General features: G+C 43.0%; 1 protein-coding gene across 3 annotated transcripts; it reads right to left on the bottom strand.

Moving 5' to 3' along the window:
• Positions 1-4,644: 4,644 nt before the first annotated feature.
• On the bottom strand, positions 4,645-46,556 carry DUSP22 (dual specificity phosphatase 22). 3 transcript variants are annotated; one of them, XM_066992547.1, is made up of 7 exons: positions 46,346-46,556; positions 40,839-40,872; positions 33,156-33,238; positions 18,209-18,258; positions 12,812-12,886; positions 11,137-11,308; positions 4,645-8,372 (listed from the first exon to the last, which is right to left on the bottom strand). In XM_066992547.1, exons 1-7 carry the CDS (start codon positions 46,364-46,366, stop codon positions 8,187-8,189), a joined length of 621 nt encoding a protein of 206 aa, XP_066848648.1. In that variant the 5' UTR covers positions 46,367-46,556; the 3' UTR covers positions 4,645-8,186. The 3 variants fall into 3 exon arrangements, with proteins under 3 accessions (XP_066848648.1, XP_066848647.1, XP_066848649.1); XM_066992546.1 differs by lacking the exon at positions 46,346-46,556 and adding an exon at positions 45,695-45,958; XM_066992548.1 differs by lacking the exon at positions 18,209-18,258 and having other exon boundaries at positions 46,346-46,541.
• Positions 46,557-61,827: the final 15,271 nt, after the last annotated feature.

The raw sequence follows: 61,827 nt of genomic DNA on the forward strand, positions 1-61,827 counted from the left end.
ACATCACAGGCATATTGCGTATTCCCACTATTTTATTTTTACCTGAGATTTTATGTTCAGCAGATGTGCCTGTAGGATGAATTCTGTCTAGAGCAGTCAGAATCACTCTGCAACTCTTCCTTTCCACTCCTTCTTCTGCGTAGAAATAACATCTGCATTTTACGCAATTCACGTTGAAATGCAGCAACCTGGGGAACAACACCTAGGGAGTCAGACCTTGATTTTTTTTTTCCTATTCCCACCACCCAGCAGCACAGCACTTCCCATGCAGGTGGACTGAGGTGCAATTGTGAGGTGCTGAGAATTAGCAAGAAGCCACCACAGCTCCACGTCCTGCTTCAGAATCTCTCCTGCAAAGGTATTTCTACACCCCTCAGATCTAGAGCAGATACCGGGTTTAACAATGCACAACCAGCACTAATGCAGTGCTTCTCATCTGTGGTTTCACAGAGCTGTACCAGGAGAGCCCTGACGCTTCTTTCTCCCCCATTTTACTGGGGAAATGAAGCAAGTTGCCTAGTCACACAGCAGACCGTAAGAGATTTGGGAACAGAAACCCAAATGCTTCTCAGTCCTGTATTTTGTGGATTGAAGAAAGGTGGCAGTCTCTCAGTACGCCTTCTTGATAAGCTCACACTACAACATTTTTTAGGTGAAAAGGGACTATTGAACTTCTTAGCCTGTCTTACTGCATTTATGTGCCTATCAGGGCTGAATAATTTTAAGGAAGTAGAGTCCATCTAGAAATAAGTTAGTTTTGACAAGACAAACATTTTGTCCAGTGCAATCAACTTTATGTAAGGTGACCAGCCTGCGGAAAATAAAGTCAACGCTAAACATGCTACAGGCTCACCCCTATTCCTTGCAAGAAAATACATGGTTAAGAAAACAAATGCGACATTTAAGATCCTTCTAGTCCTTCTTAAGTCCAGAGTCCACTTGCAATGCATCGGTGCCTGACTATAAAATACCTTGATGGCCTTTGTATCATGCTGCACCTCCCCATACTCCTCCAAACTTATTATTGAGTATTTTTAGAGCCATACAGCCTTACACAGGCAAGAAAAGATAGACATCCTTACACAGCCTCCAAGACCTGCAGAAATGTAAATGGTTTTCAGTGTTCTCAAACAAGCAGCATTTTTTTCCTGGGGTAAATGGCAGTATCAGTCAGTAAAACCACAGCCACTTCTCTTGTATACAACGGAGGCACCTTCAGCATCTTGCAGATGGGCCCAGATGACAGGCTTCTGCAAAAATAAGGCCTTACTACTCAGATGGCACAAATCGTTGCATGGCATACCCTACCTTCCAGAGGGATAGAGATCTTTGTCAAATTGAGTAAGAATCTTATTATAAACCAGATGTTATCAAGTAAAGAAGCTAAGAACCGAAGAATCTCATCTCTAAAAGTTGAGGATTTGACCAAAGCTTGTACACCACCACCTCCCCCTCCCCTTTTATTTATTTTAAGATATCTGGGGATTATCTCAGCAGCTTTGCCAGTGAAATTATGTGCTGCACACTTAACTTACTTGCAAGATTTCCAGATGGCAACCATTGTGAAAATCTGCAGTGACCATGCATAAACTCAGCTATTATTCTGGCATCTTCAACACATACTTTCTCTGAACACAGGGTAGAGCTTTCCCCTACTTACATGCTTTCAAAGTCCCATCCTGCCTTAAAAAGTGAGAAACAGTCAAAACACTAATCAATAACCTCCATGTGATGCTGGTCCATCAGTGAGGATTGCTTTTTGACAAAAGAATACAAGTTAAATGTGCTTAATTTTTCCAGTGACAGGTTCAACACAGCTGTGTCCTAGATCAGCGTTACTTCTCCAAAACACCCAGTGCTGTTTGGGAGCCACCGACAGCTTGTCACAAACAGGCAACAACATCTACAGGAAGTCATGGCAGGCTCAGCCAACACCACCACTGCATCAGGACAGATACACAAACAGCAGAATTATATTAACACGGTTAAATCAGCAACCTTTAACGTAAGCTCTTTTATTGATACACATTTACACAAGTAAATTTTTTGCAGGCCACACGTTGACACTCACTTATCCTGGCTCAAGAGTTCTGGGATAAATACCAGTTAGTACCAAAAAACATCTTCAATGACAATAATAAAGGAGATGGGAGGAAGGGTGAGAAGAGATTCTTCAAGAAATTGTAACAAAAATCCCACCCCCTGTATCTGACAAATTAAATAAGAACTCACCTGCTTTCAGAGAAAGGTGAGAGGGGACTCTCAGAGGGCCTATCTGTAAATGCATCTGCCCAGAAGTAAAGCTGTACTTTGTTAATGCCTGTGCAAACGGATGACCAAGTGAATAAACAACCTAACAACACTTTACACTTAAAGCGGCGTGGATGTCTTGGTTCTGATCTCTGTTCATAGCTCAATGAATAATGAAGGGCACAAACCTGCACATTTATCATTGCCTCAACTAAAACAGAAAATAGGTGTAGGTCTGGCTGAAAATAACCTTTTTCTTTTTTTTTTTTTTTTGAGATTTTTTATATTTTTATATTACAATTTAATATTTTTGAGACAAATGAAATTTACCCCCAGTTCACTGTAGATGCGTTTGGTTCCCATTTGAGCCTAGTCTTTCACAAGGACTGAGCTGCACAGCAGTTCAATGGCAAGAAGGCAATTGTTCCCGCTTCATTAGATGCCTACTCCTAAAAACTACACGGAAACTCCAAGAAGCCATCTTGCTACCCACAAGCTACTCACTTTTGATATAGCAGCAGTTTGAATAATTCACTAAACCAACAGCAAAGCTAAGCCTATATGTGCTCAAACACATTTAAACAAAAGCCCGTTCCCTGGGTGAGGGCAGAACAACAGTGGAGAGCTACTAAATGTAGCAATGAAACAGTCAAACATACAAGAGATGGAAAATGAGAGGGACCTTTAAAGTTCTACTGAGAACAAAGTGTGAAAATAGCTGTTTCTGTCCCATATTACGTCTCCAGGGGTTTCTACAGAAACGCTTTAAGGTGTAAGATCACCTTCCTCACACTGTCTACTTTCTAGAGACCATCATTTTCCCTCCGCTAATATGTTCATCCTGACGTGATGTAAGGACTCTTTTTCCTAATTTACTCTTAGCCCGGTTCTGAGCACATCTAAGTACACGTGGTGTTGCTCTCTAGTTTCCTCAGTTTACTGCAAGAAGGGACAAGACTACACGAATCAAATCGGAACTCATCACAGTTACATATAACATTGAATACAACAGTGTACAACATTTGGGAACAATGTTATGGCACCACAGTCGCAGCACAGTTAACTTTTACATCTGATTTGGATAGAAATTGCCATTGAGAGGTGTTAATGGCCAAAAGGAAGCCAGAGCAACAGCGCATTTTCCATTTGGAAACTTGTTTTCACTTGGGGTGGCGGGAAGCCTCCTCTAAAACTTAAGAATTTTTCATAATTCACAAGGGATTACAATTTAAACATTTTCTGTCTCATCAGTGCTATAGTACGTATTTCTAAGACATTGCTACAGATAGCATAGGAGAAATGAGATAATTAAACTATAAATAACAGGCTAACTATAGCTATATACTATACTATAAGCTATAAATAACAGGCTGCACTGAATTTGAAGTCTTACAGAAAAATACAAGGATTGAAAACTTTTGATAAAGTCCGAGCCATCCCACTTACACTGAAGAACTGGAACTGAAATACATTATGAAAAAGGTGGATCTTGTACATTTGAAGCTGTCTACATGTACATTGAAGCTATCTATGGACCTCTTAAAACTTTATTCTAGCGGAGAATATTTTTAGTTGGTTGGACCCCTGAAATCCCCGAGGAAACATTCAGCTTCTTCCCAGCAGTCTACAAACTAGTAGGAGCTGGCCAGGGGAGGAGAGGACCCAAACCCATTGTGCCTGAGCATCTAGCTGCCCTCAGCGATGTGAGACACAGCCAGCCTTCAGCAATAACTGAAGTGGCCTTGAGATTTGGCTGCTTAGGCATGACTGATTATACTTTCAGGCTGGGTGGTTTGGTGTGGTTTATTTTATTATTATTTTTTAATCATTTGAATGACACTACCTCTGCTCAGAGGGTAATTCTGGCAAACCAAAAATGTAGCGCGTTGTCTGTGGGAATTCAAATGGGGCTTTTTTCCCCCCTTACACAAGAAGTTTTAAAATTTTTTTTTGCCTTGGCATCATCTTCTGGCACTTATGTCATCTTCCTCTGACAAACCACTACTGACAGCCTTGAGCCTTGGCAACCTTTAAACCCAGTTGTACAGCTAATTAAGCCCTAAACCAGTGTCGTATGGAAAACAGGGTATTTCAGAACAATAAAACAATTTGGATTCGCTACATACCATGTTGGGCAATGATGGGCCAGCAACAAGAAAGCAACATAAAGCATCCTCTTCGGGGACTATTATCAAAGAGATGTTTGTGCTGCAGATTCTTGTACTCACCTGGAAGAGCTCGGTGAAGAGAGGCAAAGTCTCAGGATGTCTGCATACAGGCAAAAAGACATGTAACTTCCAAAATGAATTAGTGTTGTGCTCCTACTATACCTGCAGGGATACAGTGACTAGAAGCCTTTTTCAGAGACTATTACTTAAGAAACATACAAGCAGATCAGGTGCTAACATTTACTTTTATTTATAAAAAAATTGTAGAACGTATTAAATACAAACATTTGGAAAATGCAATCAAGGCTTTGCTAAGATGCCCAGGAACAGGAAGACAACGAATCAAGAAGCTTACCAGGTTGAGAGCTTTTAAACTAGCTGAAGTAATTACTATAATTTTTCACTGACTTCTTTATAGACAGTGGCCATTATAGCAACCAATGTTATTACTGCCCTTTTTAAAAAACAGATATGATTTGCCATATCTTCCCAACCAATCACAAAATGTAAAGAAGCAACTCTTCCCAGGTTAAAAATCAGAGTAATAAATATTAATGCATTTACCCGTTACCTACATTGTATAACACTACATATTTCCTTATAATCACAGATGGATATCAAGTTTACAAAAAAATGATTACACATTTCAAATCTGGATATCCAATAAGGTGTTATAAACTTTATACATTTTCCAGTGAACATCAGAATGAGGACAATGGTTTGAAGTACAGAAACAAAACAACTGAATCCATCACCTACACTATAAAGGCCGACAATGAAGATGTGGACGGAGGTCATGTTCCAGATACCTAGAAAGACCTACACGCTGCCACTGAAAGGTTGGCTGGAAGACAAATCACGTCAAGTTCTCAGTCAGCGTTTGCTCCTCTCTTTTTCTAGAAGACCAAAGGCGAGAATCGTAGCTACTCTCTTTTCTGCACCTTACAGTGATAAAAGAGTAAACTATCCTTCTGCTCCCTACAGAGGGCCCAGATTCAAGTTTTCTTATACTGCCGTTCCTCTTTTGCCACTCTTAAATATGTTATGTAGCATGTACAGTCCACTAAAGATGTGGAAGCAAGAGACAACAGAAAACACCTCCTGTCTTTTAAAAGGAGAGAAGCACTTCTACTTGCTGATAATACGGCATTCCCCGTCTTCCTGCTTTACCCTGTATCTGCTTACCAGTTGCAGCATAATGCACACTGATGTGGCTAGATGGCCCTAAATCCAAATTCGGTTCTAAGAAAATCCCGTTTCTGGGACTGATTCTGTGGGGGATAACAAAACTACTTCAGAAAATCAATACAGATGCACAATCATTAACATGTCTCCTGCTCTGCCTTGCATTTGTCAGAGTAGACAAACTGCCAACTTATCTGTGCTCACAGCGTTACTACTCCAAGGACAAGAGGACCAAAGATATTACAGAGTACATACTGCTAGCAGTCACCTACAGGATGGACTGGCTGGATACCTGCAAGAGCATCAGCAGAGTACTTCTGGTAGCTACCCTCCGGGGACAAGCTGATCTTACACTTACGAGAGGGCTGAACAAAGAGACCACCATCCTGGATGTCTATCAGACCCTGTTACCAAGGAAAGCCTTTTCCATTTAGCACGTCCACTCTCAGAGCACAGAGGGTACTGCTGTGCTGGAATTCCTAAACAGCTACTTATCTGCAGCCCAACACCTCTGAGAAGAGTCAAATACTCCTGTTACCAGGCAAACACAGAACACAGGTGCTGGACATCCCAAATAGGTAGTGGTTCATTTAGCTACAAAAGGTTGAAAAACTCCAGCACCTTTCCCAAGCCCAACAGCACCCATTACTCCAACACGGATATGATCGTCCTGCTCCAATTTTGTTCAGAACACCTAAAGCACGTGCACAATGAAAAGTCTGATTTAGGCTTGGACTTGGATGAAGAGCTCAGGCCAGTTTCCCCCATTTTTCTCCTTTTTGACACTTATTGATATACAAGATCCACATTTCACAAAACAGAACATACATGATATGAAAATATTTAACAAGGCCTGAGCTTACTTGACCCCAAAAGCCTTGCTCTCAGCATCCAAAGAATCCACTGCCACCCAAAGCAAGCAGGAAATCACACGAAGAGGAATTTTGTGAAGGGATGGGAGGCGAGAGTACCAAAACAACTGAAAGAGATGACAGCTGTATTTAGTATGCTGACTGACTCTCCCTCAGTGCTCAGTTTTTAACATGATATACATCACGTTTAAACAACTGCGGGGTTCATTTGTTTGTTTTTAAATACCCTGGTTATTCAGAGAGATATTTTAATTTTTATTCAATCCTCAGGAAAAAAGGCCTTTCATCCTCTGAGACAAAGACAAGAAACCATTATCTTGGCAGCAGTGACAACCCCAATTACACCATCAGAAACCAACACACTGCCCAGCATCTCTGGTGACATATTTGACGTTACACTCTTAGAATACACTTAAGTCAGGCAATGGCTCCATTCTAGAAACAGACCAGGTTAACCAAGAGCAGAGTACGGCCCCTAATTTTAACCTAGTTTAAAACAATTTATAAATGCATTCCTATAAATCTGATCACAGCAAAATATATATAGTTTTTAAATGGCAGAAAGTCAAACAACTCAAATTTTAAACTAGTGAGGAATATGGGCAATTTTAAAAGAAAAACTTTTCAAATACAGACATCTGTGAAACATGCACACGCACCCCCCGCACACACACACACACTCGCACACTTACATCACTCAGTGTCAAATTAAGATTACACAAGGCAATTTTCAAGGTTGCATTTACAACCACAATGACAAGTACAGCATTTCTGAGGTAGCTGAAGTCAAAGAGCAAACCACAGCACAAGCAATGAAACAGGTGCTCGCACTCACACCAAGCCCACTCTTTGGAGACACGTTACCACACGCGAAGGGGCATGTGTTGAAGAGGCACGTGTTCCACAGGGAATGAAGGTCAGTGGTACTGGAAACCTGACAAACTACTCTCCAGAGAAGTTCATGTGCATCTGGTTTCCCGACAATCAAGCGAACATGGCTTAAATCACTGCATATCAGCTGAACTGTGGTGACAGCCTCTGTGCTCTTGGTCTGCGGCAGTTCTACCGACAGCTCTGTCTCACGTGCACTGAAGCAAGTACGATTGTGGCAGTTGAAGATGTTATTAGTCAGAGCTGTCTGTCACACTTCTCTCCTAGATGTTACTGTTGGCAGAAAGGTATATGCATGTATCTCACCTGCTCCAGTTTACAGTCTAGCATTCAAGTGCAAGTCCATCTCCAGGGTATTACTTGCCAATGAACTGTGAACAGCAGCAGTAGAGACAGACTTGAGTTCCCTTCTTCAGGTGCAATAACATCTTTGCCACATTAAAAGCACAGAGATGTCAAACTGCCACAGCTTGAATCACCAGAGTTCATCTCTCAGGGCCCTTTGCTAGCCTACAACGAAAGGAGTTGAGCTAACCTCACAGCAAATGCCAGGCTATGTGGGGATAACAGCTGGGGCTAACAGACAAACTGGCTTAGCCACAGTAACTGGATCATGTTTCTGAGCATACAAAGAGCTCGATCCTGCCCAAATTATAAAACTCTGTCAAACACACTCACCCACACACACATAATGTAGTATTTTCATCAAGAAGCTTTCTACAAATCAACTGTTTGCATGATTACTGCTGACAGTCTTGAAGATGGGATGGAAATTATGGCAAGATGTTTTTCAAAGGTAGAAAAATTCAACCTTCTACAATTAGGTCTCTGTTGTGTAGTTGCTGTACGAGAGGGATGGCACAGACGAGAAGTTGTTATTCCACTGTCTTCCCCCAGTACTCTGCTGCAACTCTGCCTGCTCTTTATATTTGCTCAGAAGATTTTTGGCTTCTTGCAGATCCTGAGAAGAGTTTTCACCATATTCTTCTTTCAGCCACTGCCTGAACTGCAGAAATTGAACAGACAGATACAACATGATGAAGCAACAACAGGAGACTGATGCAGAAGTAATACTCCCTCCTGCCCTACAGAATTTTAAGAGCCTTTAAAAACACATGCAATCTGAAAAAAAAAGTGTAAATATTGCATGCCCTTCCCAAGCAGCACAGAACATGTAGGCATAGGAACACAGATGAAATCACTGAGATCCCTTACATCCCTTAAAATGACACGCTCGCATAACAGCTTGGCTGAATGTAGTGCTACCAAGCAAGGAACACCCAATGGGTAAGGACATCCTGGACTTCAGAGCAGCCTCCTCCTGTTGCACGTACAAACAATGAGATGAGTAAGTGTGGAAGCTGACATGATCAGTCAACTCGCCCCAGTCACAACAGGCTTAAATAACTTCAGAAGGTTAAGAGATCAGAAAGTGAACCACTCATATGGCCTTTTCATCTTGAGCTAACAAACACCAGCAGTAGAAACTGAACTGTAGATACCAGGAAAGGTATCTTCTAGGAAGAAAAAGGCCATGAGCTTTAACAGCTATAGCACAGGACCTTACATGTTATTGAAATGACTGACTGAATATGGTAACAGAAGTACCAGGTCTGGCTCAAGTTGAGAGAGCAAAGCAATAGCAGGGCAATCATGCTGGGACATCTTCCTCAGCTTCCAGATATTTTAACTGAGGCAGGATCTTTGTGCTTGATATCATTTTTTTTTTTCCCTGTCATGAGACCACTTTTCAAATCCACAGATTGTTGCCACAAAGTATGTGGATGCCAACATCATCCACGAGTACATATTGTAATAAAAAAATGCTTTTCTTTGATTGGTAACTGCCACTTGACAGCTCCACTTTATATTACAAAGAAGAGCACAAGTCATACCAGTTCACCTTCTCTATTCCACTCAATTTTATAAATCTTTGTCACATTACTCTGTCATTTCTTTGCCAGTTAAAGTATTTAAGTCCACTTAGTCACTCCTGGCAATCTTTGTTGGTCTTCTCTGTAGAAGCAATAAGACACAGACCCCAGCTGTCCTGTCCCAGTGGGGATACTATTCCTGTGAATTTTTCAAGCCTTAACTTCCATAGCTTTGTTCTATTTGGGGCTTATGGACAACTTTAGCTGTAAAGACAATTTAGCTGAACATCAGGAGACAAGACCTCAGCATAGTTACACCCTCCCATTCCTAAGAGATCCTAACATGCTGAGTCAAATCTGAAGCCTCAGGCTACCACCTGGAAGCGTGGAGTTATTGCAAACCACACGACCCTCTTAGTGACTAAGCCCTTTCCTGTAAGACCAAGATCTAACGGAGCCCCATCCAAGAAACCCCACAAGATACCACCCTATATATGCACAGCAAAACACCCATGGTGCTGAAATCAGAAAAAAGTTCACACCCTTTGCAGATGGCAATATTCCACTGAAATCAGGTGTGTAAACAGACACCTGCTAAGGATGTGGTTGCTATTAAGAGACGGTAGGAAACTACAACCCAGCCAGTGACTACAGGTGGATATTTCTTTTTGCAACCTACTGCCTCCCCCTCAGTGAAATAGGCAGAATGCCCCGTCCATTGTGGATGAAAAAAGAGAGACGTTACTGTCTTTATCGGGCTATTTGCATATAGCCTTAATTGTCATTGCTGTTAGCCCAGACCAATTAGAGTAGAAATGACTGTAAGGGAGGAAGGAGACAAGTCTGGAAAGTCCCCCTCTGACTTCTGTCTCTTAAAAATCAGTTACTCTACCATTTACATCAGTTCCAAACGATCCAGGAAACATTCAGTTAAATATTAAAAAAAAAAATCAACACAAATATTTACGGTTGCAAGCTGCATCATGCAAAACAAATGGTAATTTCTAAACTCTGAGCTTTCTGCAGCAGAACGATGGGGATGGAATAAAAAAGCCAAACTCCTTTGCCTCGTGTATTTTGGCTTGCCTCTGTTATTGATTTTTTTTTTTAATAAGTAAAATCCGAGCAAGTCTAGAGAACAGCAACATGCTGAGCAATGGAAAACAGAGGGGACAGACAAGAGGAGGAAGTTAGTGTAAGTGGAAGTCACTGATCACCCATGGGGAGCAGGTCTTTTGCGTAGGACAGTTGTTTTTACTGGTAAGAAGCTAATTTCTATTTCGTAATAACCACTTTGCAGTCTTATTGTTTCCTCAATTCTCCTAGCCCTACAAAGCCTCCAAAGGCTAGGAAATAAGCAGAAGAGTCAGATCTGAGACCGTTCTACAAATCAGAATGTTTATTAAGTCTCAGCCGCAGATGGCATTGCTGAGGGAGGACATAAGTCATAATGAGAACCTAACTTGACTCCTGGATAGCAAAGTTCTCTGATTATGATTTCTTTCCTGCTTACTATTCCAAATGAATGTGAGGAAAAAATACTTTTATGCAACCAGTATTAAATCTTGATCTCACTACTGCATTCTGAGCTACTCACTCTTTACTTTTTCCTCTCTCTAAAGGTGTTAAGTCTTGTACTATGCCTTCAGCACACATGAAGATCACTGGATTGAGAGCGTAGCTGGGCAGGTGTACTTAGATGTTGTGCTTCATCTTTTCTCCCATCCCATGTTCCCTGTTACCTTCAGTTCCATCTGTACCTCTCCAGTGTAGCAGGCTTAACCAAGAGGCCACTCCCACAAACCAAAACCAAGGAGTCAGACCAGCTAGTGAGAAGTAGCTCACGAATTAAGTCAGAGTTCTGATTATCATTTCATCTGTTTGTAGGTCATTTACCTGATCGACATCATGCTTTTCAAAGTCCTGTAGCTGTCTCTGGAAGCCCATGTTGGGATTGGCACAGGATCTTGCTGCTCGGACAACAGACAGTGCATCTTCCCAGCCAAAGTCTGTGATGGTCATAATGTAGGCAACCACCAATGTTACGCTCCTGGAGACACCTGCAAGGCTGCATGACAAACGAGGTGCAACAAACAGATGAAGTACAGCACTGAAAGCATCACTTCCCAAAACCACAGAAGGTTGCTGTGCTGCTTGCCACCATAAAGAAATACTGCTGTACTTGAGTTAAGGGAGTTTTGGTACTGCTTTTTCAAATGCATCATAACAGATCGATGACAAGATTGAGAAAGCTGGTTCAGAGTGATAATTCATATGAGACTAGAAATGAAGGAATAAGCATTGTCTTCACAAAAGGGGATGACAGCACACACGTTCTAAGTTAGATTTGGTTTTGAGTAAGCTAAGTCACCCACATTCTTCTGCCTATACAGATCAGAGCACTAAAATAAGACTGTTCCCTTTTCACCATGAATAAAGGTGACGTTTTTATGGGGCTGAAATAAACTGAATTGTAAAGCGCATGAGTCTGGTTGCTCGAGCTCTTTTCCTATTTCTACTATCCACGCACTGTGTAACTTATGCTCTCAGGACTCTAGTTTCCTGAAACAGTTGGATAAAGTAAGAATCATTCACTAATACTGGTTTGACAGCTCTAGAAGAACTACAAGTCTTACTATGGTGAGTATAAAGAACGTGCTTGGGCTACATCTGTACCAGATTCTTTCACCTGTCATTTCCAAACCATCTTATGCTCTTGAAGTATATGACAAAATTTAAATATGTGCTTTTTAAAATTATCACAATTCAGAGATATTATTCCTGTATTACATATGTGGAGACTGACCAAATGACTTGTTTACAGCCCTGCTATGAATTGGTAACAAACTGAGGATTTACACTCAGGGCCTCTGTTCAAGTCCAGTGTTCAAATCATGAGATGACATCGATTCCAGATATAGACTCAGATATGCCATTTGGACATACAACACAGACTACAACCAATAGCAGAGAGCAAGAAAAAAACAGGGTGGGATTTCCTTTTTTTACTTTTTATAGTCCCAGGAGTCTCCAATCAGAGACTTGCTATTAAAAAAAAAAGCAACGTTTGAATGCTTCAGCAGCTGAAAGAAAAAAAAAATATTTTCAGATTTTTTTTTTTTTTTTTACTATTTTTTATTTGTAGTAACACTGAAATCACCCAAACAGTTGTCATGGAAACCAATCAAATTATTAGGATTACAGAAATCTTTAGAAATACAATGATTAACAATAATGGGAAATAAGTAAGAGCCCTAGTCAAAGAGATTTTCTTATTATTACTTTCTTAGGAAAGACCAATAAAGAGATTTGATTAGGAGAGAAGGTCAAGAATTTCTTGGGCTCCTTTTATCACCAGGCAGCTGCCCAGCCTAGTGGCTCAGAAGTTCTAGTTGCATGATGCATTAATAGCATTTACAAATTTTCTGGGGATTCTCAAATAAAAAGAGCACTTCAGTCCAAGCAGATTTTGCTATAAAATGGAGATAAACACTACCTTATCATTAACATGATGAACATACAAGTAAAAGCACAGTGACCCTTAAGCTTTCTTGGTCAGTGATATACATACCAATGAACTAGGCAGCCTTCACCTTTAAGCCGGCACTCATGGATGAATTTGATGCTCTCTCTGAAATGCCTTGCCCTGAAAACAGAAGCAGAAGGGGAGTAAAGAAAGTGCTCTATTTAGTAAAATCACTACTTAGAGAAAAATGCATCCGAAAGCTTACTTAATGCTGTTTCGAGACTTTAGAACTGAACACGGGGCTTGCAATGTGAAAGTTAATATCTATCGATGAAACCCCAGACTCACTGGCATAGTTTTTCACCATGCTACCTGAAGGAGAAACTGGTATCTTAGGCACTACGGTGTGATAAACATTAGCAAACACTTTGTTCTGATGACTGTCAAGTCTGTGTTTCAGTTTGTGTTTTATTCCTCTTTTAACTAGTAACTCAACCTCACGTCTCCTTGAGTATACTCTGACGTTAGGTGAAACTCAGCATGGCTACACGAACTCTAAGTATATTGCCTTTCGCAAAGCAGCATCCTGCTACCCAAACTGGAGCTTAACTTTGACTTCTCCTCCTCCTTCAAACCATGCACTAGGACACACCTAAACGTTATGACTCTTCACAACATGAAATCTTTCCCTTTTGTCACTGGTATGAAAAAAATTCTCTGTTGAAGTCTTGGCTACTTCATCTCCTTCCAGGTTCCTCCCCGTAGATCTCAGGGCCCCACTGTTATTTAGTATAGCAGCCAATCCCTGCCTACAGTCTACATTTTGTTAAGCACTGTGGTAGAAAACATGGAAAAGAAAGACTCACAGAAAAGAAATGCTCGCCCTGCCCCTGCCCTTCAGGCTGCAAAGCCCTTGGGGCTGTCCGTAATTTACCATAGGTGCCAGCAGCACCTCTCAGCTCAACAGAACTGGAGCTCGCTGTAGCCTTTGAATGCTCGTGCAAGTCAAGCTCACAAGTAGTAGCACAGACAGAGGAGACTGCCAGTAAGCATGGTACTGAATACCTCGCAAGAGGAAAAGATGAACCTGAAAGCACACTGCACTTAACACCCATGAAACACAACGTCCTGTATTCAAGATGTTTCCCCCCCCCTCTGAGTGTATATTATACCACAAGGGTAAAAAGAAAAAACCTCAGCCCGGCACCAGCAGCCACACAAAAATCAGGAATGCCCACATAAAAGGAAGCTTCCCTTCCTGCCCAACAGTGCAGCTGTTGATACTATAAACACTAAGAACTGAAGGAGGACAGCAATACACAAGTGACTGCCTTCAGGACTTGCAAAGGCATTGATATATAAGCTGATATATCCAGAAAGAGGGATCACAAAGCCCACGACTCCCTCCCCAAGGCAGTTCTTGCATCACTGGATGCAACACGGAGAACGCAGCCGGAAGAAACTTGAGTGACTTGTAAGAAAAACGTCATGGCATGAGGTAACCCCAGGCTTTAGGGCCGCACGTAAATTCAGGATTCTGTGTTTCTCAAGAAACTGATCAAGTGGGATAAGTGTAGAAGACTGAGGAAGCCTAATGAACGCATTTCTGCTCAGACTGCTGCTCCAAAACATTTTCATTTTCACTGGCTGAACTGCAACAAATCATGACACTAGGTCTACCTGTGGGGAACTGGCAGCATCACACAAATAACTCAGGTGACAAATGACACCAGGCTGTGTGCGCAAGAGGCATTGCTACTGCACAGAGGAGGAGTGCTTGTCCAAGATTAAGTGGATTTGATCAGGTGAAACTTGGTTAGGGTTGGACTGACAACATCCCTATCTTCTCATACACTCACCTTTCTTTCCTCCTTCTCTCTAGAGAATCTGGCCAACAGAGCAGCTCCAAGCACTGAGAATTCACTTCAATGGTCTAGCACAACTCTTGGTTAAACACTTCAGTGCTTTGGTTTGAAAAGCATCTGTGAACGAGCACAGCACCTTTGCAAGGTACTAAATATAGCTAGCAGTGAACGCCATTCACTCAGTTTTATTTATCCTTCCTTATTGCTGACACGCAGCCTGCTGATTCACTGTGTCAAGTGTAAGTGTCTGCAGGCAATCATGAAAATGAGAAGAGAAATAGCGAAGCTTAAAATCAGGGCTGCTCTGTAGAACTACAGCCCCTCCTCACCTTGAGTCAGAGAAAAGGAGAAATGTACTTCTCTACAACCTATGATGTAAGAGCATTGCTGGCTCCACAACAGACAGTTACCTAAACACATTTTCAAAGTTATGACACAAACTTATTTACACAAAAAAAAAACAAGATTGAGGATCAGTTAACCATGTGGCAATTGCCACAGACACAAAGAATGGCAAGTCTTACATTGACCACAGAATAGTTGATTATCATCTGTAACAGGAAAACACTTGACAAATGCCTTGAATCACAACCTGTTTGTTGGGCTGAACAGCTACTTCAATACAATTAAGTGACATCTCCCAGCTTAAAACTCGGTCTCAAACTGTACAATCTTCACAGTGGGAAACACCACAGGAAGAAGTTCCAGTAGAGTGCCCCTACCAGAACGATGTGAAAGTTATCTAAACTTGAGCGGTAGCAAACTGGATAATCCAAAGCTAGCCAGAGGGCAGAGTTACGATACCAGACCTAAATATCACAGTTGCTACTCAGCCTTCTAGAAATACTGTAAGGGTTAGAAAGAATGCGCACAAAAACAGATAGGAAGAGGTATCTTGATGTTTCTTTACTCTGGCGATCTAAATGCAAAGATCCACCTAAACTGCTTTTCATAATAGGTTCCCCGGCTTCTGTGTTATCACCATTACCCGCCTGACCGTTGGATGCTAGTTCCTTAGAAACACACGGCCCAAGACAATTGGTTAGAACAGGACAGAAACGGAAGATTTGGTTTCTACAGAATACCCTATTAGTAACAGGTTCTGTAGGACATCACATTTCTGGGGAAGTCAGTGGCCCAAGGCAAAATACTCACTGTCCAGGGAAACATTCATTTAACTCCTCGGAAGCACCTCTGGTCCCAAAAGCAACTGCTGCGTTGCCGTACTAAGTGGGTGCAGAACACTGGAGCAGAGGCAAGCTTTCAAGCCACTTCACTGAGTGCTCACGTATTAACAGGAAAATCCCTGTCATATTTCTCTGGCAGTTCATCCCTCTGAGGAAAAGAGATCCACTAAACAAGCTTATGATGACTGCACGTGCATTATGCACACACAGTTCCCCTCACAAAAACTAAGCTGCAGTGAATTAGGAGCTCACAGACCCAAAGTTCATTGGGCTGGGGCCTTCAGCTGGACCTTCTGAACTTGCTAGCAGTTGCAAGATAGCAACAAAGCTTCAGGAGCTTCTAACAAACTTGCTGTTTGGCAAGGCATGCAAGAGAGCAGTGCATGTCCAGTCTGCCTTGCCTCTCAGCAACTGCTAACACAAGGATATGCAACACAGGATGGTGCTGCCTTTTTTTTTTTTTTTTTTCCTCCTGAGACCACAGGAATCTCCTTTGAGAGAAGAGGGTAGATATGTAAGGGTGTTGCAGAGGGATCTACTCCCCATTTATCTCCCCCCTCCACAGAGGGGGCACATACACGGTGCGGTTACCCATTCCTAGATATGACTGTCATGTCCTCACAGTCTGAACAAAAACAGTTTCCTCTTGCTTCAGAGGGCTGTATGTGCAAAGCAAGTAAAAACACCGCTTGGGGACATCATGATTTGACTTTACTTGAATTTCTGCGCTGTATAAAGCAAAAAAAGAAAAATCGGTTACTCATCAAGTTTTATTTTAAGTGATAAAATGTCTCAGTATTAGAAGTAATGACGTTTGCTTGCAACCACCTGATACCAAAGCAAGAATTGTAGACGCCTTCAGCATAACAGAAACAATACTCATGCAAATATTGTATTTTCTTACTGAAGCTTTAATAGCTTTGGCACCACATCGGACAGCTCAAGTGCTGGAGGTGGTTTTTCAGTATAACTCCTTGATTTTCAACAGTGATGGTGGGACTGAACTGTACAACAATTAATATTCACCAAAAATGTTGCCCCCTCTATTCCCTTCCCTGAATTGATCCAGATCTCTACTAACAAAAGAAAGCACATTTTGGAAAACATTTCAGAAATGCTACAGATCTCAGAATACCAATGAACAATTAATAAGACATTGAATGTTTCCCTCTAATCTCATTTTTTTCCCTCTACAAAAAAAGATTATTTTTAAATTTAGTTTAAGTATCAAGGCCACAAACGCAGCCAGCTGTCTGTTACAAAGGTAGTTAACCATCTGCCAATTCATTACAGATCTGTCTTGAAAATTAAGGAATTAAGGGTTTGGGGCTTGGTGGGGGAGGGAAGGGGAGCTTGCTTGTTTTTGGTTTGTGTTTTTTTGTTGGTGGTGGCAGCTTTTTTTTTTTTAATCATTACAGAAACACATCAGAATGAGAAGACAAACCAATACACATCAAATGCCACACTGGAATCTTTCTAGGGTATGAAAAATACACTCTCTAAAAATATCCACCGAAAGCATCAGCCGGAATATTGCTGTGAAGTGAGAGAAAAGCAGTGCTGCATTTCCTTCCGTACATACCAGGCTTCTTTCAAGTACTTGCTTCTCTACAAAACTTGCTAGCAGGATGTGGCTGAAACCCCCCTCATCTCTCCCCAACATAAACAGTGAGTTCTAGAAGAAAGAGTTGGTCACCATCCAAGTTCTCTTACAAAATTTGTTTTGATTTCTCTTTGGAATCAAGATTTGCTACGCACCTTCAGTTCAATGGTTCAAAACATTAAAACCAAGGGCAAGTCAATCAGCATCTCACGAATGTGAGCAGCAATGAGAAAGATCGAGGCTGGGACGCAGCAGTTTCAGTAGCCTTTCTCAAGGCAACAATCAGTCCAGTGCAGACAAATTCCCCACCATGCAAGTCTACTAATAAGAGCAGTGGGGCTTTCAGACGTAGGTGCAAGTCATCCAGAGCAGACAGTTGCAGGAGTACTTTGCACACTGGGACTTTATATCCAAGGCCCACTGCGAGGAATTTATTTTAACCTTTGAAGCACCAGGCTTCATAGCTCTTTCACATATTTTTCCACTTTTTAGTGGCTAGAGATAGTGCTAGCAAGAAAGAATAGTCAAGCAAAAAGATTTACAAACACAATGGCTGGAATAAACTGGGAATAAATTCCAAGCAGGCTAACCGAGGAAACCCTGCAGTTTAAAGCCAGAAATGGATGAAGAGCGTTTATGTACTGACCCTCCTACAAACCCTTACGCACAGAAAGCAGGGGCAGAACCAAAGTGGCTGCAAGAAAGCATTATTGTGTTTTCTTAACAGATAAAAAACCACGTTAGTGCAATATTAGTGAGAGATCAGAATCAGATCTTTTAGATTATTGTAGGCACCACAGTACTGAAGGACTTCTGTGTTTTTGTGTTTTATTTTTAAATAACTTACAAGTTCTGCGAGGGTGAGTCAGCAGCAGGAATACAGAGATACTTCACTCCCTGTGTAAAGAAGCAAAAAGAAATGAGAAGAAAACATTCAAGACAAATGCACTTATCTACCACTGTGTTACTCGCGATCTAGACTGGTGCAGTCTTACAGACTTTGAGGAAGATGCACCATTACTCAGACAAGCAAAGATCATCTCTGTGCAGCCAGGTTTTAAAACATTGTTTTCACATCTGCTTTGTTGCCAAGGCACCAGCACATAACTTAGTTATGCTTATCCCAAGGACCAGCAGCAAGATTTTTAAAACAGAAACATCTTTACTAAAAAAGCATAGCTTTTTTTTTTCCCCCAAAAATCTCATTCTTATTTTTCTAGTAAAACTAAGTTGTATCCTGCCCTTCCCTTTCTCTGAACAAAGTCTACAACTTAAAATTGTGATAAGCAATTTCTTTTGAATCCATGCTAATCATTTTTTTTTCCTCACATGGCTGGTAAACCAAACAAAATGCAATGCATTTTGGAGAAGAAAATTATGTTCATGGGGTGGTTTTTGCTTTTAAAATTATTATTTTTTGAAAGTTCAAGAAGGACAACCATAAAACCCGTACTTTTCTTCCACAAAGTTAGCCTCACCATTTTAGTCAGCTACCATAGTACGTTACAAGATTAATTAGGGAAGTTAGACAAGCATTTCTCATGCATTGGAAGTGTTACTGGGTATATTTAAAACACCAGTATAATCATACTCTACTGCTTTGCATTGTTAACGCTCATTTTAACTGCCATTTTATTTTCAAAGCCCGTTTTGCCCCTCTGACTATTAAGAAAAAGAACGCTTCTGAAAGCATTTTTAGCTGACTTCTCAAATAGGACTTCCAAGAAAATAGGTTGCAGCTCAAACACACAAAAACTAAATTATTCACTGGAAGTCTTTCAGCATCTGAGATAAGCAGAGTTGTGAATTTTTCAGATGTACTTGTAAAGATAAGGATTCACAGCAAAGAGTCCACCACAAAATACACATTACGTTATCTTTCTGTAACAATACAAAAACCCCTGATAACTTTGCACACTCATCCAGTAACACACAAGGGGAAAGAAAAAAAGTCAAACGTTTATTTACAAGAGATCCTTCAAGTGACATTTGCCAACAAGGTGGAACATAATATGTATCTGCTGGGCATTTCATTTGCTAGGTGGAGGACTGTATGTGAAAAGTTCGTTGCTCAACTGTGACAGCTATGTGAGGTAGCATCTTCTCCAGTACTGCCTTTACCATGTTGGCTCAGAATCTTTTCTTTGCTCTTCCCCACATGCACTTGATTACTTTGCCTGTCACCTCACACCAGGGAGTAATAATCACTTTTACAAGTGTCCCTGGCCTCTGGCACCATGACACACCATCACACCAATCCTCTACCAGATGCATGAACCTCACCGCTACGTCAGAAAGGATGTGGTGATCCCTCACCCCTACCTCCTTACTAACACTTCCATAAAGCACCAGCCGTTCTCTCAGCCTGACAGAGCTTCTTTGGCCAGTGCTTTGCTCACAGCCATAATGCTTCGAGAGCATGCGTGTGCTTTACCGGACTTCCTTGCCCTGTATCAGGATGAGGGATGTCTACTGCAGGACACCAGGATGGCTTCAGAGCCATAAGGTGATCTACAAGGGCTCATGTAGATGCATCCACTTAGAAACTTGCAGTAGTAGTAATACATCCACTAATAGGCTCCTGAGCCAAGGATGGTAATTGTATTGTGACAGATAATTACGATAATAACCTTGTATGACACATTTGAGAAATTCATCTTGGACACTACTATCACTTCCAAGTGAGTCACTCCAGTAGAAACAGGGCCTCTGACCTGAAAGCAAAGTTACATGCTGATCTGTCGCACCTCTATACCACTCCATGCCATTAACTGCACCACCAAGGGAAAAAAGACAGAAAGAAAACTAAAAGGTAGGAGACAGGTTAACGCTAGCACATGCTATATGCCTTTGGTTTGCTCCTACAGCACAGGCTGACTGGTACAAGTTGTTCCACGGATTTCAGAAGCTATGGCACACGCTGAGTGCTCTTCACAAACTGAATGCAGAGGGGCTTTCAGATGATGTTCACTTTAAAAGCAGAAGTAGCACCAGCACAAGGTGAAGACCCACAGTGTTCTTTTTCTTTGTCATGGCTGGCTAGTTCCCACTACCGCAAGCAAGCATGAAACTCGCCTGTAGGAGACCGCATATGGTACTGAATGGCTCATCCAGAGCCTGATCCTGGAGGTCTGCAGCACCTACAACTTCCAGTGAAGTAACACCAGCGCGCCTCTCATTACTGTGCCGAGAAATGCTCGGCATCAGCCAACGAGCCTGATTAAAACAACTTTAAACATCTCCTCTTTGAGAAGCTACTGGAATTTGGTATTTGGACGGATGCACGTCTTGCATGTGGTGTTTTTGGAAGGCTGTGGTGATGGACTCCTCCCTGTGAGGAAATAATCACACACTCAACTCAAAAATAGCTCGAGGTGGGATTTCAGAAGTATTGTGCAGTGGCCTAACCCAACTCTCACACACACAAAAAAAAGAAAAAATAAAACAGCGAAACTCTGTGACTTTAACCCAAGCAGTTTGGCCAGAGTTGGTAACTCCTGAGGATCCCACCCTACCATCAAGTTTTGCTTCTCTATGTTTAAACAATAATAATGATAGAATCAAATATCATTCATCACAATTGGATACCAAAAATACAGCAGCTACACAGGACTGTATGTGGCAGGGTTTCATAAATGAGAACCAAGGGATTTTTTGTGTAGCTATTCATACCGCACTGGGATTAGCTTTTACTCACATATGCTGGATACACATTCTTTTTTAAAACATATTGGCACTAGGAAGATACTTAATGACTGAACCCTCTTGTCTGTATTTATAAATAAAAACACTACCCAGGATCATAATATTTGTTTATTTGTGCCCCAAGACACTGCTCTTCCTCCTGTGCACATACCTTTGCAGATAACATCTAAGAACTGTCCCAAAGGGACCTCTCAAAGCAGAACAGTTTATGTCAAGGGAACAAGTAAATAGCTACAACATTTTAGATGGGGTACTAGCATGCAAGAAAGATACAGACATCACTATTTTATTATCCAGCAGAGCTCACTTGCAATTCTGAAACTGCAAAGCCTAAGATGTAAGCAGGCAACAACCACTGAAACACGACAACTAAAAGAGAGTAAGCTAAAAATCAAAAGATTGTTAGAGTCAAGCAGACTAGCTCCTACCGAAGATTTCAGCAACCTCCAAACCAGTAGCAAGTCAGCAGCTTCATTCAGTAAACATTAATCTGGTTGCACATGCAATATACACAGTTGATACAAAACTGCACATTAGTGAGGGGAATACAAAATGCAAGTTTAATGTCACACTGTATGGAAGTCTGGATTTTATTTATTATTTAAAAATAAATGTTTTTTCTTCCCTTGGACTGACAGTTTTCTGAGAATTATTCAGTGGAAAAAGGACAGAACACCTCAAAAATATACTGTGTTACTTCAACTACACACATTAAATTAGGTGCCATAGAATAGCTACTCATCCCAAAACCATGGTATTTGCTCAAAGCAAAGAGAAAAGCCTGCAACTATAAGAACAGGTAAAAAGAAGTATTATGAAATCATACATGAAGTATGAGATTAACTTTATTGAATACTGGTGCCAATGTTATTATTCATACATTTCTTCAGCTGATACCTGCCAGTTGTCTTATCTCTCCAAACAACATTTCTCCCAGATTAACAGAAAAAAAAAATCAACCCAACTTTCTCATTAAACAGAATATATGTACATTCTCAGGTAATGAAACATTTCACACATATCCTAATGCAAAAGAAAAGGCTGTCCTCCAGTGAATATTCATCAGGTCAAATCTAAGCTCCTAGGTCAATGAAATGCTGAACAGAATGAGACAGCTTTCTTTTGCTTGTCTCTCAATTCACTCCTACTCTCCATTTGTTACTTTTAAATCACTGCTCACTTTCCTTTCTCCATCAATCACCTTTACCAACAAACCCTCCGAAACATGCACCTTCCTAAACTTTTTCCTGATTATTCACGTGATGACTCTGACACCCCAATCAATTAAAACATCACTCCTATTTCATTTGCTGCATTTGGACTGCTAAGATTACAAAAAAATGAATAAAATAAAACATCATTTACTTTTCTGTTTTCTGTTTCAGCAGACAGAGTAACCACCAAAACTAGATTTCTGTCTCTTAGGCCCTGAAACTACATGCTACAGTTAAACCGATACAGTGAGAGCTAACAAAACTAGAGCAAGTATTCTGATTTCAAGATTGTCAAAGTTGAAACAAGCGAGAGTTAGGTAAAATTTCTAAAATTCACTGGTATTTGAGAAACAACAACACTTGCACAATTTCAGAGATTCTAGAACTAAATCAGTTCCGTGACAGTCAATATTTAGGTATTAAGATCAAAAAGGTTTAGGTGCACGTATATATATATACACACATGCACGCGTGCACACAGAGGTTTTACACTGAAGTTAAAAAGATACTACAGTAATTGCAGGCCTTTTCAAACTTGTGTTTATTTTTTTGAGGTTGATCTACTAAGATCGGAAACCAAACAGTAATTTCACATTTGGAAAAGCCAGTAACACTAAAACAAGACCTTCTAAATTTTATTAGGTCTTAAAAAAAAATACATATTTGTTATTAAATCCAGTACTTCACATAGTGCTCAGGAAAGATAATAGTCCGATTTCTTAATGAATGCTTAATTTCTGATCTACTTACTATGTTTTAGCTTAAAAAGAAAAAATACTCGAGCTTCATCTTAACTGAACTTGCAAAAACTGGCATTGTTTTCATAGTAGAACATGTAGATGTGTCATTTTGCTACAGCAAAATTCTGCACGTATTACATGTCAGATAATGGGTCAACGACTAAAAATAAGATCTCTAAAGAGCACACAAATCTTAATACCAAGAAAAATTTCGACTCCAAACAGGATAACGTGTAAAGAGTAGTACTGTGAGAGAACTGCAGCACCTATACGGACATTTTCTCCTCTCTAAAGATGAAAAAGACATTCTGAAGTGATTAAGAATGAGGCTCAGTTTGATTACAAGCTAACATCATACTAACATACAGTTTATCTGGGAAAGAAAACAGTCCAATGATTTTTATATAAAACTCAGTACTCTTGGCAGATATTCTTCAGAACATTGTCCCCTCCACTGCTGTATATACAACATTTCAGACATTCTTATTAGCACTGGAAATCTGAATCTAGAACTTAAGAGTGTTAAAAGACAAGGGAGAAAGAGGAAAAAAAGAACATAAAATTACAAAATCTATTCTCCATCGGGGGGGTGGAGTTAAAGAAAAAAATACTTTAAAAAGAGCAGGATTGTATTTTTGGCAATAAACCTCTCTATATTTAAATTTATGTAAAGATACCATCAACGACTTCCAAGAAATTTTTTTTAAACCTAAAACCCTGAACTTAAATTTGTGAACCCAGATGCAAATAGAAAACCTCCAGCACCTGGCAAGTTCTTTCAGGTTAGTCAAAAACCATGTGTTAATTTGAGTCGTCACATCAACAGATGAGGACAGGACTTATTTTTGTTTAGGGGCATTTCAGCAAAAAAGCTAAAGTGGGAAACAGCCAGCACAAAGCTTCCTCAAGCCAAACCAACAAGAGTTGATCAAGAGTTTTGTCCAGTAATACACTAAACTGAACATGCTAAACTGAAAACCATTCAACCGTTTGTTTGTCCTTTCAGTTACTTTCTGTAGCAATCACCATCGGTGTTGATTTTATTAATGACTCACAGAAAATACATTTGTGTTTCAGCAAAAAAACACAACCACTAATTGAATTTAGCGAACACCACATTCAGGTTTGGTTTTGAAAAAATATTATAAATGAAATTGAAATTACATGGAGAATATGAACTGCAGAAAGCTGGAAGCTCCTGCAATAGAATTCATACATTCAATTTGTGTTGTATTATTATATAATAAAATAGCTTTTTACAAGTCATATGTTGTGGTTTTTTGGGTAAAGTTTATGGTTTTCTTAGTAAGTAGGCTCAGCAACACTTTTGAAAAGCCCAGCCTTAGGGCTGGAAATTGCCAGTCACGAATACAAAGTGTCCTATTAAAGCTCTCTTTCCCAATCTCCTCTCAATCCACATTTCTAGCATTATAAGGGAGACATGTTGAAAAGTTAAGGCTTTGACTTGACTTACAAAGAGCTGCACATACTGTTTCTCACCCTAAACCTGAATTGTAATTTTAACCTGGCTCACCTGAAGGAATGGGAAGTAGGAGAAAATACTAATAACTTTGAAATTTTCATCTCCTTCAGGACACACGAGAGTATTTACAGGACTACACACTTTAGCTGAGAGGAAGGGCCTTGTTCATATGCCTTTACTAGATGGTGTACTTAAACCCCCAGGCACGTCATGGCAAACCTAACATCTGAGCACTGCCTATCACACTTGGTCCCTGAACCGTAAGGGGGGAATCTCTGAGTACAACGATAACGCAATATATCCCACTTGCCCCTTTCTCTCAGGGAGTGCTGGAACATGATGGCAACACCTCTGGAACACACTCACATCACACACTTGGATTAAGGCTCTCCAGAGGGTGGACCAGATCATTTGTTCTGCTCCAGTCAACATCATATCCAACCAGTGAGCCACACCAGCCCAAGCATTTGCGGGTCTAAAACTCCCTCATACCAACAACTGGCTACTGAAAGCTTCGGAAGCTCCTCACCTTTTCTTTCCTACCACCCGTCACTAAAGGAACATACTTCCCCTGACACAGCTAGTACATGTTGAGCAATTCAAACGATGAACTTATTTCAGTGCATCACCACCACAGCGGCCTCTGCCAAGGCGTAACTCATGACGAAGACCTGGCCTGACACACTTTAAAAGTTGCTCTGTGGAAGTCTCCTGGAGGCTTCTCAGTGGGGCACCAAAGTCATTTTTGAAAAATTAGTCAGAGCCCCTAACTTCATGAGCAGAGCCAAAGCCAGACTGGGCATTACTTCAAACTAGAGAAAATCTTCTGGCGCTGCTACACCTGAAAGAAAAATGGTAGCTATTTTGCTCAGCATGGTCTTCTGAAACATCTCATGAGGGGAAAACCTTACCATGAAAAAGCAGTGAAACACCATAAAAGAAAGTTAAGTTTTTGAGTAGAAGAGGCACTTCTATACTTCCTCTTGATGGTAGCATAAAGGCTGAAAACGGATGGCTTCCAGTGGTGGCAACACTGATAGCAACACCGGTGATACGAAAGCTTAGTGATGTAAATGGAAATGCAATAGCCTGACCTGATCAAATCATTTCCAGAGCTGATCTTGATACAACAGCAATGGCCTTGTGATATGATATTAGCAACTCTGATTTTGAAGGCTGACTTTCCATCTCACTCTAATAGTTCCCATAGGTGCTTGGGCTGGATATAAAAGACAGCAAAGCCTATGCACAGAACATGTTGCCCGGCCACACCAAGCAGGGACTTCTTTTAGCACATCATCAAGATGCAATTTTGATATATGAATGGGCTCCTACAGCTCAAGGCTTCTGTATGCTATCCAACATAGTAACACAGCTTTAACAGACTAGCCTGTTTCACTCACTGAGCCACATCTGTCCAGAATTAGCATATGTTGGCTGTTTAGTTTCCCAATTTTTCTCTTTTTAGTTATCTCATGTTGAGCAGCGGTATGCTTTTGAGTCCAGTCAAATACTTTCTGGACTGTTTTCTTTGCGGGGATATTCCTTCACATTACAGAGCCAAAGAAAAAAGTACTAAAGTGGCTTTCAGCACTTCGAGAGTTGAAGATGCAAGGGGCATGACAGGATTTTTTTTCCCCCATCTGGTTCGGCACAGGGTATTCCCCAATATACACACCAAAAAAAATAAAATAAAGAGAGAAAAATCCTGTCCAGAATGTGTAGCCGACAGAAACTACCACAAAGTGGTGATGGAAAGGGAGAATTAGAAAACAAAAAAATGCCGAGGCTAGACTATTCCCCCCTTCATAGCTTCAGTGAAAGCCCCCCATAGTAAACCCCATCATATTCTTAAGTGCTAACAACAGCACATAGAAAAAACAAACAAACAAACAAACACCTCAGCAAAAATACTATCCAAAAACACTGAAGCAGATTACTTGCATTGTGCCAGACCAGCCAGTTCAGTTCCTCCACAGATTAGTTTGTTTTCCTTTTCTAAAAACCTGCAGAAGTATAGTTTACAGATGAGCTTTACACATGCAAGGCTACAACGTCCAGCTAGAACTGCAGTAAGATTTGCAACATCCAGCCAGGTTTAAAAACATGAAAAGAGATTTCAGATCTTAATGCAGACTGATATGAATGCATTATCTACACTAGATCTGCACTTTATGACCATTAGATCTTGGAAATATTTCTCAGCTTTTGATAAGTGATCAGCTGTTTAGTTCTTCTATTTCCAGACAATTTATTTTTATTTTTAATTCATAAATTCGATCCAATATGTTCTCTTGCTATTTCCCGAGCTGCAACTTTCTCATCCTTAATACCTTACCAAGCAGGTATATCACAACATGCAGCACTGAAAATGGTGCTGAAAAGTTGTACAGCTTCTCTGCAACAACCTTATTTTTTCTACAACTTCTGTTCCACACACTGGTTCCGTTCTCATTACGGTATCTTTTTGTTGGCCGTACTGTTTTATTAATGTGTTTGGCTGTCTACTCAAGAGTATGAAAGATTGTTCTAAACTAACAGCACAGTGTTAACTGTGCTTTTCCCTTTCAGTTCAGTCTCTCAGGGACCGAGTATTTGAAATCCTAATTCTACTCTGACAGAAATTTTAAAATTTCTAGGAAAATTTTCAAGGAAAATCAAAACCCTTTATAAGATGACCTGGCCCATGAGGTTTATCTTAAGGATACAATTAATTTAAGTTGTTCTGGCTGCACAAACAAACAGACTGGAAAAGAAAGATGCTTACTTGACTTAGTAATTAGCTGTTCTTTACCACCCCCTCCACCTACCTACCATATTTACATAGTCATCGATTCAGGAAAATGGGGAGGAAAGCCACTGCTCTGGAGACAGCATGTACCAGATTAAGATGATACTGTTAATGCCATCAGAATACTAAAGAAAATAAGAAAAAAATAACTATATTCTACTGGTGCTCTGGTTAACTATGCAGAACGAGGAGAAAAACAACCTATAAAGCTAGTATCTTGAGCACTGGAGGCAAAGAAGAGTAGATACTTCATAGGTATTAATTTTCTTACAAACTAGAAGACATTGCAGCATTCAAAAATCCACACAGTGCTTTAAGATCACTCTTTTTGTCTAGAGAAGAAATCCAACAATCCACAAGACTTGAAACAGCACCACCTGCATACATGCTTATCACCAGGACACAGACTGGCTATTCACATGAAATGGGGTTGCTTAAAACTTGAGTGCTTTGGTACTGGGGAGAAAGAAATGACAAAACCCTCAAGACCCCCAGAATCAGGCATGTTTTGCTGGGATTTCAGTTTTTGACGCTTCATTCAAATGACTTCAACTGAAACTGCCACATACACTGATAACACTCCTTATCTGAAAAAGGACACTAAAAAGAAAAAAAACCTCTAGCAACAGAAAGCACAGAAAAAACTCACATGCATATACAAGCAGCACATATGCAAAAACCTACTCTTTATGCAATGTGTTGCAAACAGAGCTGTTGTTAACCTGGAAAGCTTGTGACAGAGGACGGTACAAGAACGTCCAGGTAAAGTCCTGTATATTTAAGACCTACACTACTGTGATCATCACGATGACTCCAAGATGACAGCAGCATACACAGCGTCCTGTGATGCAGAAGTAGTCTGTCTAACAACGACAATGCTGTAAGTAAATTAATCCCAAAGAGCTCCGCAACCACAGGTGACTGGTAACACATTTGAAGCATTTGCTAGGTCAAACCCTCCGGCATTACTCAAGAGAAACAACAAAATTACTGGTAACTGACAAACGTGTGGTGGACCACGTGAAAGAAGCGGGTAGTTTCAGTCCCTTTACGGACTGACGGACAGATGTCTACAACATACACAGCAGTCCCCTCAACTGGCACCTCAAAGCATCTCGGACAGACCAAGGACTGAGAAACAAGACCTCTGTAACAGCCTTACTTGAACCAACTTCCACACAGAAGTGAAGCATGTAAGAAAATCCACTGTTGCCTTGGCCATATACTTCAGCAATAGCTTACTCTCCCCTTGTTAAAAGCCTTGCTTCCTTCTAGCCTGAATGTGTGCAACTTCACTTGTAAGCCAAGCACATCATGTTATTCTAAGTTATTCCCCCTCTGCATGGGGACCCATGGGCTGTAATCAGATCATTCCCTGCCTCTCTCTGTGGATATTGATCTCTGGGACTGAGCTTGAACGACTGTCAAAGCAGAAGAAATTCTAGTGCCCCTTAGGACTAGTGCCTTCCTGCATTACACACAGCAACCACTGCCCGATGCAGTGGAGGAAGTACTCTTGCTTTTGCCATGTGTGTGTCCAGTGGCAGGAGACAGGGAAAGGTTAAGAATGGCAGATAAGGATGCTCCAAGTCCAGCTGTTGGAACGTGACTGTCCACAACAGCACACGCTTCCCAGGATGGGATGCAGTTGTTCAAGCAGCCGCACAGTCCACACCAGCATCCTATTTGGACACCACATCCTTCTCCAAGCACCATCCCTCAGAACAGGCTCAAACACCTGGAATTTCCACAGTGAAACACATTACTTTACAGACCTGTAACCAGATTCCTGTAAACACGATTAACAAGATTTGCCTTTACCTCCTTCATTTAGATCAAGTGGCACAAACTTGGTTAGACCCCAGCCTTAACGGAGCAGAGTTACTGAAATTAAGGTAATGGTCACTGACATGACTTTGCTGTGTGTACCACTCAGCAGCAGTAAGGCAGGTTTGAACGTGTTGGGTTTTGTATCCTCTAACATCCTGAAAAGCTCTAGCAGGTAAAGAGCATTTGTATTTGACGGGAATGTATCTTGGAGGCCTTTTCACAGCTTTTGTAGGGTATCCCAAAGGAGCAATGGTTGCAGGGACAATCCAAAAGCAAAGGCTCTAACGGGCCTAGCTGGATTTTTCTGAAGAAATATGTTGTCTGTAGACAGGGGGAAAAACTGCTCAGGAGGAGTTAAGTGTGTCCATCTTCACTGTGTATTCTGACTGCACCTGCTTGGTTAGGATATCTAGACGGCACAGAAGTCAGACCTTTAGGCCTTTTGGTCTCCAACCCCAAAAGCTATTTGTCCTGTCCCTAATAAAAGAGTCCTACTAAGAGAACCAACTGGTCACCGCCAGATAGACAATTATTTAAAGCACATGGATACCTGTTTTCCCATCTGCCTTTCACTTTCCCACATTCTGAATAGAGATTTTCAAACCTGAACTAGCTGCGAGAGAGATTAGAAAGCAGGTGGCAATAAACCTAATTGTTCTCTTCTGCATGTGCCTTTTGTGTGGATTTATAAAACCCCTGCGAGAGTTCCACCGGCAGCTGTCCGAAGTGCTCTGGAGGAGCCACCAGGGCTAATGCCCCTGTGCCTGTGCAGGAATACACACGGTGCTGTCAGACACCACTCTCACTCAGGGGGTTCCTTCCATGCATCTGAGGTAACAAACCTTGTTCCACATGGCATGCAGTCCTTTCACTTGGACAGGCCACCAGTTACCTATAGTTTTCCTGATGGAGTTATAAACACGCATCTTTAGATTACAAAAATGCTTACCTTAGCGGTTAAGACCCCGCACATCAATGGTGTACTTCATTGAAGTCACAGCCTTAGGATGCTTTCTAAATATAAATTAATTCTAGATCTGTTTTTTATTAGAGGACAAATTTTCCTGAAGCAGTTTATATGAAAAGAATTAAGTGGCAGTGTTGCAAGACAGATTAGTCCAGATTTTAGCAGATTCCTACCAATCTAAAACACTTGAAACCTTACAAATCAATTCTATGTCTTGTACTTAATGTATGTTGCTAATGTCTAAAGGTATAAAAGGTCTTATATTCCAACTGATTCAACCTATGTTTTCTAGTTATTCCACCTTGAAAGTACACAGTATACACAGTAGCTTCCCAAGGCCAAACTTTGACTATGAGACACCCATAATTCAAAAGTCCATGAGGATTTGTAAATAATCATCAAAATAACTTCTGAAACCAAATTTCAGTGAGAAAACATTCGTTTTAAATCATTTCTCCTCAACAGGAACACACTATGAAACCTAAACCGATATAACAAGTGTTTTTTGTGAAACTCTACAGTCATTTTCAAGTAAGCTAGTAAGCTATGAGGAACTAAAGAAGCGTATTTCCAAATACTGCAGTACGCACAAAGCACAGAAAGAAGCACACATTTTAAAAGCTACTGTGAATACTTCAAACATGAACAGGTAAAAACAGTCTGTAACATCACATACTCAGAGAGGGGCAATGCTGTCAGTTATTAAAATGGAAAGTAATTTTACAATCTAACAAGTTGGTGTTCACCTTATATACTGACATTTGCTTTTACTTCTGGAGTATTGCTCCTACCCCATATGGACAATGACACCAGATTGGTCATTTTCATTCTCTATCCAATGTTTTCAGCTTTAAGTGCTGTATCAGAAGAATTTGTGTATCACAACAAGCACTACTGTAACTTCAAAATCTGATGAGATATGGGTAATTTGTCACCTCTTGGAGAGCACAGGTCCCATATTTGTTTGTTCTACAGAGCACCAAAAAAGGCCGAGTTCTCTTTGACAATGTATTACTTCAGGAACATTGATTTTTCTATTTCTAAAAACACTTACCCTTCCATGGCTTGCAGAGAAAACTTTGCTTAACGAAATATTTGTAGCATTTTCTATAGGATGATTAGGAAATACTTAAAATATTGTTAGTAAAAGACAAATGCAACTACCATAATACAAAAAAACAAAAAAAACAACACAGCTTCTCAGCTATGATCAACATCCATATAAATGCACACACACAAAACAGGGCTCCTCAGGGAAAAATGCTTCTCATATCACAGCAATTGCATGTTTAAAGGGCCGAATAACATCCAGTGTTCTGAACACAATGAACACAAATATGAGCCCTCACTTTCTGCCAGTGAAGTCTGAAAATGAATCAGAAAAGCATTCCCATTTGACTTCAGTGGACTTGAGAACAAGCCTCGAGCATCATGTGGATACAGAAGCTGTACAGAAACCTACCTATAACCTGGGGAAGATGTAAATAACAAAGGAAGCAACACAACCTAGCAGATATTTTCTAGGCCCTTGTTCCTATAGAGAAGCATTTAGTTGCGCACAAACACTGCACCAAGACCATGAGTGATAAAGCAGTTAATAGTAACCAGCTAAGCTCCTGAATAAACAAAACTTGCAAACCTTGCACTACTTTAAGAACTGGGAAGAAGTTCAGCTTTCCACACCACCAGCACACAGACAAATATATTGCATGCTGCAAAATCAGAAGGCACAGTTAGAGAAACTTTTCTTTCAGAGGCAGGGGTGAACAAAGCAAGTCCACCCTCAGCCAGTCACAGTTCCCACTCCACTGTAATTTTTCAGACTGCATCATGAACCAGATTGGGAACTGATCTCAGTAAATGTAATCATTCATGTCTTCTGTGGGGGTAGCTAGAAAAGGTGACTTGGTTATATTTAACTCACGCAAGCTCCCAGATCTATTCACCATGCAGACCCACAAACAGATGCACCACCACAAACGATGGCGGGGGGAGGAAAGGGTCAGCATGTGGGCTGCCAAAACTACCGCCAACACCACAAGGAACACTGGCCTGAGGTTGCAGCTGAACTGTGCCATAATTAGTCTTCCTACTTTTCTAATCATGATGATAAAAAAAAAAAAAAATCAAGCCTCTGCTCACTTTAGAGAACACCACCCTAGGGGAAACATTACACCTCCCCTAGTCAGTGTAACTGCATCTCTCCTCAACTAAGGAGAGTCTTGAAGATCAATGTTTCAGAATTAACCTGCATCAGGCACACCGTAAGTTAAATGGACACTACAAAAAACAGTTTTCACTTCTAAGTTTGAAGTAAGCCTTGAATTCCAATATAAATCAAACGGCAGGATTTTAAGGTGTAGCAAAGCCCAGCCACACTTCCTTCTTCTCAAGGTTAACGTGGCATAAAGAAAGTCTGACGGCTGAGTCAAATACAGGAGACCTGCAAACTGGTTCCAGCTCTTTCGCTGCTCAAGATGACACAGCAAGTCGTGTCATTTCAACTCCTCAGATCAGTTCCCCTTCCGTAAAATGGGGAATAATACTTCACGTTACAGTGCTGGAGACATACAGATGCACTGCTGCCTTAGGGTACATTATATGAAGAAGGACTTGTTTCACCCACGCCCCAAGCCTTAGTAAGGCTATTTTATACGGAAAAGGACTGCAAGCTTCTCAGATGATTCGTTTTGAAGATTCAGGAAAGTGGCCTAGTACAAAGGAGAGTTGGTAGTGGGAAAAGGGGAGCTGGAATATTGCTGTTTAAGTGATGCGTGAACTCCACACAGAAGAAAACTTACCTTTACTATTAGATTAATAACAATCCCATTGTTGTGTTATATTGATTGACACTATAATTGTCTCTCCCCTCGTCAGCTACATTTCTTGTTGTTGTAACAGCAGCAACAACAAAATTTGTGACTGAATCCCAAGAATACAGCTGTCAAACATTTCCAAATTCCGTTTCAAAACACCAGACATACAGAACATGAGATTAACCCCAAGATGAGTGTGACAAGCAACTGCAAAGTAAAGGTTTATCGTTGAGTCCCACCCCTCTTACCTCAAGCATAGGACGGGCACTGTCATGAATGGAAAGAATGTGCGTAATGTTATTCTTGCTCAATTGCTCTACATCTCGGGCATCTGTGATGAAGGAAAAAAAGGAAGATTTTTTTTTTAATCTCCTGAAACAGCCCACCCCCCTTTCCCTCGTGCACATTGAAAATCACTGTCATTGCCACATTTCTTTCTGAAGCTTCATGAAGTAAAGCAAAACCCCAAATGCAGCTGTTCTAGAACACCATCAGCAGAGGGGGAAGGGGAAGAAACATTTCAACTCCAAAACAAACGATATACTATATAAAGAACAACCTTAAGTGACTCAGGAATGTGTTCTTAAGTCAAAAGTTTCATGTATTTTGCATCTGAAATATAAGTCTGTGCATGCCTGTGTGCAGGTGATGGCCATCTGAACAAGCAGCCAGAGCTCCACAAGAAATAGCTTACCTCCTCTCACCCGCAAATCCCCCTTCAGGAGATACAATTTCACCTGGGGGGGGGATCAGCCTTGCGATATCCAGGCCTGAGGAGTGAAGCCAACCAGGTGGCTTGAATCACTTGAATTAAGGTATCAACAGGCCAGCCAACACCACAACTAAATCCTTACTTTCTGTGGACTAGCAGGGACAAAGATGCATTTAGCTAATACACAGCATAATTTTAAGTCTGAAGAGAGACTGAGGAGATACTGAAAGCATGAAAAATGCTGCAGCAAGGAAGCATAGTTGTGAAAAGGTAGTTCCTAGACCTTTAACCAAGGGGTTTCAAACATTCAAAACTGGAAAGCAAACTAGGGTGAAAGAAATTTTGATGCTAGATATTGTGAAAACATGGGTTTGTTTCTATGAGAAAGAAGGTAAAATAGATTATCTGTCATCATTGAACAACTTTCCCCATGCTTAACCATTAGCATGTCAGCAAATGACCTCAAAGAACCACTAATACAGGTAAATGTTAATTTGTGTCCACTTACTTTTGACCTTTTTGCTTGAATATGGCACAACACATCATGGCAATTACAGCAGTGGTTTTAAGATGTGAACACCTGCCTTCCCAATCAACCCCTACAATCTGTTCACATTAGCCTGGTTTCACACAAAAAAAAAGAGCACTGACCACAGAGGTTTCAAACCGGCTCTCTCTAGGTACAAAAATAACAATAGTATCACCTGTACACTCTTTATGTACAGGCAAGAGTTCAATCAGCATCTCTTGCTTCATATTATTCCACTCTACTATAAAGTTTCAATGCCTTATCTACATCTGAAAGAGGAATTGGACATTTAATTATACTGCCCCACAGACAAGATCCACACAAGAAAAATAAGGGGCAACAAAATTTAAACCTCATCCAATTACGAAAGCTTCTTTGGGGCTAATAAAATAGAGAGAAGATTCAAAACTGAATCGATTTCACTCGCTACTGCTCAAGCCTGTACGACTAACACAGATACCTAGTCCTTCAGGAGAGAATTAGCACAAATTCCACCTAAAACAGGAAATTTTTATTGTTCTGTGAAGCTGGAGCTTATTTCTAAGATTCTCAGAGTGTGCACTTCAAAGAAGAAATGCCAATGTTTGCCAGGAGGGGTCTTCTAATACACCAGACCTTCAGATTTAATAATAGTGTATAGGACAGTCCTGATTTCTCAGAGAACACCTAGGCAGAGAAGGGGCTGGAAACCCTGGAAGCCAGCCTAAACGTGCCTAAAAATCAACAGACTTCAGGGGCTGCTGGCCAGAACTCATGGTGTGAATGCACACCTAGCACAATCAGATCCCACCCTCTAATTATCAGCATGACCTACGTGGTAAGCAGTGGCTTCACATACAAGGCAAATGTCTTTAGAAGCAGGTATGACCCACATTAAGCACTGACTGCTCTGGTGAAGACTTAAAACCCTTACGGATGCAGTACAACTCAAAAGGATTGAAAGATTTTACTTCTTCAATTAACTAAATGAGTTTCAACAGATCAGAACTACACAGTAAGTGACATTCCTAGAAGCAAGCTAGAAATGACTCTGTCCTACAGCTGCATCCCAGGGTAACATCAGGTCCTTAATATATTTAGGAACCAATCATTCAAATCACAAAAAATAGAGGAGAAAAAGCTTCCCATCCAGTGACTGTATTATCTGGATCTAAACCGTGAACAGTTTATGAAGGGAAATTCCCCTTGTTCCCCCCAGCCCCTGCCATAAGTCTTCTGCAGATAATATAGGCAAAGCTGATTTAAACAGCAGTACAAATGAGATATCCTGTCATTGACAGTCTTGTACCATAAACTCACAAAAATGTAAGGGGTTATGTAAAGAACCCCCAAAAGCCAGAAGAGTTACCCATCAATGACAGCAATTCTAACTTCCTTACTATAGCACAGTGCTGTACAACCACACGCAGGCTCACATTTTGAAATCACAGCGAGAACCATCCCATTTTGGAATTTGATGATGAAAGAAACCTGTCAATCTATCTCGTGCATCCCCGAAGGTCCCTCAAACGTGGGACTATTCTTCACAGTAGATTACCTAATGTTCTGTTTCATACAACGAAACGCTTCTGAGCTAATGGGGACTTTTGAGTAAAGCCTCCAGAAAACTCACTCCTGGTATAAGAAGATGCAGTCCACATTGGAGAAGTCTTCCTCTGTCCCTCCCATGCCCATATTTAGCTTCTTTTTCCTCAATTTCAGCTGCAGAGTCTTTCCCATCTCTACTACTAACAACAAAATACAAAAGCATTGGTCATGCCAGGAACAGGAAAAAAAAAAAAAAAAAAGCATTTCAGTGGTATAGGTTTAGATCTGCAACATTTAACTGCAACACACCTGTTAATTGAGAAGATTAGACGTCTCCACACAGTGGAGACAATTTCATTTCATATTTTCAGTTTGTTACCTTTCTTCCCCTTGGTTAGCTATCCCATACTAAAGACATCCTTTCTTCTTCCTCCTCCAAAGCCCACAATTGACTTTGCTGTTAGTGCGAAAAGAAATATGCACTCTTGCAATGCAGTAAGGTAGCAGCTATTAGATTTTCAGTATAAAACTTTAGGTTACGTACACAAAAAACAAAACAAGTGAGGCCTCTAAGTACAACATCATCAGGTCTCAACCTGCAGATACATAGAGACTGCAGACAGTTTCATCATCTCTAGCGTTTCCTTGTTTGGTTCCTGTATGTTTTTAAATAAAACACCTGTTCTTCTAACACCTTATATTCTGCTTTGCAGAGAACCAGAGAGACATTTAAAATAGAGGTTTAGACTGGGTATTAGGAAGAACTTCTTCACAGAGAGGGTGGTCAGGCACTGGAGCAGGCTGCCCAGGGAAGTGGTGGAGTCCCCATCCCTAGAGGCATTTAAAAGACACGTGGATGTGGCACCAAGGGACATGTTTAGTGATGGGTCTCGGTAGGTCAGGTTGATCGTTGGACCTGGCGACGGTGCAGGTCTTTTCCAATTGAAATGATTCTGTGATTTTAAGGAAAACCCAACCTCCAGTGGTTCAGACCACTAAGAGCTATTACTGAAAATGAATGGATCAAAGCTCTCCTGATGGGAGAGCAGAGTCCAGTGACCCACACTTACAGACACAAACATACACACCCAACACATCTGCACAAAAACTCCACATCTCCCATCACCACTTCATATTACATTCTAATAAATATTCTGTCCCAGACTCTCAGGAGGACATTTGCAGGGAGTGAGGAAGCTGAGGAAAAGTGCTCAATGTTCTCTTTAATGACAGTACCTACAAAAGGTCTTCCTTTAAAAGATGAACCTGGAAAAGGTAATAGTATCTTCATTATCTCCTGTTTTCAATACCTGAAACAAAGCCTTAGAAAAAGGGAACTTTTCCCACAAGCACTACAAAGCTGTTAGCAGGACGGATCTAGAAACACAGCAGAACCACTTGGGGGGCACTGCCTTTTTACATTCAGGAACAGGAAGGGCATAAACTTTCCCAAGACTCTCCAGGTCATCCACAGCAACACTGGACTCTTCAGGGGAATTAAACCTCATATTGTGGCTTTCCCCTTCAAATCAAAAAGCCCCCAAATATTCCATTGGAAAAACTTGAATCTTCCAACTACGAGTACAAGCAAGGAAGGACAGAAGCTCTTTAAATATTCAAGGTAGAAACACTCCTGAATCTCTGGGGCTCACTACTGCTACATCTTTTGATTTTGAAGCAAACAAGCGTTTGCTTGGCGCCTCAGATGAGGAAAAAATAATTTGTTCTATCTGTGCAGGAAAAGGCTAAAAAGCTCCTTGCCATATCAGTCTGTTAAGAAACAAAGCATCTATTTTCATTGTGAGCACAGGTGCCTTTCAAGGGAAATCAAGTTTCCAGCACAGAAGACACAGGCAATCCCTCAATAAATTCTTTGTCTGTTGAGGGCTGCAGGATTGAATTTCACCTGAAAGGAACACCAAAATTCCCCCCTAACTAGAGCCAGGGAGAAGAGTTTACTACTTCTTTCCCTTCCCTCATTTTGCTCCCCTAGCCCTCCCATCCCCTTCACAATGAAGCAACTCCTCACTAACTTTCACTGAAGAAGCCCAAGAGCTCTGTTTCCCTCTGGGCTTTCACACCAAACTCAGTCTAGAGTACTTTGTATGGACACCTGTGGTTCTTCTTGAATTTTTCTGCCCTCTAGCTGTGCAATCTCAAACACACAAACTCAGGAACATACTACAATTTTAACGTGCTGCTGGCTAAGTAGAATAATGCCCACAGATCTTCAGAGATAACAAACGAAGACATACTCGAGTGCTGTGGATTTAGTAGGGTTGCAGCACTTGCTTCAGTGCTTTCCATAACCACGACTACGTGCGACTTTCTCACCCGAGGACCCTAAGGTAGTTACAAAAATCCCTCACATCCTGTGTGCCCAAAGGCTTGCACAGCAGCAGCACACAAACCAGGAGAGAGCTCAGCTCCCATTTCTGCCACAAACTGATTCTACAAGTTCTTCTCGGGTCTCAGTTTATCTCCCAATTAAACGTGGACACGGCTGCACTTCCTCGGTCACGGATTGCTTTTGTGTTAATTAGGTCTAAAAAGACAGCAGGAATCCCTACACGTAGGGCGGAAATACTGCTGAATATTGAATGGCAATTCACAGCCAGAAAAACTGCTGAATGCCATCTCTGGACAACACACCTCCAGGACTGCACTACTTAGCATCCTGTCGCGTCCTGCTCTCATTTACCAGGAAGGCAGGAATCGGAAAAAACATTCCTTTTCCCTTAGGCTGTCAGCTTCTCCAGAGGTCTCCATGCAGCAGGGAGAGACGAGCGTGCGTAGAACGGTGTTCCCAGGACCTGGCTATGGAAAGCCTGCCTGCCTGGGCTCCCTGCACAGCCGCTGGAGCAAGGAGGAGAGACTATCCTCCAGAGGGCAGATCAGAGCGTTTCAGAGACTCCCCTTCTGGAGGAAGCTCCCTCCTCTCCTCTCCCCCTGCGTACGGACTCCCAGGGTGCCCCAGCTCTGCCTCCAGGAGAGATGAGCAATGCCAGGGATGCAGCACCGCTCTCGCTGACCAGATGCAGCTTTATTCAATTCCAGCTACCAGCTGCAAGCTGAACAAACAGCCAGACTGCTCAGAGGGGCATTGCAGGAAATCCTTTCCTAAACCCGCGTCTTTAGAAGTAGCTAGATGTTTCTGCTGCCCAAATCGGGAGACTCTAACTGAGCCCAACGGCACGCTGCTGAGTATTTCCCAGCAACAATCCCCGTTATGGAAGTCTCAAAATTATTAGTCACTTTTTGAAATAGTGCCACAAATCAGAACATGCCCCAAGAACACGGTAATCAGATTACACCAGAAACACACTCTGATGATAAACCAATAGCCTGTTCCTAAATTGGATGACTTCACTACATGGAAAGCTCATTGCAATCACTCTGAAGCAGGTGGGGTGGGGGGCGTGCAGAAAAAAAACAAAACCGTAAGAATTTGCTTTTGTATTAATGAAGTACTGCAACACCAATCTTTTCTCTTCCTCTTCGTGTTCGTGAGATGTAGTATCTGGTGCTCGTGATGGCTAACTATTAAATGCAATGTGACCAGAGGTCACAGCAATAAATAAATGATTGATTTTGCCCAGTTTTTAACGAATTTAAAAATTGAGTCCAAAACACAGCCCTGGCACGGGCAGCGGTGCTGACTCACTCCACAACCCTGGCCACCTCCCCTCAGCTGGTCAAGTTGTTCACCAGCTGAAAGCAGAACGGCACCGAGAAACAGAGCTGAGTTTCGCTCCCCTGGGCGGCTGTCAAGGGCTCACCAGCGGGGCTGCTGCAGCAAGAGCGACGAATCCAGAGCCGTCCTGAAGGGCTCTGCTGCCCGGCATCCATCCTCCCATCCTGCCTCTCCCCCACATTATTTGACAAAGAGAAGGAAGTAATGTGGCTGTGAGCAAGCTAGTTTTGTCACTGGCTCAATGCACTGGTCAATCCACGGAGTCTTCAAACATATCCTCTTCCCCTGATTTCCCTTTTTTTCCCCCTTTCTTTCTTTTTCTCCTCCTCTCGTTACCTACTTCCACCAGCATAAACTTGTCTCTGTCCTTTCACTTCCCTTACCATGGCACGATTAACTCCCCTCGCACACTAGCCTTTGTACTTGTGTTTGCACCCCAGCGTGGCAAAAGGCAGCCTTCAGCTTCAGGTGCACCTCTGGGCTGCCTCTCCCGGTGATCAGCTCCACTTCGCAGGGGCAGCATGGACCGTGGGTCAGTATGGCCAGAGCCAGGGAAATCAGACAGCAGTTCAGACAAAGAAAAGTGAAGTCGCAGGTTTTGGTGGAGGAGGGAGAGGGAGAGCGGAGCAGAGAAGACATACAGCAGCACCCGAATCCAGTGCAGACCTTGTCCAATCTTAACAGAGCAGCTACGATATCCAACAGATCGGGAAGGGTATGACATTGCAGTAGCCCCTGTGAGTCCTGCCTTGCTAGCTAACAGCATGTACCAACACGACTGTACAGGCAGGACCCGCTCATTTCTGAGTAGGGACAGTCAGCTGGAACCGCTGCTAACAGACTGCTTTGAGAACAGGGCGTTTATTGGGATGCCCGTGTAAAGTTTCCTGTTTTTCCTAAACGTGGTTCTGTCTTTCTATGCACAAAAAGTAAACCTCATGCAAAAGGGTAAACAATCCAGAGAATCGTACACCTGCAGCACGGACAGCGCAAGTATCAGTGGTCAGACAGCAGCCTACAGACCTACCGGTCTCGCATGCAGTGATAACAGAACTCTTTAGCAGCTGTTATAAATAACCAAAATAATGAAAGCAATGAGCAGGAGGCATGCTAAGCCTTTACTTATAAGGAGGGCTCGCAATAAGCCTTATAAAGAATCTGCCTGGCTCACATGCTTGTCTGCCTAGCACAGGAATCGTTTAAGGCAGGCCAGTGTTTAGGAATTCCAGCCGAAGCATGCACCAAGGAGACGGTGTTCATTTTTCTTCTCTTAAAGTACTTGCGGCAGCACAGCACACGGACGACAGAGCAAACAGGTTCTGCTTTAAGCACTGCCAAGTGAATCCAGGAACGAAGCAAGATGGGGTTAGAGAAGCTGCAGAGATGTCAGAGAATCGGGCAGGCCTGCGAAACAATACCTTAAGACCCCTGCTAAGCAGTCCTAGAGACAACGATAAAACTAATCTTACCTTTAAAGTTGCCAATGAACAAGCCGGGCAGAATCTGTGAGAAAGAAATATAGTATCAAATATAGATATCTTGTGGTAACACAATTTGACAAAGTTCAATTTGCATACAGGATGGAACATACTACTTTAGCAGACTATTGTCAAATGCAGCCTAAAAAGTGCTGACGGCTTTTCGTGCGTCTCTGCAGCCGTCTCAAACTACGTTACTCCAGGTACACCGCACTTCGAAGGCTTTCACTGACAACTGGGGGTTGTTAGTAAGGTGGACGCTGGCATAAAGGGTGCTCTCCGAGGATATGAGAGGTGTTTTGCGAACATGGAGTGGGCCTCACAACCTGTCCCTCCCCCCCACGGCGCGATAAGAGCTGCCCTTATTTAACTAATGATGAAACTTCAAAAGGGAGAAGGCAATTTGCCTAAAGCTGCTAAGCAAGCTGGATAAAGCACTGCAAAACAAACTCCAGCGAGACTTTCAAAGTGCAAAACCACGCAAGGGGGGCTGCAGCCCCGCCGGGCTCCCTGACAGGGCAAATCGCTGCATACAGCTCCTTGTGCGCTCAGAGAGTGAGAGCTGATGAAAGCCTGAAAGTTGCATTTTCCTCCCCCAGCCCTGCTCGCTCACAGCGCCTCTCCTAGAAGCACACTCGGGTCTCAGTTACAGGACTTTCCTCAACTTGTGAGCGTCAAGGTCAGCCCGAGGGCCGGCCCCGCGCAGCCCGAGGACACGTGCACGCACACCCGGGTAAACATGCGGCGCTACCCCTCCCACCCTTTCATAACCCTCCCAACTTGGAAACGGCAGCAAGGACGTAAAAATAAAACAACGGGCAGACCCAGCTCGCGCCTTCTGGCCAAAAATTTCATTTTCTGCCACCTGGACAATCTGACCCACGCCCACATCCTTTGAAGGGACCACAAGTGCGGCAGGGCGAGCGCCCGATCCCTTTTTCCTCGGCGCATGCAGAGCATGCCACCCATACAGATATGTCAGCACCAGCTTCCCAAAGCCTTAGCAACACCCAAGTGTCATCGCAACAGCGGCAACAGCATCTCCGGCGTGGCTATTTAAAGGGAAAACTCCTCCCGTTTTGCTCAGCCCGGCAGCCGCAAAGCCCCGAAAGCCACGGAGGGCTTTTCGTCGGGGATTATCGCTCGATAATCCCCCCTTCGCGGCAGCCTTCCTGCCGAAAGGCGACCCGGCGCACCCCGCAGAGCCTCGCGGGCCGGCAGAAGGACCTGCAGAATAGCCCCCGATCTGCCTCGAGGCCATGCCTTTCACCTGATAAAAAGTGTCGTGGTCGCTGTTATCCATCCAGGCTTATGAAAAACAGAAAAGACTCAGCGTTTCCTGGACTCATTTATTATTTTAGGCATGCCTGATGACTCTGCTAGAAGCCAGGCAAGGCATCAGACGCCAGCAGTTGCTCCAAGGTGCAGGGCAGCCAGTGGCCATTGCTATGGGCCCGATTCTGCAAAAAAAACCATGCTCTAAAGCAAAAGAGAGTCTAATTAGGAACCAATTTCACTAATCAGGCCACCCCAGCCAGCTCCCTCAGCTTAAAAACCACCCAAACAGCCTTTCTGGTAGTTTTAAATAGCAGCCTGGTATCTCCTATCTGCAGCCCAAGTCTCAAATCACAACCCTGCTGCTGCACAGCACAGCCTTTTAGACTCCAGGATCTTATCCTGCATCAAATGCATGCTCTCAGGAGATGATGAAAGCCTGAATTCCAGTCACAGCCATTAAGGTTACACATTATAAATTAAAGAGATACCAAGAAGCACCGGGGCGGAGGGACTGAAGAAGGCTTTTTAGATGGCTGTTGGCAAAGGCGGAAAAGTCCAGAAGTTTGCTTTTGTGCATTACCAAGCGATGCTGCGCGCTCGGTAGAAAATTAGGACACCGTGCAACCAAGGACAGCTGTCACCCCTGTTGTCCTAGTCATTCTAGAAGCAAGAAACATTACTCTGGGTGAAAGCTACCTGGAAAGAAGTGAATCTTCGTACCATGCTGACTAATACTTCGGCACCAGACTACGGCTGGGAACTTTCAGCTGTGTCATCTCACACTGCCTTCAGTAACTGCAACTCCAGGCCGCGCAAAACGAAGGCCGATGGCTGCCAGGGGCGTGTGAGAGAAGGGGTGGGAGTCAGCAGAGAGAAAAAATAAGGTGGTTGTTTTTGTCAACTCCGCAACCACCGCTTTCTGAATAAAAACAGTAGCCTCTTTATACAATCCGAAACATTGAGAAAATGACCACGGACTAAATAACAGATGTGGAAGCGTGCACAGCCGAGCAGCAAGGGGAGCAACGCCTGTCCTCGGCCGTGCCTCACATGAGAGCGGCTCGCGTTCTGCACCTCGCGCGAAGGCAGAGCCCTACAGCGGGACAGACAACGCTTCTGTATCAGGCCTCTTGGAAAACGGCTTGAAGAGCTACTTTGCTGCTCTCCCCTGTTTAGACAGATACTTAATACAGAGCATCCAAGTTCTTGCCCAGCACTGCTTCCAGAGGTGCTGGTGCTCCGGAGAAGTCTGTCCATCCATCCGTCGGGCTTCCCGCAGAGACAGCAAGATGCTGCGGGAGGTGCGGATGCACCCACCCCGCCAGCCAGCAAAGGAGAGGGACGAGAACCGGCCCAGCTTTGCTGACTTCCACAGAACTGCAGGCGTCAGCTGCGACTGTCCACGCTGGTTTACACGCCTTATGAATCAGCTCCCCTTCTTGCAGAGATAACACTCAACTTGCCCCTTCAGAGGAGTCTCAGAATAACGGGCAGCTAACTAACCTCAACGGGACGCAGGACTAAGAGCCAGAGAAAACTCTTCTCTAATCATACCCTGTTCGCAGATAATCAAATCTGAGCACTGCTATCTCCGTCGATCTCTCACCATCTTGGCCGCTAGACTTCAGCTCCTGGAAAACCGTCTTCGTAATTCTCAACCACAGGCTTCAGCTTGAACTTTGTTTACAAGTCAAAGCTAGACGTTTAAGCGCAAAGACAAAGCAGGCCAACCAATTTCCCAAGTCAGACCCCGTTACTCATTCTGTACTTAGAAAAAAGATTAAGAAGCAAAGCACTGAAAATTAATAGTAGCTACGAGATTGGTTTGAAGCCATCGCACAGTCAGCAGCCAGTTGCCTTTCTGTAGCCTTAACAGATAACATTTCTCTGAGCAGCATAAAAAGAGTATTATAAACCAATGTTTTTGGTTTAATTTGGGAAAAATGAGGCTTGGATAGCCTTAATAAAAAAATAAACACAGGTAATTTTACTGAGAAAACTAAAGAAACCCCCCAACTTAAAAATAAATGTATGACAGGCCTCAAGCCCTCCAATCAGCACTAATGGCCACGTAAGGTCAGGTGCGATTACTATCTGCTATGAAATACATCAATATCATGTGACAGAAAAAGAGGAGGGGACCATGCCACTGAGAAAGGCTCAGCATCCAAGAGCAGCAACAGCAGCTGTAGCAGTCTCCGGGGCTTTTCCTTACCCATACCCATTACAGGTCACCACTAATCCTCTTCCCCTGGCTCCAGTACAAAGGGATTCTCTAAACGAAATAATCCACCATTGGATAAGCTGCTTATTTTCTTCTGTTGTGCACGTATAACTCTACCACGAAAATAAAACCTGTTGGAAACCAAGGTAATTTGTATTGGCAGACTACAGCGAGTCGAGGAAACAGCCCCCAGCGTCGGCGCTGGTGACTCCACACCTCTCCTTGCCCCTCCAGCTCTCGCTGACTCACAAGATCAAAAGGAACAGATGATCCAGGGGCACATTCTGAAGGTGGCAAGTCCCAGACCTGCACACGGGACCCCTACAAAAATAAACCCTGATGGCCAGTACCCAAGGTGGCTGTAGCCTCCTTAAAGGAGCCAACTCTCCCAGAACTGCTGGACGTTTCATCTTTTTGGTGGCAGCGGTAAGAGCGGAGGGGAAAAACCAGAGCAGTGCTATGCTCGTGCTGAGCGCCCCGGTTGGAGCACGGCAGGGCAACACTGAACAGAACCCAAAGGACCAAATTTCCCTGAGTCACGGAGAGCCTGCTCACACGGTACCATAGCGAGACACAAGGCAAAGAGTGCTAAGCTTCAGGGGGCTGAGAATTGTCTTTTTTAACGTTACAACATTAACATCCCCCACCAAAACATTCAGAGTGACAGGATAACTCCAAACTTTCCCTGCAACATCCTACAAACATCCCAGGAATCTAAGGGAAGCCTCTCCAGCTGTGTTTCTTCCTCACCAGCCACTCCCAGAAGATGCCTCCAAGGAACGTGTGATAACGTATCACAACGTTATCCCCAGAATTTGAAACTTGGACTTAGAAAGACCAAGGGAGGTGCTACTCCTACCTACTAACTCAGCTGGATTAGCCACCCAGATCTTTTCACCACCTGAAGTCTCTTATTTCACTGTGTCTATCCACGGGATGGAAAGGCTTCACCTCCCAGGTAGCACACCGCGTGCTCTGGACGTTTGCCAGCCTGACTTCCAGAGGCAAGGACGTCAGATGCGGGCAACCTGCGAGCAGCTACCTCCGGCTCCTCTCCTTGTAAGGAGGCCGCGCTCACCGTGAGGCTGCTCCCAAAGTACTCAAAGCAGGATGTTAGACAGAAGAGATGACTCAACTTCTGTTCCTCGTAGTAAGCTATATATAAAAGGCTAGTTACCACCGCACTTTCAAACCTGGTTTTAGAACAGAGGTGGAGGTGCTGACAAAAATCACAGCCGCCCTTCGACAACCGCCGCAAGGCGCCGGGGGAATCGGCGCTGACAATGAGCCCCCACTGCCAAAAAGCCAACACCCTGAGCAGCTCAGCTCCATCTTCCTTCCTCACCGCGGTCTCCACGGGGCCAAGCGCTTTTCCTGTCCCCCTGGAACGACACCAGCGCCGTGGCCGATACCTGCTGGGCGCTTCGCCTGGCTGGAGCCCGCTCAGCTCCTGGGGCAGGCTCCAGAGGGGCGGCGGGCATTTTTGCAAGCCCACGGGAGGCGGAGGGGCTGAGCTGCTTTGCTCTGGCCCTTGCTGGCTCTGAGGGACGTGGGCTGAGGCTGGGGGGCTTGCCAGGCTGCTGGGGGGTGACATGGGGGCTGGGGATATGGGAGGGGGGAACGGGAAGGGGAGAAAGGGAGGTTGGAAAGGGGGTGCTGGAAGGGGGAGGGCTGCAAGGGGGGTGTGGGAAGATGGGGCTGGGAAGGAAGGCGTGGGGCTGTTTCGGGGAACAGGGCGGCCAGGCGGGGACGGCCGGGGGAGCATCACCGAAACCGGGGCCGCCCCCCCCTCTCCCCGGGCTGCGGCCAGGCAGGAAGCGCGCCCCGGGGAAAAAAATAAAATAAAATAAAACGCCACACACACATTTAAAAAAAAAAAAAAAAAAAAAGAAAGCAGCCCCGAAACGCGCCGGGGACGCCCTCCTCCCCTCTCCCTCCTTTGTTCGGCGGGCAGGTGCGGGGGGCGGCGGGGCCGTGCACCCGGCGGCGGCGTTACCTTGTTCATGCCATTCCCCATGGCTCCCGCCGCCCGCACGCCGCGGACCGCATGGGGCACGGGCTTACTGCGAGCGAGGGCGGCGGGCAGGGCGAGGCGCAGCCCCCCCGCCTCGGCTGGGCACGGCTCGGCTCGGCTCTCCTCCGCCGCCCCCGGTAGCCGCGCCGCCTCCCCGGGCGGCCGGAGCCGCGGAGCCCCCGCCGCGGGCGGCGCTGGGGGTTGTAGTCCGCGCAGCCGCGCCGCCCAGCCGCAAGCGGGCAGCCCAGAACTACAGCTCCCGGCGGCCCCCGCGCGGCGCGGCCGGCATGCCTGCCCCACCTGGAGAGCCCGGCGGCATGGCGGGCGCCGTGAGGGCGGAGGGGGGCAGCGCCCTGCGGAGCGGGGAGGGACGAGCCGGCGGCCGGCGAAGTCCCTAAATTAGTGCAGTGGGGAGGGAAGGCAGGGATGTAGGGCATGTGCACAGTTCCTCTATGCAAGGGCAGGGCACGATGTAAAATCTTCCCCACTGACCAGCCCGATAACCCGCCCAAGTAACACATCCATAGTGGCTCACGTCTCATCTCCCTCATTAACCAGCCCGATGTCCTGCCACAATAACACATCCTTCATGGCTCGCATGCACGAGCAGCAGGAGACATGCTGCTGTGCAGCTCCCTTCAGGTGCTCTGCTCATTTATACAGGCATTGGTACGAAACATACAAGATTTTTCATAAATACTTAAAATATCCTGCAGACAACTGCGTCATTATTCACAGTTGCCTTTACATATATACTAAAAAAATACATGCAGTAACATAACTAAACGGATGTCCGTGTGCCACCTGTGACTCAAGTGCTGTGGCGTTCATAAGGCACGCCTCAGTAGGGCTGAGCAGCTCGGGGGCACCTGCAGCCCCCGGGCACACACTGGCAGGGTGAAAGATGGAGAACAGGGTAACGCCGACAGGCAACGCAGCCAGGTATCAAATACCTGATGGATGAACTCTGGAAGGGCTGGGAGATAAGGGACTGGGAACGGTACGTAGAGGCAGTGGTTGCCAATACAAGCATGCTCTCAGGGAGTGGTTTCATAACCTGCAGTTGTAATTTAACGTTGGCTGTTGGCAAGCAGGCGGTCACGCATCCTCCGTGCTGCCCTCAGCAGTACGCGTGCCCCTTTCCTTGAGCAACCCCAGCAGCGAGCCCGTTTGGAGACCCAGCCCCACAGGCGGCTGGGGGCGACAGCCTGCTCCTCACGGGCCCAGACCAGTGCACGAGGAGACTGGGAGCAGACCCACACGCCTCGTCATTAGATTGCCACATCGTCCCAAACCGGTGCTATCCCCACAGAAGCCAACGACACGCTTGAAAGCTAACAGAAGTTAAGCCATCGGGTTCCTCAAACTGGGACACCTGCCTGGAAACCTGGGAAACTCGTGCCTTAAAACAGCCACGTCATCACCGCAGGTGCTTAATTTTCAAGGGAAGGGAACATGCCCGCCAGCAACGCTGCTGGAGCAGCACAGCCCTCGGCAGCTGATGCAGGACTGACTCCTGAGCTGCCTGCAGCTGGCAGGCCGTTCAGAGCCAGCATCCGTGACAGAGGTGTGCCACGCGGCTGGCGAGGAGGCAGGCTGCTAGCAAGAGGTTTGCTGAGTAATCTTACCTTGGGCTTGTAAGAGGAAATAAATAAACCAGCACGGGCTGCTGAAGCTAGGCCACTCGTATCTGGACTGGGTGGGCCCGGGAGCACTTCTGAGCTACACCTCAGCCCGTGTTATGGGAGGCTTAGGGCCCCTCCTACCTTCTACATTCCTTGGTTTCTTCCACAGGACCACGGCAGCAGGTCAGTAGGAAGCCATCTTATGCTTCAGCCCGGACCATTTTGGATCAGGATCTTATCTTCACCACGACATCCGCACACAACCTCTGCTCACAGCAGAACAGGGGGGACACCGAGGAGATGCTGCTTTTGCTTTTGAACCATGCCTTAGTCTCCCCCTCCCAGAAGCTCCACAGGGTTTGTGGTGTATATCATGTCTTCAGTCGCAAAAACATCAGAGGAGCTCTTTGTAAGGCTGGAAGGATAGCCACCCGACTTAACGTACTTCACTTCTCTCCTTCCTTCCTCCTCAGTCCTTCTGAAAAGCATAGCAGTGAGCTTTATCACAGATACTGGCTTTAATATTTCATTGGCAGAGCTCTCCAGAATGCAATTTACTTTATTGTCATGCCACACAAAATACAAGTGAGGTCCAAAAGGTATGAATAGCAGCTTGCCATAATAACTACTAAACACATTCTGCCCCCAAAGTGAAAGCACTCTTTTCCAGAAACTCTGGCAAATGGTTTCATTACATGAGACAAAAAGATAAACAATAAATAAAATTCCTGATCTGTGTTGTGCTAAGAGGTCTGCAATAACTGGAAAGCCTCGTGCTCAATATGCTGGAAGTCTTGCCTGGTCACTTCAGTTCCCCATAACTCGGTTTCTCCATCTGCAGAGGACGACAGTATTTCTGTCCTTTGCAAAGAGCCCTGAAAAGTACTGTGCTTGGGCAATACATGTGAAATCGTTACGTTGTCTTAGGCAATACAGACGGAATACAAGTGCATCTAGCTTAGTCATCTAACATTTTTCTGAATGGGAAGTGTCACGCAGCCTTCTCTCTTTTATTTTCAAGTTTCGTGACTCCCTTCAGGACGTCTACTTCAGCCTGCAGTGCTTTCCCTTATTAGAATTTTATTGCATGTGTGCAGCTTTCTACAGTGAAGGAACAAAAATTAGAGTGGGAGAGTGCAACATACCAAGATTAAATAGCAGTGGGAGGAAATCCACATGTACCTTAAACATTTAGGGTGATGTATAGTATCTGCTTTTCTTCCCCACAGCTATACAGGGGAATCCTGATATAGTTGTCAGACCCGTCTCTCTTGCCAGTTATTCCAAAAACTGATTGTTGCAGTTCTTCGCTGCTGTTTAATAAACTATCACATAATGCATTTATGGAGGCTGGTCTTCAGCAGACCTAAATCAACGCATGGTGTTCATTGATTGTTTCTTCCTGGGATCTTATTCTTTGTCCTTAACATTTGCACTGTTTTTAATGCTTTGAAAGTCCTTTGAAAATGCTTTTAGAAAGCGAGCTATCCTGAGACGACTGGAGTGAATAAACAAACTTGCAAAGAAGAGCAAAAAGCTCTTGCCAGATCTCATAGCTTTCAGTATCCCTGAAAAGAGCCATCACGTCAGAATGGCCCATAACCCCACAGATCTGGGGATGCTTCGACTGCTCTGTGATGTGGGGATGGTAAACTGAGTAATCTCCACTTCTTGACTTTGCACACAAAAGTAACCTGGTGATGCCAAGAGTTCAGCAGCAGCGATCGTCTTCTAGGCAATTGCCTGAAAACTAACAAACAGAAGCAAACTGATACCGAAACTAAGTCGACTTCAAAAAAAAAAAAAAAAAAAAAAGACAAAACTTCTGCTTTGACAGTATGTTGAGCTTGTTTTGTTAAAAATAAATAAGTAAATACTCTTCTTATCCTCTGATCTCACTTTCTGTAAACCCTGGAGTGCTGAGCTCACATTCGGCCATAAGCAAAAGGTATCTCAGCTATCCATGATCTGCCAGGAACTGATAAGACCTGGGCTGGGTTCCCCTGAAGTGGCGTCACAACTTAGTTCTCAGAGGTGGCAAGAAGGGTGATAAAAAGGATAGCTAGTCGGAAATTGTCAGTTTTCCTCTGAAATAGGCTGGTTTGACAGGAAGGAAGGGTTTCACCCGGAAATAAACAACCCCAAGCCTCATAAATATTCGTAAATAACACCAGTCTTGTTTTCTGAGTGTGCTGAGAGGGTGGTCACCTTCTGCCTCACACTCCTCTTGCCACCCCTTCCATTAATGGACAGCATCACCAGAATAAGAAGTGTGAAGATGAAAGATCTGAGCCAGCAGATGAGGCAAAAGTAGCAGAAAGGAGATTTTTTTTGTAGGCAGACTCCTAGGAAGGAACTGATGATTCAGAAAGGAGGAACAACACTAGACAATGGCTGAGAAAACTGTGCAAGGTAATTTAGATGTAGGTTAGCTCCCATGGCAACCGTGTACCAAATTACTGCACTTCTGTGTCTCTAAACCTGCCAGCAGTCACTTTTGTTTGTGTGTTTGTTTTTAAGGCTTTAAAAAAAAAAAAAAAGTTAATCCACCTTAATAATCATGTTGGATTGCAAATGAGGTGTAGATGGGATTGTCACGAGCCGCTTGGTTCAAACATTTAGAAGAGAGAAGTAGAAAAAATAATGCCTTGAAAATTCTGATTTTGCTAACCAGTTAAAATATACACAATTTCTTAACCTTTATAGCCATCAGTTCTGACCCTAAACTCATACTGCTTTGACTTTATTCCCCGTGTTTAGCAGGTCAGCCTGACACCTTTACCTCCAGTGCTTATGTAGGAAAGAAATTGGTTCTAGCAGGTCTATTTATTTTTCATTGAGATGTGTTAAAAAAAAAAAAAAAAAAAAAAAAAGAGTAAGGCATTGTCTACTAAGCCAGGATTTGGGAGAAATACAGTAAAATATTTGATCCCTAAAAGCAAGACTAGTATTTTCAATAGAAGCAAGGCTATCAAAAAGCATACTGCAAGGCACGTGTATATTAATAGTTACTAAGAATAGTCCATTGCTGAGTGAGAATGAAAGCATCCAAACGCATTCCCTTGATAAGCTAGGTATGTATTTGTTTCTCTAGGCACACGTCAAAGTGTCCTCAAATGGAAAAACAGCTTTAAGCACTTTTTCCTAAGCACTGCTTCCAGATCATGTATGGGAAATCCTAGGGAAACAGGGTTTTCACAAAACGTCTCTGCAGGAGCCTGTAAAACATAATATCCATTGAACTCATCTTACATAGTCCATGAAGACTCTGGAGTAGAAAGAGATCGGTTTCGAAGTTCCCGTAGTAGCTTGGTGACCATCAGTGAGATGTTCACCCCTCAACAGGGAATCACCGGGGTACGATCTGCCTGAGGCAGTAGGAATCTCTGAACCCAGCCACAGAAGCAGCTGTGGTCAGTGCAAGGAGATAGTCCCCCAGCCTTCCCACAATCACAGGATACTCACGAGTGTAGGCTGGGGTATTCAGCAGTTGCCACCTGCCTCCAGCCAACACGCTGGGCAGAGATCTTGATTTTGATTACATTTTCCCGATATCTTGTGCTTAATGGAGTATGTCTTAAGATTTCCTGTATTTGGAAAATTAAAAACAGTTAAAGCAACAACTCTCTATCCCATATTTTGTTTTCTTGGCCAAAATCTTTTGGTCTTCTGTTGTAAACCATTAAGATATTCTCAGGTTAAGCATCAGACTCGGTGCCCCTCACCCGCCTGCCTGCCTTCTGGAATTTATTAAAAAATGCATTTTCTCTGTAAGTATTTGGCCACCTGAGACGTAACTTGCTAAAACCCTGGATCAAAGCGATTACATCATCAATAGGACTGGATCAATACGATTAGGGACAGGAAATAAGTCAAGTACATCCAATATAAAGTGAAATAAGTGAAGTACATCCAATGTTGACATGTAAACCCATACTTTTCTGCACACGGCCTAACTTCAGAGTCATCAAACTAAAGGCATTTTCAGACATTATAATATTGCATATGCCTTGTCTAGCACAACAGGTGCAATCATCAGTTTAGCCGTAAAGTTATGTCACAGAAGAGAAGAATTAGTAGTCTGGGATGGGCCCCGTTTGCTTTCAAGTTGATGACACTTTTACCTTCTTTTCAACCAGTGTCTTTCCAAGGGAAGATAATGTATTCCTGGTCATTAAGCTGATGCCTGTCTCCTTCTGCACCTACTGGACACCTTACAGTTCCCGGACATATTATTCACATCCGCCTCTGAGCTTTTCAAGTGTTTCTGTGATGTTTTAGCCTGGTGTTTCGGAGTCTCAGTCATCCCCTGTGCTAAAGCACCAGTAACACCTAGCAGGCTTCTAACCTGCCGGGGGTTAATTCAGGGTCTCCTTGTGGTCTCTCCTGTGGCTTTTTTGTTTGTTCTGATCCTTTGGTCCTTCACCTGAGACTTGCGACACTGGTTCTCAGATCAAATACTTCTCGATAGTTTCGCTTTCCTTTGTGACCCCAGCTTAGATCAACTCTTCTGTACTGTTCATTTTACATAAGGATACAGGAGCAGATGTATTAGGTCGTGGCAGAGATCTACATAGCTCCGCATCTCGCAGCAGTGACAAGTAATGGACACCTATGAGAAACAGGGTGAGTACAGGGGGTTCCTTCCCCTTTTATATCTTCCAGTTTCTGGCAACCAGCAGTTGAGGTTTTTGAGCCAAGGGGCACACCCAGTCCCTGTCCTGAACATTAAGCTGTTTTTTTGTTGTTGTTGTTTTTAATATTAACATTTACAGTGACTCCAAGATGTCTGTTGAGTGACAACATCTCATTCAGAACTATCTGCATTTGCTAGGGTTGTATTTTTCACAGATTCACTATTTTGTATTCATCAGCACCATATTTTCTTTACCATTATACTACCCAGGCAGCTGATGCAAAATCCCTGTGCTAATTTCTCAGGCAGCTTTTGGTTTTGGCTATTGGAAACAACGTTGTATCATCAGCCGCCTTGGCTATCCACTGTCTTTTCAAGCCCATTTATGAATGCATTGGACAATGCAGGATCTGGCACAGTCTCCTTCCCCTGCCTTCCTCTTGTAACTTCCTTGAATTGTGAGAGATGATCAGTAGCTCCCACCTTTGCTTTTCATCCCCTGTCCAGCTACTGATTCACAAAGGGACCTTCCTTCAAGCTAAGGCTTTTTAATGAGCCCTTGGGGGGTTGTAGGGAATCCTGTGAAAAGTTTTCTGAAAATCACTGGTATGCAAATGCTGGGGGACACTGGAATGGGGAGAAGGATGGGGAACGAGGAAAGGTGAAACAGTTCATCTCTGAGACCAGAAAGTTTCCAGTCTTTCTTATGTCTAAGCCTCCCCTGACCTGAGCAAGTTGTGCCGTCTGCCAGACCACTACGTGTGTGAGAAAGCAGTGCATTTCCACTGAAATCCATCTGGCAATGCTGATGACGCTAGCTGAATATTCTGCTGAGCAGTGGATTTATTAAGTTTGGGTTTATTAGCTCATGTCTTTGAACTTGCTTCTCTAAGTAAAAATCCTCTTGTGTCTTCACTGCAAACAATCATACTTTGATCAGCAAGAGTCGAACCCACTTTGATGGAATGCAAGAAAAACCAAGCTCTAGTTAGACTGAAGTCGAGGAGGGTTAATGCAGATTTACGCCGAAGTCAGAGAATGCACAGTCAGGGTTTGTACTTGTGCTGCCTAACAGGAACAGTTTATGCTGACAGTGAAGTCAGTGAAGCTTTGTCATTCATTTCGGTAGGAACAGGAACACCATTTGTCGTAAAAGAATTACTTGACACAATCTTTTTTTGTAAATAAAGAAGGAAGACATTTCAGGAAATTTCACAGTGTCTTTTTTCTTTTTATTATTCCTTTACCTGCTTTGATGGTTACTTTATTTGTCGTCTGGCAGAAAATGAAACTCATTTTAATCTCTTCTAATATCCGAATAGAGCTATAATGCATGTAGACGGGCCTGTATTTAGGAGTGGTGCCAACACTGAGTAATTTTAAAATATTATATAGTTGATAATATCTGACCAAATATTCTAGAATAAGTCACTATAGAAATGAAGGTAGGTTTCCTGTGTGGCTTACAATATCATACTAAAATACAAAAGAAACCTGACTAGGTTTCAGTTATGAAATAATAGATACCGAGCCATTTTCAGATTTGCTCCGTATTGCTAAAGTGTTTAAGCAGGTGTGTTTCACAAACTTTGTGAAACAAAAGCTCAGCTGAAAGCAAATCAACATTAGGAAGCAAAACCAGTGCTGAGTGATAGTGCTTAAAAACTGAGAAACACGAGTGGTTTTAAACAGCAACTGAAAAGATGCTTTGATGTTTTTTAAAGCACTGCCTTATACTCTAAAACATGTTATAGTTTTCTGCAGTTACCTACAAGACACTGCATCTTACATTCGCGTTACTTCTGTGGTTTGGACTATACCAATCAAATATTAACTTCTGTCTTGTAATTTGAGCGTGTCAACAATTGTTGAGGATTAGGAAAACCTGCTCATGGACCTAACTGCTAAAAAGCATTTGTTCTTTCCCAGGGCATTATCTTCTGCACACAAATGGGGGAAAATGGCAACGAACCTAAAAGCCTCATATCTCCACGTAACCAACAATTATCCTGTCGGTTCATAAGAAGAGAAAACACCCCTTGCAGCGCATGCAACGCTAGGCAAAAATGTTTGCTGAATTCACCTGATATCTGTAATGCAACATTTTAGCTCCGTCTCAGCTCAGAAAATACCCTTCCCTTGCACTGTAAACTGAATAAATCCCATGTCTGTGCGGAATGACAAGCTGTCTCTCTCTGAAGCAAGACAAGGCTCAGCCGTAGCACAGGCAGAAGCATTTAGGTCAAAGCCTGCTATCATGGGCAAAGGTGGCCAACGTGACCTGAGGGGAAATTAAGAAAATCTGAAGAATTCTGGCTGATTTTACATACGTCCCTAAAAGCCTTGAATTCATTTGAATTCACTGCAGGCAAATCACTTCATGCCTTAAAGCATACAGAAGCCTTTTGACAGTAGGGCTCGTATTGTATAGCTCTCCAGCGTGACTTAGGAAGATAAGACATGAACAATGGAGAGTTATTAACATGAATAATTTTCCATGCAAATTGGAAGCACCACAGAACAATGCGATGGCTGTAGCTTAATGGCACCAGGTTGTCTGCAGGGCTGCACATAAAATATCACAGTAGGAAAGACATAACAAAGACAAAAGCTACTAGAACAAAACTGCTTTCAAAAATGAGCTGGGGCAGCTGGACCACAAGATCCGTTTTCCTGGAAGTGGTTCCAGAGATTCAGTGCCCAGAAAACATGCCTGAAAAGCTAGAGCAAAAAAAAAAAAAACTGCAGATTTTCCAGACCTGAGGAACACTTCATGAACCCAACACACAAATCTCAACACCTTCGTTAGATCTGTCTTCATTCCACAGCCTGGAGTCTGCACGACTGACACAGTTGCAAAAGGCTAGCATCTATATTAATAAAACACATTGCCCCTTGCAATACAGCAGGAAAGAGAAACAACATAAAGAGATGAGCAAATTAACAAATTTGTATGTCGCTATTTCAGAAGAGACTTCAGTGCAAAGGGTGTAGGAAGGAGGAGAGCTAGTGGAAGTAGCAGGTACAGGGATACGCATCCCCTGGGGTGGGTGGTTCGTGTTGCTACTGTGACTTCCTCAAGACGCGTTTCTGCTTTCTGTGTTGCTCTGAATCATGCCCGAGCAGCAGAGCTGGTGCTGATCCAGGTGACAGTATCTTATGCTGCTTGAAGTAGCAATCCCAAGAAGCCCAAGGGGAAAAGAGTTCGCACAGCAAACAAAGCGCAGCTGCTCCACTGGCTCTTCTGTCCCTTCCTCACTAAAGCCTCCCCCACTTGTAAATAACTGACACCCACAGGAGTGACCAGACAGAACAAAAGTTATTCCAGCTGCTGTTTTGGTGGACAGCCTACGTAGTAGCAGGATGCTCTCTGAAGCACGTAGATCTCTTTTGGTTTATTCACTCCAACAGTGGGGATTATTTTAGAACACAAATGACAAAAAAAATGCATTCTGCAGGAAACCAAACAAGACAAAACACCGACTCTTGAGGAACAGGAGCTATGACATCCCGTCTGTGCTGCAAATTCAGGGTCTGTCTGCCCCAAAAAGAAATTTGAAAGAGACCTTTAGTAAAAGGGGTTGCATTTGCTGAGTCGAATAGAAGAGCTGTATGTCTGCCTTCTAAAACTCCCAAATGTAGTTTATGTTTTACTGGAAACCCAAAGGTCTGGTACATGGAGCCCAGCATTCACTGAAATCAATAGAGCTCTATCTTTTGCCCCTATGTCTGAAAGTCTTCCAACAAGTTTCTGACACGGAAGAGGTCACTCGAGCCATTTCTAGTACCATGGGGGGTAGGGAGAAGTGATTCCCTCAGAATAAGACTGCTCTATAATGATATTTGGTAAGTCTTAATTGCTGCTGCCTCTGTGAGCCTTTCTGTGGTTATACAAGGAGGATTTCGGTCTCTGTGCTGTTAGTCTGACACCTTCAGTGCATACTTGATTCTCCGCTGAAAACTTTGATACTCACTCTTAAGATCATGAAGTCGGTTTCCTCTACCCATGTGTCAAAGCCAGAATGAGGAAGGAAATATAGATTTCTTTTCTTTATTCTGTTGTAGTGATGAATCATTACTCAATCCAGTAGACAAGGGACGGGTTTTCTGCACACGTGGAAGCAAAATTACCATTTCCCCAGTACATATTTATCCAGCTCCCCTTTTATCTTTTCCCTTAATCTTTGTCCTTCACTCATCTCACTACTCATTTCAGTACCCCAGTCCCTTTCTTGCTCACAAATCACAGCTCCAAGCCTTAGTATCTTTTATTCTCTAGAAAATGTAGAATAATTTATTCTGCAGAATAATAATACACAAAGGATAAATGGTAAGTGGGTCAAACACTAGGTGCAACAGAACACTTGCTTCTCTTTATATACAAGTCTGCCTTTACCTCTGCTTCTGCCTTCCAAGAATCTGGCCTTCATCCACTGAAAATGAAAGCAACCATACAGAGGAGCTTTATTTTGGACCTTTCTTCAAGGGGAGTAACTGATTTTTTTTGTTGTTTTGTTTTGGCTAATCTGGTTTCCAGTGTAAAAGTAAAGTCAGGCTTTCAGGTAAACCAAAATATCTGTTTTCTGTGTGAAAAAGACTCCAGCCTAGAAAAAAGATGGCTGAAGAAAGATGTGCGCAGAGATCTATCAAATTATGTGCCACAGGGAAAGTGAATGGGTGATGACTGTTCCTAGATTTTTTTTTTATTTTTTTTTTTTTTTTACCAACACAAGAGCTAAGGGACATCAAATAAAACTTGCCCAGAGCAGGCAGGAACACAGGAAGTGATCCTTTACACGTTGAGTTAAACTGTTGTGGTCCTTGCTGCAAAAGACTGTGTGTGCTAAGGTTCAACAAGCAACTACCAAAATCTGTAAAGGATCGCTAAATAGGAAAGCCTTTGGCAATGGAAGTCCCTGAGCTACACAATACTGAAGGACAGAAGAATATACTGGAAAAATTTCACCATAACCTTACTTTACCCTTTTACTCCCTCTTAGGTATTTGCTGTCAGCCTCCCTTGGAAAAGGGCTAAAAGGATATCCAGTCTGACTGGGCATAACTGTTTTTATGCTCTTCAATTTTGACTCAAAATAAGGATATTTTATGTACAGTAGCATCTACTGCCCGTTGAGCTCAGCAAAGGTACTGTCCAGCTCTGTGAATTCAAAATTAACATCTCAGGGGCAGTTCTACTTTGTAAAGTGGGGTTTCATGTCAGTCATCTTCAGTATTTCCCGTCATAAGTGTGCTTATTTTTGTGTATAATATGACAGCATAAATCCAGCCTGATCTCTAGAGCTCAAGGTGGCTTCTTTCCTTCTTGAAATTTGTCTCAAAAGATCATATTGTCTCCCTAAATACTGCTTATGCAAACTCACTGGAATATACTAGAGAACAAAGGAAGCGGTCCTTTATACACTGAGTTAAATTTTGCTGCGTAAGACTGATTTCTTTTTTTTCACACAGAGATGAAGCAAATATTTTCTTAATTGGTCATGACTACAAGATGGACAGAGATAATATCAGGGAAAAAAACCTTCTCCGGTCACCAATGCAAGTGATGTCAGCTGCCCCTGTAGAAGGTGGAATTTTTCCATGGTGACTTCAGAATAGAGCCACGTTTCGACCGACATTCATCTCGTCTCAGCATCAGACGCAAATCCTATTTTAGGATGCAGTGAACCTTTGGTGACCCTATCCCAATGTCAGTTTGCTGGCTGACCAGAGAGAAGGTCACTGCTTCAACAAAGATGTGGGAGAAATGGTGATGGTTAGACGGGCAGCAGCCAAAGTCAGAAGCACTACACCTCTTGGAAATGAAAGACAGGCCTTGAAGCTCCCTCTAGATTAAGAAACAGAGGAGAAACTTCCCACTTCCTGAGACCAGGTGCACACTTTAGCTGCATCCTAAAACCAGTTTGGCTAAAGTTTGACCTCAAACCACAACTATCCCTGTTTCAGTGACGCCTCAGCAGTGCAAACCCAAGAGGAGCTATGGCGCAGGTCATCTGGAACTTTTGCAAAGTGTGAGTCTCTCCCTAGGACATGCAATGTACTGCTCCTACTATAGGTTTTACTTAGCAGCGAAATAAACCTCCTGCTTGCTCTTCAGCTGGAAAGCTGCTACGTGCTTTGCGTGCTTCTCACATGCTTGTGACATTCGAACTACTGTTTCATTATTTTGTGGCCCCCCCTAGACACCTTTTGATAATAAGGTACTTCTGCCTTGCCTTGGGCAGGCTGTCACTCGTGTGTGTGTGGCAGGTGAGAAAACTGAGTAGGTCTGGCACCTACAGAAGTATATGATATTACTAGGTTATAAGTTGTAACTCCCAGTCTCAAATATGATTACTTATGCATTTTTTCCATCACAGTTAATATTCTGAGTAGTTTCAATTGTCATCTCTGGGTAGAATTCTCAAAACCACAAAGTGTCAGCCTAACTCTGCTTCCACCAAAGTCAACAGCATTTTTATTGAATTTGTTTTGGGTGATGGTTGTGCACTACCAGGCATTTCTGAAAGCCAAAAAGATCCTCCAGACCCTCTACTGAAGACATTCTGGCTAAATTAAATCCTTGTTCCTAGTCCTGGTTCTAGTTCCTCAGAATATTTTAAACATTAGGAGAGGTATCTGACCACAAATAAATCACACAGGTGAGGGCATAAACTTGGGATCAAAATATGTGCAGGTCAGACATTGAAAGAGTTAACATCTACAGAATCATATGAGTTAACTGGCCACCTAACAATGCAAATAAAACCTAAATTCTGTTATCCCTAGAGCTCATAGGAGCTTTTTTTGCAAAGGCTTGACTATTGCTGCCATACTTTAAGGGCTTATATAAAACTGCTGTTGACCTGCCACTCCTGCAGCCTCACTCACTGTCAACTTCTGGCACTTTATTCTAATGCTGCAATCATCTTTTTCAAATTAAATGATTGTACCCTTCTCCAACATGGCCATCTAGAGTTTCATGCGTGGTCACAGGGCGGGTGGTTAAGCACTCCAACAGGTGCCCAGGGAGACTGTGTGTAACCAAAACCCAAAGAAAGCTCGGACTAAGCAACTTATGGAGACCCCTTTCAACCTAAATTAGTCTCAGATTCAATGACTCTGCTTCTTTTTTCCTTAAATCACTGCTAAGAGATCTTCTGTAAAAACACAGAGATAGTAGCTCTTCACTAATAGCCTTAGCCTCACAGATTATTTTTTTCCCTGGGCCTTTCTTCTGCCACCATAATGAATACCCTCCTCACGTATTTTATCATAGTGTCTACCATCAGTTTTAAAGACAACACAGGCAAAACGTTTAAGCCTTTCTCCCCAAAACCTTTTGCACAGTCTCAGTCATCAAGGCAACACAAACATCTTCTGCTCAGTCTCACTATTATGTGCCATCGTTTACTTCTCCAGCTCTGGAAACCTACATATTCCAGCAGTATCCAAATGTTACAGTTCCTTTGCACATCAGCTTTCTAAAACTCATCCCTCCCTTTCACTCATCAGGGATCCAAGACAGGGAGCCAGAGATCTGAGTTTTAAATTTAGCACTATATCTACTTCTATACATTTTTCCCTGCAGTCTTTGATGATTCATTTAAGATATTCTAGAGCATCAAGGATTTTTTTGCTTTCCATTATTTTCCTTTTTGCTAAAAGTGTTGATCTCCTCAGCTCATTAATAAAATAATTTCTGTAAGCTAAAAAGGAAAATGAATTCCAGATCTTTGTTCTCTCAGTTCTCACATCCTGCCTTTTTTATTGGAAGACAGGAAGGGTGGTAGCAAAGATACTGGATTTGAGATTCAGAAAACTTGGGGTTATTTCCTGCGTTTGGGAAGGTCTACACTGCTATGTGGAGCTTCATGCGAATTAGTTCAGAGGCAAAGGTAGTTCCGCTGGAAAAACATGAAGACTTTAAAAAGTCTAATTTACTCTGTGAAAGTAGAGTTCCTTATTTAAAGCTACCTTTCATAAATTTATTACCAGACTGAAGTCTAGAGAGGGTAAACATAACCAAAGACCATGCTAAAAATTGCACATCAGGAAAATGAAGCTAACACTAGTTCCTCCCTCTTACCCTTCTTCATCTGCTTATGATGATCTTAAAATCTTTGCAGCAGGAATGTATTTTGTTTGGAAAGCCAGACATCCACTCTTTTTAATGAGTGCATGGTTTTAAGCAGAAATTAAGAGAAGATCAAAAGCTTTTACTGCTTTATCTTTTAAAGGCCAGTCTTTTAAGAAAAACATCTTCCTCTGTGCTGCAGCCTTTCAGAAGAGATTCCTACCTTCTGAGATTAATTTTTGTCATTTAATCTTGGTCCTGTAAGTAAGGCTAGGAAATGCAGCTGAAACTAAAATCTTCCATACAGTTTCTGTTTTCTCTGAATATTTTTGAATATCAGGTGACACATGTGGGTGGGGGAAATTGTAGATTAGCCTTAACCAAATCTCAGCTTTTGCTGGAACTTCCCAAAGCCTTTCTCACCCTTTGCTCCTGACTAAAGTTTTGCTAGTTTTACTAGTTTGGGTGCATTCCAATTAGAACTTAAATTTAGTTTTGGTTTGCTGATTTGCAACGTCCCAAGTACTTCCAAGTTTCATTTCATCATTCAGATTTATCCATTTGGTCTTGAGTCCTGAAGATAACTCTAAAATATCACCTTGTCATTGAGCATGCAGACCACATTCAAACAAATCTTCAGGTGATTTCCAAAAGACTTTTAATCTGAGTAAGGAAGAAGTCAACGGGGATAAAATTTACAGGACTGAAGCCTGTACAGAGTGAACCCATACTAACAGCATCTTCATCATACCATTTTAGAAAGAAAAGATGAAAAGTAACTTCATTATTTTTCAGGGTAGAAAGATGACTCTTTCCAGTACCCATTAGAAGATGAACTTTGCAATGTAAGAGTGTAAGTTCCTAAAAAGAGGTCTGGAAAGTGAACAAACAACCCAGAACAAAGTGAGATCTTTCAACACTCTTTCTCAAGATGAAAACATTAGTCTTCATAAAAGGAAATGGGCAATGTAAACTTAGAGCTGGAATTCATTATCAAAAAGATGTTTGTGGAAATAGATCGATTTCACCGGAAAAAGCCAAGCAGGGCAAAAGCGCTAAGATGAATCTTTACAGCTAATGTCGAACTACATGGGTCTCCTTTCTGGTTGGGAACATTAAGGAGTTTCAG

This window comes from Anser cygnoides, chromosome 2, assembly GCF_040182565.1.
Source record: "Anser cygnoides isolate HZ-2024a breed goose chromosome 2, Taihu_goose_T2T_genome, whole genome shotgun sequence".
Lineage (NCBI taxonomy): Eukaryota > Metazoa > Chordata > Aves > Anseriformes > Anatidae > Anser > Anser cygnoides.

Excerpts from the sequence above, each read along its gene's own strand:
- DUSP22 (XM_066992546.1), bottom strand. The coding sequence starts at position 45,943 with ATGTCACCCCCCAGCAGCCTGGCAAGCCCCCCAGCCTCAGCCCACGTC. Across the intron at positions 33,239-40,838 it reads GTTCATTGGCAACTTTAAAG|ATGCCCGAGATGTAGAGCAA; the intron begins GTAAGATTAGTT and ends CCTTCATCACAG. Across the intron at positions 18,259-33,155 it reads GTGCCCGTCCTATGCTTGAG|GGAGTGAAGTATCTCTGTAT; the intron begins GTAAGAGGGGTG and ends TTCTTTACACAG.